Source organism: Lampetra planeri, chromosome 33, assembly GCF_965212315.1.
Source record: "Lampetra planeri chromosome 33, kcLamPlan1.2.h2, whole genome shotgun sequence".
NCBI classification, from domain to species: Eukaryota; Metazoa; Chordata; class Hyperoartia; order Petromyzontiformes; family Petromyzontidae; genus Lampetra; species Lampetra planeri.
In genome coordinates, this window is record NC_136139.1 from 11,508,445 (window position 1) to 11,559,006 (window position 50,562).

The following is a 50,562-nucleotide window of genomic DNA, read 5'->3' on the forward strand; positions in this document are numbered from 1 at the left end:
AGGTGCACCCTGATTGGACGTGGCTCAACGTCAGTGGCCCGTCTGAGCTCTGGGGTGACCCAGTAGCGAGATAAACCGTGATAACCCGGCAGCACATCCAGTGTGCAGGAAGACTGAAATGTGATCGCATGCAAGTGCATCCCAATTGCCTCCCACGCTAGGAACTCCACCCACGTGGTTTCCACCTCTTATGTCCATGCTTAAATGTCGTCCCTTTCTGTTTGTGCCTCAGCGAGGTTGGGCTTGTCAGGGGTATCACTGCCCACAGAGCCCCCATTCTCCATACCTCCTTCAGGACCATGGTCCCCTTTCTCCACACCCCCTCCAGGACCAGAGGCATTGAGGTCCCCTTTCTCTGTATCCCTACCTGGACCAGAGTCTTTGAGGTCCTCTTTCTCTGAACCCCCTCCTGGACCAGGGTCCTTGAGGTCATCTTTCTCTTTATCCCCTCCTGGACCAGGGTCCTTGAGGTCATCTTTCTCCGTACCACCTCCTGGACCAGGGTCCTTGATGGCCCCTTTCTCTGTGCTCACTCCTGGAATAGGGCTTCCTCCTCCTGTTTCTCCTCCAGCATTGGTGACCTGGTGGATTTCTTTCCCCATCTCCCCCATCTGTCCATGGTCTCCCGTTGTATCTCCATGGCTAGGGTGGCCAGGGTCCACAATAGCAATGCCCCCTTCCGAGCCGAGGTCCCTTCGGTCCCGTCTCGCCAGGTCCTCGCCCACACGCTCCAGCAGAGCGGTGATGGCGTTGAAGACTGCGGAGAGCCAGGCGAGGCCAAAGATGATCCACATGGCCACCATGGTCTTGTAGAGCGGCGTGTAGTGGACGCTCGGGTTGCTTCCTGTGGGCCGGAACAGAAAACCTCGGAATGAACCTGGAACTGGGGACCCGCTCTGTTGCCAAATTGGAGCCTTGCGGGCTGCTCATTACCACCGCGTTCTGTTTCTGAGTGTCCATGGGGAGGAGAGAGGAGGAGGAGCAGTGGGCTATAAATAAAGGAGAACGTGCATGGCAGGGGGGATCACGCAGGGACTGGGATGTGAACCGGAGTTATTGAGTGGAAGTTGGAGGGGTAGGGGAGCGCAGGCTATGCCATGGCTAGGATTTTTATGTGTGCGGGGAGAGTTAGCGCCACCAAACAGACTGATACACAATGTGAAAACAGTGCCTTACTAACACTAAACACACTGGTGCACAACGTGAAACCAGTGCCTTACTAACACTAAACACACTGGTGCACAACGTGAAACCAGTGCCTTACTAATACTAAACACACTGGTGCACAACGTGAAACCAGTGCCTTACTAATACTAAACACACTAGTACACAACGTGAAACCAGTGCTGAAGACAGGCGGGAGGAAGGGGCACTGGTGGTCTTCAATGGGGGTGGCCGTCAAACCAAACATGTTAATAAATTTCACCCTATGAGACCTGGGGTATCTCTAACTTTAACTTCATCCCTGACCCGAACTCTAACCCGATTTATAACCGCAGCCACCACATCATTAGCACTCGGCCGATCTCTGGTGGTAGCCCCTGCCCACGGCCCACGGCTCACGACGAGGAAGTGGTGACCTCACCGACCACGTAGTCCCCGAAGCCGATGGTGCTGAGTGTGACGAAGGAGAAGTAGTAGCTCTCGGTGTAGCTCCACCCCTCCACGGCCATGAAGATTACGGCTGGGAAGAGCACGAAGATCATGAACCCCAGGCCCACGAAGGCCATCGTGGTCAGGAGCCGGATTGAGCTCTGGAAGAGGAGCAGAAGAGGTGGTATGGAGTTTTGGGTGTGGAGGAGCTCGGGCAGTGGAGCAGAATTCGGCTTCGGTTTTGAAAGTCAAGGTGATGAGGAATGGGTAGTTGAGTTTACGTGGTTGGGTCTGGGTCAGTCATGGAGTTTAGGTGGTTGGGTCTGGGTCAGTGGTGGAGTTTGGGTGGTTGGGTCTGGGTCAGTGGTGGAGTTAGTGTGATTGGGGCTGGATCAGTGATGGAGTTTGGGTGGTTGGGTCTGGGTCAGTGGTGGAGTTTGGGTGGTTGGGTCTGGGTCAGTGGTGGAGTTTGGGTGGTTGGGTCTGGATCAGTGGTGGAGTTTGTGTGATTGGGGCTGGGTCAGTGGTGGAGTTTGGGTGTTTGGGGCTGGATCAGTGGTGGAGTTTGTGTGATTGGGGCTGGGTCAGTGGTGGAGTTTGTGTGGTTGGGGCTGGGTCAGTGGTGGAGTTTGGGTGGTTGGGTCTGGATCAGTGGTGGAGTTTGTGTGATTGGGGCTGGGTCAGTGGTGGAGTTTGGGTGTTTGGGGCTGGATCAGTGGTGGAGTTTGTGTGATTGGGGCTGGATCAGTGGTGGAGTTTGTGTGGTTGAGTCTGGGTCAGTGGTGGAGTTTGGGTGGTTGGGACTGGGTCAGTGGTGGAGTTTGGGTGGTTGGGCCTGGGTCAGTGGTGGAGTTTGGGTGGTTGGGACTGGGTCAGTGGTGGAGTTTGGGTGGTTGGGTCTGGGTCAGTGGTGGAGTTTGGGTGGTTGGGGCTGGGTCAGTGGTGGAGTTTGTGTGGTTGAGTCTGGGTCAGTGGTGGAGTTTTGGTGGTTGGGACTGGGTCAGTGGTGGAGTTTGGGTGGTTGGGTCTGGGTCAGTGGTGGAGTTTGGGTGGTTGGGGCTGGGTCAGTGGAGGGGTTTGGGTGGTTGGGGCTGGGTCAGTGGTGGAGTTTGGGTGGTTGGGGCTGGGTCAGTGGTGGAGTTTGGGTGGTTGGGGCTGGGTCAGTGGTAGAGTTTGGGTGGTTGGGGCTGGGTCAGTGGTGGAGTTTGGGTGGTTGGGTCTGGGTCAGTGGTGGAGTTTGGGTGGTTGAGTCTGGGTCAGTGGTGGAGTTTGAGTGGTTGGGGCTGAGTCAGTAGTGGAGTTTGGGTGGTTGGGTGTGGGCGGATGATACAATGTTTGTGCGTGAGAGAATGTAGGTGGATGTTGGACACTAAGGCACCCCCGTCCGTACCTTTTTGAGCCCCTTTTTTCTCAAGACTTCCGCGATCCAGTCGAGGCCACGCAGGATGACCTGGCCAACCTTGTTCAACACCACCACGTTGAGCGGGATCCCGAAGGTGGCAAAGATGATACAGAAGACCTTGCCCCCCACGGTGGCGGGGGACAGGTTCCCATAGCCTGGAGGTTGGAGGGGTTGTATACAAAACCATAATTCGGCATTGCTTAGGCCCAAAGCAGCTCCAGGGGCCTCGGATTCATGAAACATGGCCATGTGCATCCAATGTTGGATTGTCTTTGAAAATTTACAGAACAAGCGACACAATGCAGTGGCGAGTCTCCCGCCAACCGTTCTTATCGGAGACGCGGGGGAAGGACAACAACACATTCTAACTGCATTACCAAAGACCCACTCCTCCTGGTTGAGTGTCTGGTCTTTACCCATCTGGACTGCTGCTGCAATTCTCTTCTCCTCGGTCTCCCTGCCTATACCCTCACTTCCCTCCAACAATTACAAATGTTTCTGGAAAAGTTATTTTGAATCATGGGACCTCCTTTGCCAGTACCAATATATGAGAATAGGTTTTTCCCCTTTTTTCTGGAAACAAAACATGCGTTAAGAACATAACTCTGATAATGTGCACTGTCCTTAAAGTTGATTGATCCACACCCGAGACAGCTTTCCTTAGAGCCTAGTCTCATATGGGTTGGACCAGATGACGCCAAAAGGCGCACCTTTTGGCGTCATCTGGTCTAACCCATATGAGACTAGGCTCTAAGGAAAGCTGTCTCGGGTGTGGATCAATGAACTTTAAGGACAGTGCACATTATCAGAGTTATGTTTTTTTGTTTGTATTATGACTGCAGGTATTGCGGTCTATGCAAACATGACTCCTTGTAAAAAAAAAAGGTGTCAGTTTTGTTGCCAGATAGAAGGGTAAAGAACCAATTATCATATTTTTACTGGCAAATGAGGTTCCCATAATGCGTTAAGAAGTTAAAACACCAAACTGAAACCTTTGAAAACGAATCATGTCTGCATTAACCACAATACTTGTGGTCAGAATGCAAACAAAAAACATACTCTGATAATATATGCATCGTCTTTGAAACTGATTGGTCCACACCAGAGACAGCTTTCTTTTGAGCCTCGTCTGAAACGGTGTTAGACCAGAGGTATGCCAAAAAGGCAGTTGGTGTTTTAACAACTTAACACCTGTTTTGTTGTCAGAAAAAGGGGAAACCCCAATTCTCGTTATTTAGAATCTCCCATTTAATTCTCACACTTCACCTCTCCTCATTCAACATCACTGATTTCACGTTTACTACACCACTGTCTTTTTAAATACCGTATACTCGTCTTTAAATCTCTCCATGGCCTTTCCCTACCTCGCTCACAATCTTATGTATCTCTGTCCTCCCTGTGCCCAATCCCGTTTTCGATATTTCTCCCTCCTTGCACCCTTCCACGAGAATTCACTTCCCGTGCACATTGAGAAATCCCCCTCCTTAACCTCCTTGCATTCCTCTCTTTAAAGCCTCGCCTCTTTTCCATTGCCCAATCCCTTCCTCTTCTCCCCCCTCCACTCCTTCCCATCCCTCATTCTTCGGCCCTTTGCACACCCCTTGCCATCTAAATCAGTTGATTTGTGTTACCGCTATCAAACTATGTGAGGTGCCTTGAGCTAAGGTGCTCTATAAATATAAGATAATAGGATGCCCAAAACCGATAATCGAACTCAGGTGGCCAGGTTCATAGCATGGATGGCCCTCGCCCCGAGGGCTCCCCAGCGTACCAATGGTGGTGACGACGGTCCCTGCAAAGAAGATGGCGCTGTTGTAGTCCCAATTGGTGAGGTTGGAGATAGTTCCGTCGGCGCCCATCACCCCGTAGATCCGCGCCTCCACGACGAGCTGCGCCCGCAGCACAGAACGGGCGGACACTCATGGAGGGTTGGCCGTGACATAAAAGGGGGGGGGCAGTGGGGGGAGCAGCTGTACCCCCTCTATAAATGGGAATAGCATTTGAGGGTCCAAACCGTCCTCTCCAGCTTGAGCATCACTGAGAACACCTTGCTGCTGTTGTATTTGGAAGGGCAGGGGAGGCATGGGAAGGAGTAGAGGGGCGAGGGGAGAGAAGAGAAAGGGAATTACACATAGAGAAGAGGGAAGCTTTAAGAGGGGAAAGAAACGTGGTTAAGCAGGGGGACTGCTTAGTGTATAGGAGACGTTGATTCTAGTGGAAGTGTGAAAGGAGGGACAAAGATCGACAATATGATTGGGCACAGGCGGAAAAGGAGGGACAGAGAGAAAGAAGATTGTGAACGAGATGAGGAAAGTCCATGGAGAGATTTCAAGATAACTGTATTTGGTCAGGCCGGTGTATGTTGCATGTGTAGTGTCATAGCGCCAGCTGGTGGACACCAGCGGCAGTCGTGGTGGACAGACACAGCGCTCACGCCGGTGAGCGTGTGCACGGCTGTGTTGGCAGAGCGGAAGAACTAGGGCAAGGGTTGTGGACGACCACATCTGGAGGCCCCTGGAACCTGCCAGTAGGTTCGAGAAGGGAGGCGTGGTCAGAGCGGGGCCAGGCCGCGCTGGTAGCATAAAAGGAGCTCGAGGCTGCCGGTCCTGGGATTGGACTCGTCGCCGTCGTCGTCGCTGCCGTCTTCGCTAGATATTGCGCTGCAGGATAGTTGTTGGCTGTCTCAGTCAGCACCGTCAGTGTTAGACGGCTAGTGTTGTGTACAGGCGAGGCGAAGCGCCTGTGGAGAGTGTGTGGACGAGACCGTGAACGTTAATAAAGCGCCTCCTACAAACCTCGTCTCCGAATCATTGACACTGCACATGTATGTTGAACTTCTTTCGCACTGTACGTAGCCAACTGTGCTCGTCGGAGATGCGGGGGAAGGATAACAAACTAAACACAAACAAGCATGTCGGTCCGCCTTGGGTGTAAAACTGCCACACTACACTCATGTTTAAAGAGGCCTGTTTTATTGTACTGTGCAGTTTGGGGGATCCATGGTTGTGCTGCTGTACAGCTGCGTGTTACGGTTGTGCATTCCATGTTTTTCATAACTAATTACTTTTACTGTTACAAGATAATCCTGAGTGTGATCATTCTTGACTATACAAGTGTAGTCTATAAGGGAATGCGGTAATACCTGGACATGCGAATATACAATGTACGAAGTTTCAATATCACGAATTTTGGATGTATTACTTTAGTATGATATTAATCGTAACAAATTAATTAAAATAACAAATGTTGTACACTGAAACGAATAAAAAAATATAGCAATCTGCAATATTACATGAATAGGAATGTAATTATGTTTGTTGACCTTTGCGTATCGCGATGGGTCATAGAAAGTTTGTTTGCATTCGCCTCGGCCAATCAAAGCGCAGCAACGCGCTATGACGGAGCTGTGGCAATACAACCTTGTGACTGCACCAAACACTACTGGTGAGTGTAACATATATTTTACGATACAGTACATTACGTATCTTTAACTTGTGTCAGTTTATTTTAAATTTTAATGTGTTTATAGTTTTAAATGGTAAGTTACGCAGGCTGGGAACGCATCCTCAGAGTACTAATGTTATAAGGTATTGAAAATACGAAGTTTCGATATGCAAAGCTCCAGTAACGCATCTACTTCGTATTTTGAGGTATAACTGTGGACTTCGCTTGTAGCCGATCTTGTAAGCAAGTGTTGATTCCACAAGCCACGTTTTGTGCCTCACCTTTGATTGATTGTTCAGCACCTGCCTGTTTACCCCAAACATCGGGGACGGCGTGAACCATCACCGCCGAATGTGATGTAATGTCCCAGCTCCTAATGAACCATTAGCGCTGGTCACCAGCATCATGGCCATGGCAAGCACCAACACGATCATAGACAAACAAAGACAAAGTTCCTCCGTATAGCCTGTAACAGACTGTTGGGGAAAGTGTCATTAGCGAGCACCTATAAAGGCCGACACGGCACACGAGGAGGTTGGTGGCCAGCACCACGCCCGCCCGCCTTTGTCTCCCCAGTGTCGATATTTACACCTCACCATTTGAGGCTTTAAGTCCACCTAGGGGAGGCCCTGGGCCGATTCAGGTAATGGTGTTGGCCGTGAACGGGAATCGAACTCAGGTCGCCGGGTTCGTAGTGCAGCGAGCAAACCGCTACACTACCGCATCCCATATACACTATCACCGAGACAACTACAACCTCCTTGGCTGTCCATCGAAGACGATGATGACGTTGCTCCTTTTGTGGATGAGGGATTGGGATGGGTTAGCGCCTTTGGTGCTCGTGCCACTTCATGTGGCTGTGGAGGCCAATGCGATAGCCACACACTCTGCTGCAGCTGGGACACGTGTGTTGGATGTCGGGTGACGTTATCCCAGCTTTGTGTTGGTGTCTCTGGGTGCGTCTCTCACATCTACTCTGTGAGATGGTGTCTTCCAGTTTCTGAACCCCTCTGGCACAGGTGGACTACCAGGTGGACCTGTCCAGCGCCAGGGGCTCCAGGCTAGAATGATTGATGTTACAACGCTTCAGCAGGTCCTTGCTGTGGTCCTTGAAGCGCTTTTTCTGTCCTACAGCAGAGGGTTTGGCTGCGCTGATTTGGCCGTAGAGAACTCGACGGGGGAGGCGGTAATCAGGCCATGCGGATCACGTGGCCGAGCCAGCGGAGGTGTCGTTTAGCCATGCTTGCCTCAATGCAGGACGACTTGGTGTTGTTGAGGATCTCAGTGCGGGGTACTTTGTCCTTCAAGGTTAGCCCTAGGATGCGCTGGAGGCATCTGATGTGGAAGGCTTCCAGGATGTTGATGTGCTGCCTATATGGGGTCCAGGCCGCTGAGCCATAAAGCAGAGTGGAGACACAAACAGCATTCTAAACTGCCACCTTGGTGTGGGTCTTGAGGTTACTGTTTTCGAAGACCCTGGTCCGGAGGCGTCCAAAGGAAGCGGAGGCTCTATTGATGCGAATGTGGATTTCATCGTCTAGGGAGCACGTAGGGGGAGATGTCAGAACCGAAGTAGGTGACGTGGGGCACCAATTTGAGGTGAACACCATCCATGTTGAAGGTAGGAAGTGAGGTAGACGCGGATCACAGTTGAGCAATTATTTACGTCTTCTGTGTATTCATTTGGAGGTCGACGGAGCGGTAGAAGGAGGAGACCAGCTTGAGGTTGTGTTGCATGGATTCTGGGGTGTGAGCCAGGAGTGCACAGTCATGTGCATATTGCAGTTTTTTGTGTGGGTTTGGAGGCGTCTTAGGTTGAAGAGATGTCCATCCAGACGGTACTGTAGCCGGATTCTGTCGTGTGACAGGCTTGTGATGGCAGCAAGAAGCATGCTGAATATGACTGGAGCCAGAATACTGCCTTGCTTGACCCAACCTCCACGTTGAAGGCCTCTGATTGAAGCCCACAATGCACCACTCTGGCATGCATTCCTTCATGGAACTATTTTAGAATGCTCAGAAACTTGGGAGGCACCCCAAGTTTGATAAGCTGCCGCCGGAGTATCTCGCTGTTGATGGTGTCGAATGCTTTGGTGAGGTTGATAAAAGCTATGAAGAGGTCTTTTGTTTTGCTCCCGGCAGTTTTTCCTGCAGTTGATTTGCCACAAAGATTATGTCGGTAGTGTTCCCGCCTTTCCTGAAGCCGCACTGGGATTCTGGGAGTATTTTTTGGATAGGTGCTTTGTGAGCCGGTAGAGGCATTATCATGGCGAGGACCTTCCCGGCGATTGAAAGGTGGGAGATACCTCTGCTGTTGCCACAAGCCACTTTGCCACGCTTCTTCTTGTAGATAACTAAAATATTTGCATCCTTCCATTCCTGTGGGATGGTTTCGGACAGCCAGATGGACTTGATGAGAAGGTGCAAGCGGCGAAGGAGGAAGTATCCCCCATGCTTCAGGATCTCAGCTGGGATGCCGTCGGGTCCAGCACTTTTCTTCTTTTTCAGGCTTTTGACTGCCTGGTAGACCTCAGAAATTTTTGGTGGAGTGTCGAGTTCATGAAGGGCAGGATATCTGTGAGTGTGTTGATGATGTCGGTGTGGTTGAGGAGGTTATGAAAGTGATCCTCCCATCTCTCCAAGATCTTTTGGCGGTCCTTGAAAAGCGTGTTGCCATCAGTAGACCTGATCACGGTGATGGCTTGTTTTTGGGGACAATAGAGGACTTTGATGGCATCATAAAACCCTTGGGTGTTGTTTGTGTCCACGAGGTTTTGGATCTTATCTGCTTTTGAGACCCACCAGGTATCGTCCATGGCACGGAGAGCACGCTGGGACTCTGCTTTGGCCTTGGAGAGGGAGGATTGGAGAGTGGGGGAGTCTGGGTTGGAAAGGATGGCTTTGTGGGCCTGGCTTTTGTTCTGTAGTAGTGTGTGAATGTCGGCAGCGTTCTTGTAGAACCAGTCTTGGTGACGATTTTTGGTGTACCCGACTAATTCGGAGGCTGCCTCGAGGATGGCTGTGCGCAACTCAGTCCATGTGGTGTTGAGGGTCTAGGGAGTTTGGGGGGAGTTTGGTGGAGAGGAGACGCCGCAGGTTGTTAGCGACAGCTGGATTTTTTAGGGCATTGCAGTTGAGTCTCTTATTTGGGGCCTTCCTTGGATGGCATGGACGGATCTCAATGTGGAGCTTGGCTTTGATCATACGGTGATCAGTCCAACATTCCGCCCACGCATGGCTCGGGTCACGAGCTCCTCATTTTGGTCGCACTGAAGTAGGATGATGTAATCTAGCAGGTGCCAGTGTTTGGAACGGGGGTGTTGCCATGAGTTCATGTGCTTGCCCTTCAACTGGAACAGGGTATTGGTGACCACTAGGTGGTGTTCAAAGCATAGGGAGAGTAGCTGCAGCCCATTTCTGTTCTGCTTACCCACCCCATGCTGGCCTAGTACACGGTCCCAGGTCTTATGTTCGGAGCCCACCCCGACATTGAAGTTTCCCATGAGGAGTAACTTGTTAGTATGGGATGTGTTTTTAAATGGCAGTGTCGAGAGCTTTATAGAAGGCCTCCTTGTCTGCGTCCAGTGTAGGCGCATCAGCACTGATGAGCGTGGCAGAGCGTCCCCCAGCCAAAGGGATGCACCACGTCATAAGCCGCTCACTAATGCCAACAGGGGATTCAGAGACGCGTTGGAGGAGTCACGTTTTAACAGCAAAACCCACTCTATGGAGGCGGCGAGAATCATCCGGAACACCCTTCCAAAGGAAGGCGTAGCCCTCACCAACCTCTGTGAGAAAGTCTTCTCCAGGTAAGCTTGTTTCACTGAGGGCTGTAATGTCGATGTCGTATTTCCTGAGTTCATGGGCCACAAGGGCTGTCCTTCTGTATGGTCTGTCGGTTTTTTTCTTTAGAGGCCAGGAGGGTGCGGACATTTCATGAAGAAACCTGAAGGGGCAAACGAGTCTTGCATGTTATTGAGTTTCGGCCGCTGAATGGGATGCTCCGGTGGTAGCAGCTAACCATCCAGAGTGAGTGGAACGGACAATTTTTGGACCACATTTTCTCGGCCCTTCCCCGTCAGTGGTGAGCAGTGCGGGGCTGCTCAGACACGATGGAATCTGCTGAAGAGACACGCTGTCCCATCCTGTGTCTCGGTGACCTAAACTCCATCGCTGCCTCCGTGGAGAGTTTAGATATATTCTCCCAGTCACATCCTTCGCCTGCACCTTCCACCATTCGCTGTTACCGTAGGGCTTTAAAAAAAAGGGGAGGGGGGATGGGGAAAGAGGTTGGAGCAAGAAACCTGCATAGGGAGTGGATTATGGTGAGGATAGGGGTGCGCAGTCCCTACGCCCACCATCTTCACTCCAGCCAGACAGACTCAGGTGGCATGGGGAACTCACGACGACCTTCGTCTGGCCAGAGCTGCAGTGGACTGCCAGAGATCCGGTTTGTTGAATACCGCCATTGAGGGTCCCCACCACAGATTGGAAGTCAGGGTTTTCTCCCCCTAGTCAAAATTTACCCCACAAGGCAGTGGGGCAGGGGTTGGCAAGTTGTAGATGCCTCTGGGTACCGCCGCAGCTCCGTGATCCGCTCCTGGTTTGGTCTGGTGTCACGAGACACCAGTTACCGTGGGCTGCCCATGGGGAGGCACGGGAGTCTTGGTGATGGAGGCTCTGTACTGGCAAGGAAGACTTACGCACTCAGCTTCCTGTTTCACCGTTACGGCTCGCCAAAGGCAGCGTTTGACAGCATGGGTAGCAAAACATAGCAAGCAAGCATGCAAGCAGAGCAACAGGCAAGCAAGCAAGCAGGCATGCACCTAAGCTAATCGTGATTACTGCACTCGGCACATCACATCATCCTGTGGTTGAGGCAAACACCCACAGCCATAGCCACAACCATCACCACATCCACCATCACAATTACCACCACACATGAACACCACGATCATAGCTACTACCTTCACAATCATAATCACCACCAACATCAGCAGTCTTAATGACAGCCACAGCATGCGAGGATACTGAGGGCCACATACCCCGCTTCAATCCCAGCCAACACCACGGCCCGCCGCTTTTGTGTCCTCAGCGCTGATGTTTACACCCCAGATTCTTGTTTAAGGCTGAGTCGACCTAGGTGAGGCCCAGGACTGGTCCAGGTATTCGTTACTGACGTCGGCCACGAGGTAGGAATCCAAGTGGGCTCCCTGCGTGCACAGCAGTGCGCTACGCACTCCTTCACACGGAGCGCCTGATAAAGCCGGCGAGCGCGTGAGAGGGTTGTAGGGTCAGCACTTCGCCTGGCCACCTTGGTCTCTCCAGCGCGGATGTTTACACGCAGGTGCTCGTTCAAGGCCGCTCAGATATCACTCGCCAGTGATGTTAACCGTGAACGGGAATGAACCCGGGTAGCGCGATGCGCCACGTACTGCGCCATACGAAGATCACCCGTATTGCCTTAACATGTTGTAGGGCACCGTTCTTCACTGGTTTGTAGAGTGGGGGGGGGGGGGTGAACTTTTGCCGATGAGACATCATCATCATTGTGAGGTCCACAACACATCTGAAACCATTGGGGCCAGTGCCGGATTAAGCTAGTGCGGGGCCTGTAGCATATGTTGTTATAAAGGGGCCCGACATAAAATAAAAACCCACAAATATTCAAACATACCTTTTTAACTTGCATAGTAAAGTAATTTTATTTGTTCATTTGCTATACAACCAGATAATACGACAAATCGTTAATCTTAAACACTCAGTCGTTCATAAAAGTTTAAGGCAGTATAGTACTATAGTAATAGAGCAAGTGCAGAATCACTGAACCGGAATTGATAGCTTGGAAGCATTTAGCGCGGGGCCCTTGAAAGTGCGGGGTCCGTAGCTACTACACATGTAGCTACTTGTGTAGCTACTACATATGTAGCTACTACACATGTAGCTACTACATGTGTAGCTACTACATGTGTAGCTACTCGTGCTACTACATATGTAGCTACTACATGTGTAGCTACTACATGTGTAGCTACTACATGTGTAGCTACTACATGTGTAGCTACTACATGTGTAGCTACTACATGTGTAGCTACTCGTGCTACTACATGTGTAGCTACTACATGTGTAGCTACTACATGTGTAGCTACTACATGTGTAGCTACTACATGTGTAGCTACTACATGTGTAGCTACTACATGTGTAGCTACTCGTGCTACTGGGAGAATCCGGCCCTGATTGGGGCTGCGCGGTGGGGTGGCTTTCACTCGCTGTGTATTGTCGGAGGCAGCACGTCAGGGGCCGCACTGAAGGCCAACAGGGGCCGTCAGTGGTCCGCGGGCCTTGCACTTTAGAATCCCGCTGTAGGCGTCGATCGTGACCGGGAATCGAACCCGGGCAGCCGGGTTCGTAGCACAGTGCGCTAACCGCTGCACTATCACTCCCCACACACACTGAGACTCTCACACATACTGCACACATCTAAACACACACGCGTATTCACGCACACACGCGCACACACACACGCACACACTCCATCGCTGGTGCGCAAATTAGGCGCCTGCCACACAGCGGTGGCACGTGATGCAATCCTCAGCATCGTCTCTGCGAGTGATTGGTTGTCGTCATCGGTCACGCCAGGCGAATGAGCCGCGGTGTGAGTGACAGATGTGTCTTCATCTTCTTGGTTCTTTCGGTAAAGTCACGTAGAAGGGAAGTAATAAAATAATAAAAATAAAACATAATAAAATAATTCTCACGACGTTTCGGCCACAACGCAAGCAGCCGTCCTCAGGTGAAGACCAGGTCTGTCGGGGAGACAGCGTCTGAATGAAACACCACCACGCTTGGAGCGTATATTTAAGCTGGGATGGAAGGGGGGAAGGGCGCCTTGACAAAATAATTTGCATATCAAGAGAAATTTAGCATATTTATGGGAAATGCAGGTATGTGATTAGTACTACTGTAGAGGTGTAATTGTGTATGAGCATGGATGGCTAACAAACACAAGGGGCGTGGTTAGGGCCGTACACAGAGGAGGTGCTCACACCGACGTCCGCACCTGCATCCCCCACGGGCCCCTCCCGGGGGCCGAGTACTATAAAGGTGGTGAGTCGGAGGGCTCTAGGTCGAGTATTAGCTTAAACCAGCGAAGAGCGAAGACCAGCTAGAATAGGCCCCGGAGCTCCCCTGGCTCGCTGTCCTTGTCAGGGCCGACGAGGGCAAGCCGGTGGCGTGGCCCCGAGTCTGGAGACTCAGGGTGCCGGGATCCCAGCTTGACCAGGGCTGGGATAGGTAGCCTCCCCTAGCTCCGTAGTGGAGGACTCGGGCGTAGGTTAGTGGGGTTAGATGTTGCGTCTCCCTGTTAGACGAGTGAAGGGGACGATACTCCTCTAAGTGCTGTGTGTACCCGTTACTGTGCACAAGTTGGTGTTAATAAATAAGTGTGCCTCCGACTCCGTCGTCAAAGCCTCCTGAATACTACTACATCTGGGGTCAGAAGTGAACGTTCAACGATGGACACACGAGGGACGACACGTACCAGGGAGTCGGAGATGGAGGACACCTCGGCCGAATCGGCACCAGAGATGGCCGGGGTCGGATCGGAGCAGCCGGGGCCGAGTACACCCGCGCTGCTACGACAGGAAGGGAGGGATGCGTCGGCCGAGGGACTTCGGCTGGCTCACTCCCGCCTGGCGGAGCTGCTCTACGATGCGGCCGCCACGTTGGAGGAGATCACGCGGCTGGGGGCTGGAGAGGCTGCGCGGGACGACGACGGCAGCCGACGCGCGGCGACATTTCCCGCCACCCCGACGCGGCTCGCGGTTAAATTTCCCGCCATCACTACAGTGGGAGCAGAGGGCGGGGCCGGCCCGCGTCAGGTGACTGCTGAGGGCCAAGCACAAGCCGTGACATCATCAACACCGGCCAGCGCGTCAACAACGGAGCGACCGGCGATGCCATGCTCGCAGCCCGCCCACACTGTAACGTCTGCTGGGAACGACGGAGCGCGATCCGCAGCCACGGACGTCGCGTTACAGCAGCGACTGCCGCCTCTCAAAGAATTCGTGGGCACGGACGGGGACTGGGGCGGCTTCAAAAGACGGTTCATCGCTCATCAGGAGATGGCGAACTGGACGGACGCCGAAGCACTACGCGCGCTGCCGGCAATGCTGGACAACGACGCCCTGGCTACCCTCACCTCGGCGCCTAAGGAAAAGCGCGCCACGCTGCACTTGGCGCTGCAGCTGCTGTCAGCTGTCTACGGCCCACCTTCGGACTGCAGGCAGCTGTTCCACGATCGTCATCGGGGCGCCAACGAATCGCCTCTGGCCTTCCGGACGGCTCTCCTGGCCTTGGCGAAGGCAGCTTTCCCGCGGATGGACGAGGAGGGGGTGGACGCTATGGTGGCGAAAAAGTTGTTGATACTCGCGGATGAGCTGGACGTCGCCGTCTTGGCTCAGGACGACACGGAGATGTCTTCCCTGCTGGTCGCGCGCCACATCCACGGGGGCTTGCGGTCCCTGCGTCGCAAGGCTGCCAAGGGGGTGGCCGGCCATGTCATGGCGGCTCCCGCCCTTCCATCGGTGGAGGTCTGCGGGGTGGAGCGGCGGGAGGAATGGAGATCTGCGGGACCACAGGCTCGGAACGAACCGAGCCGCCAGGAGCAGCCCAGGCCATCTGGGGCGCTCACACGCTGCTACAACTGTGGCCTTCAAGGCCACGTTGCTTCAGGATGCCGGGCTCCCCGTCAGCGCGGGGCGACACCTCGTCAGGACGCCGCGCCGTCTCCACCCAAGCTCCAGCAGAGAAATACGGCGAGTCGTGGCACCTCACACGTTTGGCCCATGCACACATCCGACACACACTCACGCGCTGAAACGAACAGGGCTCGCAAATCGACGGCCGTTGCGTCGGATTGTTCTGAAATGCGGCGAGCGCTCCAACCGGGTCAGTGGTCGGAGCTCGCCCATCGTGTCGTTGCAGCGTTGGCGGGATCGTCGGTCGTGGTCAGTCATATTGATGGGGTAGAGGTGCGGATTTTAATTGACAGGAGCATCGGCGACCATTATATCTGATTTGATTTATAACATCCTTCCCGTTCAAAGTCGTCCCTTGCTCCCCGTTGACGTGCCATGCTATGCTGCTAACGGGGGCTCGCTAGGCATCATTGGGCAAATACGCGCCAAAATTTGCATTGGAGACATTAAATTATCCGGCCCTGTTTCGGTTTCCTCCTCACTGGCGGTTCCGTGCCTGTTGGGGACGGATTTCTTGGCTAAAATGCCCATTCGTATCTTGATCGACCAGGGGTGCATCGAGCTCCCGTCGGGCCGACGTGTAACGTTTTTGTCTTCCCCCGCCACGGAGCGTCGGGCGTTTGCGACCGTGCAGGCGCTCGTGGCAAAAACTGTGCGCGTACCCCCGGGGGCTCAGATGCTCGTCCCTCTTAGGTTGCGTCGGCCGTTTGCTGAGGGGGTTGCGGATCGGGGGGTTTTGTTGGGACCATCTCGGGCCGGGGTCAATGGACCCGATTTGCTAGCGGCTCAGACAATGGTGAAAGGGGATGGGGACCCCTTCATTGCAGTCCTTAATGTAGGATCGCGAACGGCCGTGGTTCCTCAAGGGACCGTGCTTGCACACGTAACGCCGGCACCCTATGAGGAATCACTCGTGGGTCAGGTAAGCACCGATCCTCCGTCGCGACCGCATTCGGACTGTGATGACGGATGGCTGGATGCGCTTTGCGTGGGATCAGTGGACCTGTCCGACTCGCAGCGTGCGCAGCTGCGAGTTCTCCTGAAAGAATTTGCCGACGTTTTTAGTCAACACAAATTTGATATTGGTTGTACTAAATTGCTGCGACACCATATTGACACGGGTGACAGCGCGCCAATCCGCCAAAATCCCTTTCGGTTGAGTCCCGCCGAAAAGGATCATGTCAAATCGGCCGTTGATGACATGCTAGCCGCCGATATCATTTCCCCTTCCAACAGCCCGTGGGGCGCGCCGATCGTTTTGGTGAAAAAACACGACGGCTCGCTGCGGTTTTGTGTCGACTTTCGGCGGTTGAACAAAATTTCAGTAGCCGACGCGTACCCGCTTCCTCGAATGGATGAGTCGCTCGATGCCTTGGCGGGGGCGCGATTCTTTTCCACCCTGGATTTACTTTCTGGATTCTGGCAGCTTCCTCTGGATGACGAATCCAAACCTAAGACTGCTTTCCGTACACCGCAAGGCCTCTTCCAATTTAACCGCTTGCCGATGGGCTTACATTCTGCGCCAGCAACTTTTCAGCGGTTAATGGAACTGGTCTTGGCGGGCTTACAATGGGATTCGTGTTTAATTTACTTGGACGATGTCATCGTCTTTAGCAAATCATTCGATGAACACCTCCAGAGGTTGCGTGCTGTTTTCCTCAAAATGCGGGCTGCCAATTTGAAATTTAAACCGCAGAAGTGCCATTTGCTCCGAATCGGTGCGCTATTTGGGTCATATTGTTGGACGCTCGGGGATATCCACTGATCCCGCCAAAACGGAATGCGTCAGCTCCTGGCCGACTCCCACCTCGGTGGGAGAGGTCAGGAGTTTCATTGGGTTCGCGTCGTACTACCGACGGTTTGTGGCTGACTTCGCTACGATCGCGAAACCATTGCATGCCTTGACGTCCAAGGGAGTCAGGTTTCATTGGGGGCCGGAAGAGGAGGCTGCTTTTCGCGCCCTCCGGAATGCCCTGGTGGGGGCTCCGCCGTTGAATTACCCCGATTTCTCACAACCCTTCTTGCTCGATACAGACGCAAGTAACACGGGCATTGGGGGCGTGCTGTCCCAGCTCATTGGTGGCGTAGAGCATGTGGTGGCTTACGGTAGTCGGGTACTGTCTCCGGCGGAACAACGGTACTGCGTTACCCGTCGGGAATTATTGGCAATTGTTTATTTCGTTCAGCAATACCGCCCGTATCTGTACGGTCGACGTTTCACCGTCCGTACAGATCATGCGGCTCTGCAGTACGCCCTGCGGGTTCAACAACCATCGGGGCAGTTGTCTCGATGGTTGAAGATTCTCCAAGACTACGACTTTGTCACCACATATCGTAAGGGCGTCCGCCACACGAACGCTGACGCCCTGTCACGGTTGCCACCTAATTCGGAGTGCGCTTGCCTCTTGGGTTCGGGGCGTTGTAGGCCCCCGAACGTGACCACCGATTCGGTCCTTGTGGCCGCCGCCGATGCGCCTTCAACTTCGGGTCCTATCGAGCAAGAAGGGAGGGATTCGTTGCTGGGCTTGTCGGTTGCGGAGTGGGGACGCCTCCAAATGGAGGACACGTCCCTCCTCGCTCTGCGCCGTCGCACCGGGGGGGTTGGTCAGGGGGTGGCGAACGTTGACTCGTGGGGGTTGTTCCAGGGGCTTTTAATGCACTGGGACGGGAAATCCCGCCGCCAACGGCTCGTGGTGCCTGCAGCATTGAGGGGTAAGGTGGTATGGGCTGCGCATGAGCGGCTCCTGCACTTGGGGGTTCACAAGACCTTTGCCATGCTCCAACTCGATTTCTTCTGGCCGGGCATGGCAAAGGACGTGGGGGATCTCCTGGGGTCGTGCACGCAATGCGCGCAGCGGAAACCACCAGCGAGGGGGTCCAACCCTCCGCTGCAGTCGATAAAGGTTTCCCGGATTAACGAGCTCGTTGCTCTGGATATTCTCGGGTCATTTCCCGCTACACCCAGGGGAAATAGGTATTTATTGACAGGGGTCAAATACTTCACGAGATGGCCCATGGCCTGGCCCCTGGCCAACCAGTCGGCAGCAGCCATCGCGGAGGCCTTTGTCCAGGGCTATGTCCTCGACAAGGGTGCTCCGGAACGGCTGCTGACTGACCAGGGTAAGAATTTTTCGGGGAAACTCCTCCGCGAGGTGTGCGACCTCTTGGGTACGGAGAAAATTCGGACCTCCCCATATCACCCACAAACTGACGGGATGGTGGAACGGCTGCATCGGACTATCACGTCCATGCTGTCCCAGCAGGTATCGGAATCCCACACAGATTGGGACCTTCGCATTGCGTGTGTGTTACAAGCCTACAGGATGGCTCCCCATGCGGCCACCGGATTTTCCCCTTTCTTTTTAATGTATGGCCGCGAGGCTAACCCGCCTGTGACGACCCAGCTGAAGCTCTCGGCGCCTCAGGCGAAGTCTACATTGTCCGAACACGTTAAATTTAACATTGGCAAATTATCTGAGGCGCGGGAAGCGGCCGTGCAAAATTCTGAACTCCGCCAGAAGGCGAATGAGAGGCTTAGGCTGGGGCGGGTACATGTGTTCAAATGGAAACCGGGGGACAGGGCATGGTTGCACTGTCCCCAGGTGCCGCTGGCGACCTCGTCTAAGTTGGTACGGCCGTGGCGGGGGCCCATGGAGGTTGTACAGGTCTTGCGGCTGCAATGTGTACGCGTCAAATGGGGGAGGCGTCGGTGGTACGTGCACCCCTCCAGGTTGAAACCGTTCATTGCGCCGCCCCGTGGTTCGCACACACACACGCATGGCCAAACGTGTGAGGGGTCCGCCGACTCCCCGACGTCGCTGCTTTCGCCTAACCTGACATCGACTGTTCCATCTCCAGGTGCAACAGGAGTGACGGGTCCACGACCGCCAACCCCTCCCGGGGGGGTCGGGGGTCACTCGGCAGCGAAGCCAGACTCTCTCGCACCCGGACCGTCAACAACCGCCACTGAGCGTGCCGGGACGGGCCCTTGTGACGGGCCCGCCGCGAGAACGCGCGCCAAAATGCGCAGACTTTTGTGAGGTCGGCCGTTGGGGGGCCCTTGCGGATGGTGGGAGGAGGCGTCCGGAGCGCGTGTATATATGTTGGTTTTGCGGAATGGGGTATTTATTCGGGGGGGTGCGTCGGGTTATTTTTTTCTTCCTGTTTCCTGTTGTTGTTGTTGTTGTTGTTATGGTTGTCATTGTTCTTGTTAAAATGACACGAGGCACACACGGTTTTGGGGAGGGATGCACCTTTATTCTGATTTTGTTGCAGCCGGGGACGGCTGCGAGCTGTACAGGGGGGGGTGATGTAGAGGTGTAATTGTGTATGGGCACGGATGGCTAACAAACACAAGGGGCGTGGTTAGGGCCGTACACAAAGGAGGTGCTCACACCGACGTCCGCACCTGCATCCCCCACGGGCCCCTCCCGGGGGCCGAGTACTATAAAAGGTGGTGAGCCGGAGGGCTCGAGGTCGAGTATCAGCTTAAACCAGCGAAGACCAGCTAGAATGGGCCCCGGAGCTCCCCTGGCTCGCTGTCCTTGTCAGGGCCGACCAGGGCAAGCCGGTGGCGTGGCCCCGAGAGCCCAGACTGACGTTCTTATAAGAGCCGGTCTGGAGACTCAGGGTGCCGGGATCCCACCTTGACCAGGGCTGGGATAGGTAGCCTCCCCTAGCTCCGTAGTGGAGGACTCGGGCGTAGGTTAGTGGGGTTCAATGTTGCGTCTCCCTGTTAGACGAGTGAAGGGGACAATACCCCTCTAAGTGCTGTGTGTACCCGTTACTGTGCACAAGTTGGTGTTAATAAATAAGTGTGCCTCCGACTCCGTCGTCAAAGCCTCCTGAATACTTACTACACTACATGTGAAATGCGTAGGTGGGCGGGGGGTTTCAAAGTCATATTATGCCCGTGCATTATGCAGGATTAGCAGCATCAAAGGGAGAGGATATGGGAAATGCAGGTATGTGATTAGTACTACTTATGCCCGTGCATTATGCAGGATTAGCAGCATCAAAGGGAGGGGATATGGGAAATGCAGGTATGTGATTAGTACTACTTATGCCCGTGCATTATGCAGGATTAGCAGCATCAAAGGGAGGGGATATGGGAAATGCAGGTATGTGATTAGTACTACTTATGCCCGTGTATTATGCAGGATTAGCAGCATCAAAGGGAGGGGATAGGGGTAGCATTAATAAAGGGAAGGAATGTTAATAGTATGTAGCTGCAGTAATTAAACAACCACGTAAAAAACTAAAGTATAAATTACATAGTATCATCAGTATACTAAATATACTCTCCAATAAGCTGAGCTACTAACAGTAAGTAATACATTACAATTATATGTCGCAAAAAATATTATATGCTTCCAGTTAAACTTTTTTCCCTTACATCACACGTTATTGACAGATGTGTGTTTGCATGAGTGGCAGGTGTATATGTGAGTGACAGGTGCGTGTGTGTGAGCTGCTCAGGAGGGACGGGTGGAGGGCTCTCTGTGTAACGCGAACTCGCGTGAGCTGAAGCGAGTCAACACTGCCCAGACAATGCGACGGGGACTATCGAAGACAATAATAGCAACAGTAGCAGCATCAGCCAAGGAGTCGTCTCGATGTGTACCTGCGTCACTGTGCACGGCCCTCTTTAGCCCCGTCGTGCTGCAATGCGAGCAGTGGCCGATGGGTTCGGTCTATAATTCACGACAGTCTATAATTCACAACAGTCCAGGTGTCAACATCTTGACTCCATCGGCCTCTTGGCTTCGTGTGATGCAGACGACGCCTTCATGCATCGTGCGCGGTGACGTCACCGCCCCGCACGTGCACTTGGCCGCGAGCCAGAATCCAGCCAGCAAAACTTTATTTTCGGATATAGCACGAGGTGTGTGTGTGTGTGTCTGTTTATTAGCCAGCAGAACGTGTTGAAGTAAGCACACTCATTGGCAGAGCCGGGCTCGTTAAACTAAATTCTGCCGGCGGTGCCACATGTTGTTGGCAAGCGCTGTCCCTCTAAACCACGGCGCCCTGTTAAGCACAGCGCGGAGGCAATGTTTAGACAGTCACGACGCGTTGGTTGTGAAGCATTGCGTGTTAACAGGTCGCGTGTTGACTGTGTACACTCCGTGGGCGTGTCGGTGTTTGCGGCTCTGTGTGCCGATGCGGTTGTGTGAATGCGTGAATCTGAATGCCCAGATGTGTGCGTGCGTGTGTGAGTTCATGCATTCCCCATACCAGGTGCTGAGTATCGGCACCATTGACCAGCGTCGTGAGATATGGCCATATATATATGTATAATCTCCTCTATTCCTCTAATTGATTGTATGGTGCCTCATGAAATCCGGTTCCCAGGGTCGCCTTCTTGATGCGAGCATCGCCACGTAGGAAGCGCGGACTTTATCTCGCAAAGAATCGAACCTTGTTGGAGCCAGAGACAGAATCTGGAGGAATAGACTGGGACAACGTTGGCAACAGCGAGATGAGACTGAGAGCGGAGGCGCGCACACCTTCTAGGAGAGAGGGAGAGCTGATAGTGGTCCTCCAGCCCACACCAACACTCAAGACAAATTACAGATCACTCAGGTGTCCGCTTCCACAGCGGCGAGCGATGTAGATGGAGACCAAACGTGAGAGGACATGACCCAACGAGGAACCAAGAGTGATGGTGATTGTGATGATTTCCTGTGGCGAATGACTAGCGACTCTTGTCAATTCAGTTCTAAGTGGTTTAGCCATTCGCTTAGTTGTCACTCAATCACTCACCGACCCACCCACTTGCCCACTCACCCAACCACACGCCCACCTACTCACCTACTTACTAACACAACCACCCACTCATCCACCCACCCACTCACTCATCCACTCCCCTACCTACTCACCTACCAACAAAATTACTCTCTGCGTGGATTGTATCCAGCTTCCTCCGGGTTTTCCCTCCGCGATTAGAATCACGCGTTTAGATTATTTACACTGATATACATCCATACGTGTGATGATGATTAAAGCCACGCCGGTGAGCAATAATCTGTGGCCAGGTCGGCTCTGAAAAAGAGCTCAAAGCTCAGTGGAATTTACCTGGTAAATGACAAAGTTGAGTTTGAGTTTCGGTGCCTGCGTGTGGTTCCGGCTAAGCGCTGCTCGTTGTTTCCGTGGGAGATGGAATCCGCGCAGTACAGTGGTGGCAGCTGTGGCGTCGCTGATTGGAGAGGAATACAAATGTCGTCAGAAGATGAAAAGATGAGAGCCAGACGATAGCGAGAAGAGAGAATGGTCATGATTGGGGACTTGTTTGAAAAAATGGATTGAGAGATGAGAGAGGCTAGCGTCGACCAGAGTTCGCGACCAGCACTGACGTGGCCAGCCCTCGTGGGCACGGTGAGACGGAGACCAGCGATGATGAAGGTGGAGACAGGGATGATGAAGGTGGAGACAGACGCGGAGGGGCCCAGATGGTGGCGTTAGGAAGGATCGCGGCAGAGTAGCCGCAGATCGCCAGACTCGTTTCTCGCCATTCTGTTCCTGCGTGTGGCAGCAGCGAGACGTCCAGGCGCTGAATGCCAATGGCAACGTGTATGAGAAGACTTCAACAGAGAGAGTTCGTGTAATGTTGCTCTCCCTCCTCGGTAGAAGGAGTGCACACTACAGATGTTTACTATTTGGTCCATAGTATGGATTGCATGGCCATAATCGCACTGCTGTGGCTCGCGTCTCTACATTTTCGCTCACTCCTCTCCCTCACATTCTGCGCAGGAAGTGAGCCTCAGGCTGGTGCAGTGCCCGCTGCGTGTGACAGCCACGGGCGGGACAGCTCCGCCAGGACCTGGGGGCCTTTCGTCTTAGCACTCAGGGCAATAGCTTCCGATGCCTAGCAGAGCCAATTGATGGAAGCGGATGCCGTAGTTTGAAATCACGCATTGACTGGCATAGTCATTGATGAGTGCATTGAGTGTAGGGGGATATGTTGTTGTGTTGGTGCCTCGCGGTATCGTGACAGATAGAGTTGGGTGACCATCATCTAGCAGTGGATCCATCGTACCTATTTTCTATTGCCAAGTTTGTTCTTCCCTCCCCTTGCCCCTCCACTCCTTCCCGTCCTTCCGCGAGCCCTTCTTGGTGATCCCTAAGTGCCCTCTATCGTGGTCTCTCATTCCTCAATGGAGTGGCAGATGACAGCCTTCACGTGGCCCACTCTGTTAAGTGAGAAATCGCGACGAATCCTATCAACCTGGCGACCGAACATCGATCATTGATCTCCCGGTCTCCAGAGCAACAACACAAGCCATGCCAATGGTCATCTTCAGGGCTAAACGACGCTCTAGACAGGCCCTGGGACAAGGATCCTCCAACTAAACATTGAGGGACTATCCCAAGCAAAGGGCGAGTGTCTCGTGAACATAATGAAACCCCATAACATTGATGTTCTGATACTCCAAGGAATCCACATCTTGGATGCTCGACATGCCAGTTGCGACCATATCCATGGATACAACCTCACGTCGAACCACTATCACCCGAAATATGGCTTGGCCATATACATGGAAAACTCCATCACATAGTTCAACGCCTTCCCACCAAATGAAAAAGAAGCCACCGACGCTACTAGCATCAAGATGGGGGAGCTGCACATCACCAACGTTTACAAAGCCTCGAATTAAAAATGGCCAAAGCCAGCGCTTCGAAGTGTGCCAATCTCAGCCCGATACGTTGGTGACGTTTAATTGCTACCATACTACGTGGGACTCTGCAGTAGATCAGGCCGACGGCAAACACCACACCGACTAGATGTCCGCCAAAGATTTGCACCTGGATTTTCGATCCAAAACAGCAAGGAACTTTCCACTCTGTTTGCTTGCAATGCAACTACAATGCAGACCTCACAATTTTTCCAAAGATCACATTGGGAGCGCACTGGACGCGTCTCGCAAAATACTCCCAAACTTCCCCAGGAGTCAACTTAGACCCATCATCATCCACATCGACATCCCCGTGATTTTGTCAAAACGATTGCCGAGGAAGAACATGGTGAAAGCTGACTGGGACCACGGTAAAAAGTCTTTAGAAAGAGTGTTGAGTCGAATTCCCGTAACGTATAAGCAGGCTGTAGAAAGAGTGTTGAGTCCAATTAACGCGACACCGGAATGTTGTCACCGTTTCGTTGGACTCCTTACTGCAACTGCCGAGAAGCACGTACCAGGAGGCGTCCGGAAAGAATATACTCCCTGCTGGACAAAAGAGACCTAGGCCCTACTCTGACTGTAAAACCAATCGAGCAGCCCACAGGTTGCAAAGGTCCTGCTCGAGGTTTTAGACTCAGACGTCAGCTGTGGATTGAGTGTGTTGAAGGCCTGGACTTCACACACTCCAGCTACAACGCCTGGGTGCTGCTAATCGAACAGAATACCGGATCGCAAACAGTCCTGCCCAACTCTGTAGCCCCCAAACTTATAGAGAACACAAAAGGAAACCGCTCAACAACAACATCAAGCGAGATATTTCAACAACAGAGAATCCATTCCTAACAAAGACCTAACCACCGTGGGGGGATATTTCCTGGATATGGAGGCTCAAACCAAATCCCCACAAAACAACAGTTACTGCATATCATCTTGATAAAAGGAATGCCAAGCACACTCTGAAAGTGACCTTCTGTGGCAACACAGTGCGACACGACCCCACTCCAACATATCTCAGAGTGAATCTGGACCGTACGATAATTTTCCACAACCACTTGAAAGAGGTGGCCACCAAGACCATCAGCACCCAGTGCTATGGACACCAACGATGGCCCTTCTGTACTCTGTAGCCGAGTACTCTTCAGGATGGACCATAACTACAGACAGTCCCAGAGTAACGGTGGTCCGACTTACAATATTTCGATCTTACGATGGTGATAGCATACAACAAAATTGTAAACTATTTTAAATTTCGCGCGACAGGCAAACGCAGCAGCGAAACGATACGTTCAATGCATGTATGATACATAGCTTTAGCGATTTAATTTTAGGGTTACCACGATACGATACGTTCAATGAATGTTAAAAGTTTTCATAGCAGATAGGATTGTTTCGTGAAAAAAACTTTCTATTAAATTGCAGTTCATATAGGTAGGCTAAGAATTGACCTTGTTTTTTTACTTTACATTTTACTGTGCAATACAGTATTGCAATTAATAAATACATACAGTATATAGTTTATACAGTACGGTACTGTAAATTGCTCTGTTTTGCTAAATTATCACCATTCTTTAAGACTCCTGGGTAGACGAGGCCATCTTCGACTTACGATATTTTTGACTTACGATGATGGGGTCGTCGTAACGCATCTCCGTCGTAAGTAGAGGACTACCTGTAGTCGCAATAGACTTGTGGATGTCCAACTGAGCACTGCAATTCGGTGCGTCACTGGAACCCTCAAGTCGACTCCAACAGCCTGGCTGCCCGTGCTGTCCCACACCTCTCCCCAACCCATCCGCCGCAATGCTGTTCACGTTGTCAAGTGAACAAACGTCTGTTCACGTTGTCACGTGAACAGACGTTTGATTCACGCGACTACTTTATTGATTGTGTGTGTCGAGTGGAGGAGGATTTACGACACACATTTTATTCACGCGATCTCACCCAACAACAACAAATCAATAATTAATCATAACATCGGTCGCGAAAGCCCCGCTCGTCTTAAATTGGCGCTATTTTTGTTCGACCGTGGAGGAAGGGATGATGGAGCTGCGAGTCAAGCCCCAACCAGGAGTGGAACTCGCAACTTTCAGACTGCGAGTCGCTCGTGCTTCTACCGCTGAGCCATGCGGCCGGATCGTGTGAGCCCGTGGCTGCTTAGACGTGTGCCTGCGTGCGAGTGCGAGTGTGGGTACGACTTCGTGCCTTTGTGAACGTCGCCGTGTAAGTGCGGCGACTACACCGCAGCGATGTGGCACAGTTGCTGCACCTGCCATTAATCTCAATCTAAATTTAAATATTTTTATTTTACCAGGTAAGGCCCAGAAGCGACCTGGTCACGAATGATAGCTCAACCACGTGGCTGATTGTGTCTAAATGTATCGCAGCTAAATACTCTAAACGGACGTTGATTCTAAATGTGGAGGGAAAAAGCGGAGGACACGGAGGGAAATCCACGCGACCACTGGGAGAGCTAAATGCAAACTCCACAAGATATGGGCATCGTCAAGATCGGGATCGAACCCACGACCTCCTGTGTCCCAGGCGAGGGAGTTAATATCTTGCCACCGTGGCGCCGAGTTGGTGAACCCATGGCACCTGGGTGTGTCCCGTGACCTGGCAGCGGTGAGCCTTTCACACTGCAGGTGATTGACTCAAAGTGCACCTAGCCTGGCACAAGCAACCTAGTGACGTCACCGCCACTTAGTGGCGAAAGGCGGTTGATGTATGAACGCATGCCTGTGTGTGAATGTGAGTCGGTGAGTGGAATGACTTGGAGAGACTGGCTCTTGCTGTCGTTTTCTCCAAGCTTGATCACTGTTCGAGATTTCCGAGTGAGGGGCTGGGTAGCTTCCAGCTCGATCAGAATGTCAGCTGCCAGAATGCTTACGCGCACACCGTTTCGCGTGCACACATCATCATCATCATCGTCATCATCGCTACACCTGCTCTCTTGTATTTGCATTGGCTACCAGTCGAGTGGATTATGACAAACCCGCCGCCGCTGCTGCTGCTCCACGATGTTTGCAGGAGATGATCTGTGTTTACTCGCCGAACATATCTCTGCGATCTTGGCATCACCTTCTTCTAAGGACTCCGAGGTCAAGGCTGTGTGCCTGGGGTAGATCGGGGTTTTTTTCTTTTCTTGGAACACTGCTAATAAGACAATCGCAAGACGGAGCTATTTAAGTCGATCTTGAAAACGCACCTGTAGAGTTGTTCACGCGCGTTGTCTTCACTGTGGTCAGCGCACAGCCGCGATACTGCGCGTCTCTAGCTTCTGGGTAGGGGGACAGAAACACCGTGGGGGGGGGGGGACTTTCGGCGCTGGACCGTGCCTAGGTGTGGGGGGGGGCTCAGTGTCCACCCTGAGGGGGTCTTCCGACGGGGGGGGGTGGGGGATTTCTGTTTAAAAGGGGGGGGGGGGCAGGGGGGAAGAGGCGCGTGGAGGAAGTCGGATTCTAGGGGGAGATTGGGTGTAGGGGGGGGGGATAAGGAACACGCTCTGCATCTCGTAACATACACGCGGCTTTATGTGTTGGGGTGTCAACCTCTCCTCGACTCTGAGTCCATCTTATCTCAACAACTGACGAAAGGGAAAACATGGGGGGGGGGACTCAGCTCTCCATACACGGTGCATAGGGATCTACGATTTGTATTCGCCTTACAAGTGCACATTATAGTTTTTGTATTTTTATTACTAACTTTAATTATTTGTATTTTACCAGGTAAGACCCACTGAGCTATTGAGCTCTTTTTTCAGAAGCAATATGGCCACACAGTATATAGCTCAACGAAGTGGCTTATCACGTGGAAATGTACAGCAGCAACATACTCTAAACGCATGTTTTGAAAGGTGGAGCGGAAAACCGGAGGACCCGAAGAAAAATCCTCGCGACCACGGGGAAAGAGACACGCAAAGTCCAAATCTACAGGCGTTAGGGTCGGGATCGAACCCACGACCTCCTGTATACCAGGCGAGGTAGTTAACATCTCACCACCGAGTTGATGAGTGTAAGATATTGAGTGAGTCGGTAGGTAAGTGTGTGAGTACGTGAGTGTGAGTCGGTGAGTGAGTGTGAGTGGGTGAGTGTGAGTCAGTGAGTGTGAGTCAGTGAGTGAGTGGGTGAGTGTGAGTCGGTGAGTGGGTGAGTGTGAGTCGGTGAGTCTGTGAGTGTGAGTCGGTGTCAGTGAGTAGGTGAGTGTGAGTCGGTGAATGAGTGTGAGTCGGTGAGTGTGAGTCGGTCAGTGTGAGTCGGTCAGTGTGAGTCAGTGAGTGTGAGTGGGTGAGTGTGAGTCAGTAAGTGTGAGTCGGTGAGTGAGTGTGAGTCGGTGAGTGTGAGTGGGTAAGTGAATCTGCCCCCCCCCCCCGCTACTCACCGCCACCAGCGCGTCCCTGAGCTCTGCCGAGCGGCAGGAGCCGTTCCCCGCCTCGCTGCCGAGCGCCGCGAGTCTCTCCCTGAGGGCCACTTTGTTGTCGCGCTCCCTGGGGGCCTCGAGCGCCGTGAACACAAGGGCGCCCAGCAGCACGTAGAGGACGTACGCGGCGCCCAGCAGCGCCACGCGCGGCGCGGCCGACACCCGGCACCTCGCCATCGGCACCTCCTCCTGCTGCCCCCACTCCTGCTCCTGCTGCCCCCACTCCTCCTGCTACTCCCCACTCCTCCTGCCCCCCACTCCTCCTGCTGCCCCCACTCCTCCTGCTACTTTCCACTCCTCCTCCTGCTGCCCCCACTTCTCCTGCTACTCCCCACTCCTCCTGCCCCCCACTCCTCCTGCTGCCCCCACTCCTCCTCCTGCTGCCCCCCACTCCTCCTGCTGCTGCTCTCTCTGCCTCGCACCTTCTCCACGCGGCGATCTGCTTGTCTGTCTCTACCCTGCACCTCTCTACCTGCCACTTATTCTTTGTTATTGTTCTTAGTTGTTATTTTTATTTAATTTTTATTTTTATTCTTAGTTTTTCCTAATTCACTTTATTATTATTTTTCTATCTACGTGACTTTACCGAAACAACCAACGAATATGAATTTCTGCAGTCACGAAAGTTTTAAGTCAAAATTGACCTGCTGCTCACAGCCTCTCTCCTGCTCGAGTCCACGCGGCTCCGCTCCGCTCGCTCTTCTCCCCGGCAGCCTCCCTCGATATCCGCTGCCGATCTCTCCCCCCCCCCCGCCGTACACCGCGCCACTGCCCCAGAGACGACGAACCTCCTCCTGCTTCGGCTTTGACGCCGATCAATCCGGGGCGACTCCACCCAACGATGCATCACATTTACACGTGGTACGTGCTCCCCCCCCCCCCGTAGCTCCCCCTCCCCGTAGCTCCCAACCCCCCCCCCCCCCGTGGCTCCCCTCCCCGTAGCTTCCTCCCCCCCCCGTGGCCCCCCCTCCCCCCGTGGCTCCCTACTCCCCCCTCTCCGACACGAACGAGTGGCGTCATTCGTTTATTTGAGAAGATATCAACACCACGTGGACACGCACACAGACGGGTGGGGAGCGGTGGTGCAGCGGCTCGCGCGCTGCACTGCGAACCCGGCCACCTGAGTTCGATTCCTATCGGGGTTATGGTTCGGGCACAGCGCGCCCAGCGGACAGCGAGACGCGGGGCCACGCGTCCTGATGCAGCAGCAGCAGGGTTGTCCTTGCCGTGCTCCTCGGGGGGTCCTCAGCTCCACCTCGCCCGGCGACTCGTCGACTCTTCTCTCAATCGACTCGGCACCGACTTCATTGACTCACGGCCGACCTCGCTCATCACCACCGTCTCTTGGACTCACACTCGATCTGCCCCGGACAGGCCCGGCACGCGCTCACGGCGCCGTCCCGGGGTGATGGAGGGGAAGGGGTTAGGGTTAGGGCTCAAGGCGCGCTTTCACGTCCATTGGTCGGTGGTGGCGGTGGTGGTGGCGCTGATCACGGGGCCACCTCGCGCGGAGGCTACGTGCCTTTGCCGACCACCATCAGCGGGATCTCGGAGCGGGCGTCGAAGGTGTGTATCACGAACAACTCGAACTCCGAGCGTCTGCGACGGCCGATGCCCTCCCTTTGGGGGAGGGGCGGCCGAGCCCCGGGGGGCCGCGCCGCCGGGCACCCCGCGGCCCCTTCCCCGCCGCCGCCGCCGCGGGGTCTCTCCGGCTCCGCTCGCCCCGTCTCGCTCACGGCGCGCTCCAAGGCGCCGGTGATGGCGCTGAAGAGCGCGGAGAGCCACGCGAGGCCGAAGAAGAACCACGCGGCCACCAGCGTCTTGTAGAAGGCGGGGTACTGCACGGCTTCGTTCCTGCCTGTGGAGGGGGGTGGGGGCAGTGGGGGCTGTCAGCGAGGGGATCGCATTCGGCGGGGTGCTCGCGTCCATCACCACGGGGGTTCCCCGCGCTCTCCACGTCGTCCCGATCGCCACTCCCGCCGCTCGCCTGCCGCCCGTGCAGCGCCGCCCGTGCAGCGGGGGGCCACCGGCGCGTCGCGGCCGGGGACGCGGGCGCCTCGCCGCTGCGTTGGTGCCGCCCTCGATGTAGCGGTCGATGCTCGCTCCGCTGACGCCACCGACAGCGGCACTGCGAATGTGCGATCAGCACCTCGCCCCGAGCCATCAGCATTTCTCGACGCTTTTGATCTCCACCTCGTACCCTCATTGTCGCCAGTTAACGCGGGGCCCCGTTTGAAGCGCTGACACTTGGGGAACGAGCCCCACCCTGTGACCCTACCCCTCCATGGGATGTTAAAGATCCCACCCGAAGACCCGTACGCCCGGGACCGCGCAGACGAACGCGCGGTCACGGGCGGAAGACCCGAAGAGGAAGTCGGTGGCGGTGGCTCCGCGGCACGTGGCAGGCTGTGACCCACGCTGCGGAGGCAGCGGCTAGGGTTGGTGGATCACACGCCGACGTTGTCAAACGGCCCCGTCGGCGTCGAGGAGGAGCCGTGCCCTAGGTGGCCAGGAGACGGCGGCACCGTACAGCGAACATGTGAACTCCACCTGCCCCATCTTTATGGGATAGAGTGTTTCCCCCTCGCATGCGTGGGCGTTCTCCGGGTGCTCATTGATTGGCTGATAATACCTTAGTATATAGAGGACCGACTGCTGCCATCCGGCTCATCTGTGGTTCGTCCTCTCACTACCTCTCTCTGAATCGTCCTCTCCCTCTCTCTACGAGAGCGAGTGAATGCGGTGCGGTGGAGACGCGGTGTTACACCGGGGGGAGGGGGGCGGTGGCTTGCTATCGTTATCGGAAGCGTATTGAGTGTGCAGCTGAGCCCGCAGAGGAAGGCAGCACGAACACGGTCAGCAGGAGGCAGTCCCCGCGCTGACACCGACGCGCTCTCTGCAATGCATCAAATCGCGTTTTGTGTACAAAGCGACCGTCGCATTTGGAGTCGTGAGAAGCGTCGCAATGAACACGTTCGTGCGGGCCCCGGCTGCTGCGTCTCGAGGCCGCTACATTCACCACGATTTTTCCGAACGCGTATCCGCACACTCGCCACGATGGTAACGCCGAGCGGCAGGTCCACGGGAGGGAGGAGGGGGTTGGGGTTGGCGGTCACTGTGACCCGTGGCCCCCGGGTGCGGCACGGCTTGGCCTGTGACGATGTGGCGGCGACCTCACCGACCACGTAGTCCCCGAAGCCGATGGTGCTGAGCGTGATGAAGGAGAAGTAGTAGCTCTCGGCGTAGCCCCACCCCTCCACCGTCGTGAACACGGCGCTCGGGATGAGCAGGAAGAGCGCGAACCCCACGCCCAGGAAAAGCCCCCCGCTCAGCAAACGCACCTGGCACTGGGGGGGGAGGGGGGGCTCAGTGTGGGAAGTTCCAAATGGCCTCAGGGACCAGCGGGAGTCTGGGGGACACGGGGGTCAACAACAGCGGGCCGCGGGGTCTCACCGCATCCCTCAGGGCAGCGCCTCTCACCCCGTGGGTGGCAATGCCTTGCAGGGGAGGGGGGGGGTGCAGGGACAGGCTGCGGCGTGGATACCGTGCAGGAGAAATGTGTATTGTGCACGGAGAACATCAGCGCCACATTACTAACATTAAGCACATTGATACACAACGTGAAACCAGTGCCTTTCTAACAGTACACACGCTGATACACAACGTGAAACACAGTCCTTACTAATAAAAAAAATACAGCGATGCACAACATGACACCAACGTCTTACTTATACCCATAATACAGATTTGTTTTGTTTTATATCGCGTAAATATATAAATATGTCGTTGAAACCCGCCACCACCCGACACAGCCAACTAGTAAGGGTCGTCACGTCAACAGAACGTGCCAATTCGTCACGAGTACAGCACACCGGTTGTGTGTTGGAGAGGAAAGCCACATTTACAATCTGAGTACGACGTTTCGCCAGTAATTACAACTAGCTTCATCAGGCGACAGCCAGATTTCTGAAAGCCTACGTGTTAAACTTATACTAAACACACAAGCACACAACGTGACACACATCCCTCACTAACACCAAGCTGTAGGCGTGGATTATGAACCTGACTGACACGCAACACAGCGACACGCAACATGCAACACGTGGCCTCACTTCTCGACAACTGCTTGTTGTGCTTAGATCGTTGTCCGGCCCCGCACCTTCGATTCGCACGGTTGGCTACGTACGGTGCGAAAGAAGTTCAACATACACACTCACTGTGTCTCTGGGTCTGTGCCTCTGTGTGTCCGCGCCTGTATTTCTGTGTCTCCGTGCCTCCACGTCTGCGTCTCCACGGTGGCGAGGTGTCACCTCCCTCGCCTGGTGTCCACGAGGTCGTGGGTTCGATCCCAACCCTGGCCCCTCTGATCCTCGATGTGTTCTCTCATTCCCCGTGCTCGCTAGGATTTTCCTCCAGGTCCTCCGGCTTTCCCTTCTGAATTTAGAGTCAACATGCGTTTAGAGTATTTGGCTGCTATGAATTTCCACATAAGGGGCCGTTCATAAATGACGTCACGCACCTAGGGAGTTGGGGGGGTCAGACATTTGTGACGATGTGTGACGAGGGAGGGGGGTTTGATAAATGTGACGTCACATCAAAATGACAACACGTTCTACTTAATTAAAAATACTTTTAAATAAATGTTTTCTCCTACAACATCAGAGTGCAGCGCCACATTAAATACGCACTGCAATGACAATTGTTTAAAGCGATTTGAAGCATTCTTTATTTTGGGGGGGCAGAGCTTTGTGACGTCATATTTGAGGGGGGGTCTGACTTTTTGTGACGCCGTGTGACGACGGGGGGGGGGGGGGTCAAAAATCGTCCAAAATCGCGTGACGTCATTTATGGACGGCCCCTAAGCCACTTCATTGAGGTGTCATTTGTGGCCAGGTCGCTTATGAAAAAGAGCGAATAGCTGAGTGGGCTTTAACTGATAAATAAAATAAAATAGTTGAAAAGTGTCTATTTCTCGGTGTCTCCTTGTCCCTGTATCTTGATGTCTGTGTCTCGGTGTCTCCGTGTCTGTCTCTGTATCTTGATGTCTGTGTCTCGGTGTCTCCGTGTCTGTGTCTCCGTGTCTGTCTCCTTGTCTCTGTATCTTGATGTCTGTGTCTCGGTGTCTCCGTGTCTGTCTCCTTGTCTCTATATCTTGATGTTTGTGTCTCCGTGTCTGTCTCTGTATCTTGATGTTTGTGTCTCGGTGTCTCCGTGTCTGTCTCCTTGTCTCTGTATCTTGATGTCTGTGTCTCGGTGTCTCCGTGTCTGTCTCTGTATCTTGATGTCTGTGTCTCCGTGTCTCCGTGTCTGTCTCCTTGTCTCTGTATCTTGATGTCTGTGTCTCGGTGTCTCCGTGTCTGTGTCTCTTTGTCTTTGTATCTTGATGTCTGTGTCTCGGTGTCTCCGTGTCTGTCCCTTCGAGCAGCAGTGGGGCCGCTGTCCCTGGAGTCGTGTCCCCCCCCCCCCCTCCCTTAGAGCCCCCCACGTGGCTTGGTCACCTCACCTCCTTGAGCCCCCTTTTCCACAGGGCCCCGGCGATCAACTCGACGCCGTGCAGGGTGGCCTGGCCCGCCTTGTTGAGCACCACCAGGTTGAGCGGAATCCCGAAGGTGGCGAAGATGGTGCAGAACACCTTGCCCGTCACGGTGGCGGGAGCCAGGTTCCCATAACCTGGGGGGGGGGGGGGGGAGCGGTTGGGCGCTGCGGTCGATCCTGTAGCCTGCGCAAACGAATTGGCCATAAGTGGCCCTCCTCACTCACTTCACGACGGGCCCGCAGGGCTCCCACTCACCGATGGTCGATACTGTGGTCCCCACGAAGAAGAAGGCCCCTTCGGGGTTCCAGTTGATGCTCTCGCGGCCCGGGCTGGTCGTCACGTGAATGCCGGCCTTTTGGGCCGTGGTGATGGCCTGGGGGCACGAGCAGAGGGCCAGCGGCATTCACAAACTGCAGTTCTACAACCCGTGGCCTCCACCTCTCAACGATGGCCATCATCGCCATCACCGTACGCAACGATAATTCACTGTGTAACAATTTTTTTTTGTTCCTGGGTAGTAAGTGTTATTTCTTGATTGCTTATACCTCGAAAGTACAGAAAATGGCTCTGATTCCCCACAAGCTTTGCTTTTGTGATCAGGACATTGATATCATCTTGGTTCTTTCGGTAAAGTCACGTAGAAGGGAAATAATAAAATAATAAAAATAAAACATAATAAAATAATTCTCACGACGTTTCGGCCACAACTTAAGCAGCCGTCCAATGAAACACCACCACGCTGGTGGTGTTTCATTCAGACGCTGTCTCCCCGACAGACCTGGTCTTCACCTGAGGACGGCTGCTTGCGTTGTGGCCGAAACGTCGTGAGAATTATTTTATTATGTTTTATTTTAATTATTTTATTATTTCCCTTCTACGTGACTTTACCGAAAGAACCAAGATGAAGAATCCCTGCAGTCACGAAAGCTTTAAAAGGACATTGATATTTTTAAATGTACTTATTTTCAATGAGAAAACGTGGTGTGCATTTGTGTCTTTCGTTCACATAAAGTGCTGGTCACAAAGCAAAGTTTGTGAGGAATAATAGCCATTTTCGGTACTTTTGAGGCATAAGCAATTAAAAAATACCACTTACTACCCAGGAACAAAAATTGCGTCACATCGTGTGATGATCTCCCCGCTGGGGGTGGGAGCCTCCCCAAGCCGCTGCCAGCGCTCACGGTTCGCTGCAAGGTCCACAATCCGCCGAGCGGCGCTCGCACGGTCCGCTCTCGTCGCTCCCTCTCCCGTGGCAGGTTTTGACGAACACTCTGACGCGATCCGCCCCGTCGCTGTTCTCAACCATCGCCCATTGTCCCTCCTGCCCTTGACCGCGGCCCACTCACTTTTACCAACAGCTTGAATGCTGCCATGAACCGGCATTGTGTTTGCCTTGATAACAACAACAACAACAACGTCAGCTTGTCAGCACCGCCGACGCCGCACGGCGTCCACCTGACTCTCGCAAACAGAGGGGCCAGGAGGAGGAACCAGCAGCAGTCACGCGGTGGGCCCACGCTACCCAACAATTGCCCAAGCTCTGCGAACCTCTATATTCGCAGGCGTCTTCAGCCAATTAAAGAGTGTTTAATACATGTCGGAGTAAAACTGAGCAACCCAGAGAAAACCCACGTGTGCGTGTGGACAACACTATACCCCTAAAGCAGCGGTGGGGAACGTCCGGCACGTGGGCCCTATAAGGCCCGCGAAATCATTTGGTGTGGCCCTGCCAAGGCAACCGCAGGCGGGACTCGAAATTCAATACATCTAGGAGCAAACCTGAAAAAGCAGTTGCGAGTAGCAACATCATCAATACCAGCTAACATCACACGCCTCACCAAAGAGAAGCAGTTCCAGCCATCACATTAGGGGTGAGTTAATTAACTGTTTGACCAAATATAACGGGCTAATTTATAAGTTGATAATTTTGTATGGCCCGCGAATGATGTTATAAATATCCAAATGGCCCTTGGCAGAAAAAAGGTTCCCCACCCCTGCCCTCAACAAATTGAACATTTGCTGTACTGCCTTCTCGTGGCAAGCCAGAGGATGGCATCTAAACGTGTACACAGGAGGAGAGCGTCGTAGCGTGCACGCGATTCCACCAACACGTTTCTGCTGCCTGCACAGTGCTGGGTGCAGGCGGCCACGTGCGGTGGGCCCATGGTGCTGGACCACCGCGGCCTATCCCGGGCGGTTCTCACCGATGAGAGACGTTCAGCTCGAGGAGACATCGCTGCGTCTCTGCGTTAACGAACGGCATCGTTGCGATCCAGTCCGCCTTCGATAACAAGATATAGCAGATCCGAATCTCCGCGGCGAAGATCACTCGGCAAAGTGATTTTTGAACAGGCCCTGACCCCCACCCCCTCTGTTTTAACCAAGGCCGTAGCCATGGAGTCAACCTTGGGGGGGGGGGCAAATCTTCCAGGGGGTCTGGGGTCCCCCCCCAGAAAAAAAACATCTCAATTTGAAAACGAATTTCCTGCCTACAATATAAAAAAGAATCACTAACACATAGGATTGACTTTTATTTATGTTTTACAATGTCTAATAGTGTATTGTATTACATTGCTCTATTTTTTTATTTTTAACCTTTCCTTGTTTCATTGTATGTGATGGCAGAGATTAGGGATTCATAAAGTACAACCATAACCACAATCATATGAACAGAAATCTATTTTATAGCAATATATTGGGGGGGACATTTTGAGCATATTTGAATATTGGGGGGGGGGTGCATGTGTCCCCTCCCCCAATATATATTCTAATTACGGCCTTAGTTTTAACCCACCGGCACCGGCGAGCACGATGAAGTATGGTCTGAGCAACCTCCTCCATCCAGCAGTGGATTGACGAAGGGCTGTGTTGGCAGCAATTGAGCAACGTTCACAACCGGTGTTTTACTCCAGCCGGAGCAGTCCGGGAAGCGTTGCTCGTGGGTTTATATTGGCACCAAGTCACCTCGCATTATTATTTTAACAGAAAGCTTTTCATGTGAATATAGGGTACAACTACAAGCAAGGTGACTATTGTGGATAAGTGTCACGTGGTCGCTAGTGGTAGTGCCTTATGCCGAGAGTCTCTGCAGTTCAGCAGCCCAGGCGATGGCTCCCGCTGTGGTGGTACTGATGCTCTGCAGGGCTTTTGGCAAAGTTGCTGGGCACACGAACCCACAACGTCAGACGGCCGGCCAGCAACAAACGGCGCTGTTAGATAAGAGTTACACGGGTGTCGTAAATGGAGCAAGGTTTCTGTTGTTGTTAAGATCTTAGCGGGGAGAAGAGACGTTGGCAGCAAGGGGACTCCATCGTGGAGGAGCGCGAGGGAAGGAGCGGAGAGAAGTGTTGCAACCCTCAGTGTGGTGAGCGGGTGGGTGAGCTTCAGGCGAGTGTGTGAGCAGGCGAGTGTGTGAGTGTGTGAGCAGGCGAGTGTGTGAGTGTGTGAGCAGGTGAGTGTGTGAGCAGGTGAGAGTGTGAGTGTGTGAGCAGGTAAGTGTGTGAGCAGGCGAGTGTGTGAGTGTGTGAGCAGGTGAGTGTGTGAGTGTGTGAGTGTGTGAGCAGGTGAGTGTGAGAGCAGGCGAGTGTGTGAGTGTGTGAGCAGGCGAGTGTGTGAGCAGGTGAGTGTGTGAGTGTGTGCGTGTGAGAGCAGGTGAGTGTGTGAGTGTGTGAGCAGGTGAGTGTGTGAGTGTGTGAGCAGATAAGTGTGTGAGCAGGTGAGTGTGTGAGCAGGCGAGTGTGTGAGTGTCTGAGCAGGTGAGAGTGTGAGTGTGTGAGCAGGTGAGAGTGTGAGTGTGTGAGCAGATAAGTGTGTGAGTGTGTGAGTAGGCGAGTGTGTGAGCAGGCGAGTGTGTGAGCAGGCGAGTGTGTGAGCAGGCGAGTGTGTGAGCAGGCGAGTGTGTGAGCAGGCGAGTGTGTGAGCAGGCGAGTGTGTGAGTGTATGTGAGCAGGTGAGTGTGTGAGTGGCTGGCTGAGGTGCCATCTGTTGAGGAAGTACTGAAGGCGATCCGGAGTCTGAGACCAGGAAAGGCACCGGGCAGAGATGATCTCCCAAGCGAAAGGCTGAGGGAGGGTGGCGCTTGTGCACAGACTGCCCTACATGACATCATAACAACAGTCTGGACCGCTGGACGGGTACCGCAGGATTGGAAGGATGCCCTGGTGGTCCCCCTCTTTAAGAAGGGGGACCGCACAGACTGTAACAACTACAGGGGCATCTCACTCCTCAGTGTGCCGGGAAAGGTCCTGGCAAGGATTATTCAACATCGCCTTGCTAGGCACGCTGAGAAGAGGCTTGCGGAACCCCAATGCGGTTTCAGGAAAGGGCGGTCCTGTACAGATGCCATATTTTCTGTCCGTCTGCTACAGCAGAGGTGTAGGGAATTCCAACAAGACCTACATCTCTGCTTTATTGACCTGGTCAAGGCCTATGATACCATAAGTAGGCCTGGGATCTGGGTTGTTCTTCGTGCTTTCGGAGTCCCTGACCCTCTGCTCACGATCATTAAGGACCTTCATGATGGTGAGCGGGCCCGGGTAAAACTACGTGGCCGGGAGTCGGAGCCTTTCCCTGTACACCGTGGGGTGCGACAGGGATGTCCTCTGGCTCCCACATTATTTAACATCTATTTCGACTGCGTAGTTCGTGAAGCCTTCAATAGCTGTACCGGGGGAATTTCCATTTGGTACAGATATAATGGGAGGCTGATCGACGCCCGGGTGCGATCAAGGGATGGCTCCCTATTGGTCAACCACGTTATGTATGCCGATGATTTGGTAATAGCTGTTCATTCAGAAGAGGAGTTGGAGACGCTGCTGCTGAGACTGGAGCGTGCCACTAAGAGGTGGGGCCTTACCATCAGCCCCACCAAAACTAAGCACCTGCCTGGGTATTTTGTACCATCGGACACTCCACCCCCACAACTCCCAATCGGTGATGGGCAGTTGTGGAGAGAGTGGAGAGTTTCCCATGCCTGGGCAGTGTGCTTATGACCGGCTCCAGTTTATCAGCAGAGGTCTCACTCCGAATCAGTCGAGCGGCAATATATTTTCATCGGTTGCGTAACGCTGTGTGGAAGCTACCTGGTCTGTCGCTCCGCACGAAGCTTCAGGTCTTCTCGGCCACGGTCATTCCCTCCCTTCTCTACGCTTGCGAAACGTGGACCCCCCTAATGGAGCATCTTCGTCGGTTGGAAACATTTAGGCTGGCCTGCCTTCGATCCATCCTGGGTTTAACCAGGCTGGATTGTGTGAGGAGCTCACAAATCCTTGAAAGATCTGGGCAAAGTCCCATCGGTGAGCTCCTCCGGCAGGCAAGGCTGCGTTGGCTGGGTCATGTAGCCCGCATGCCCAGCTACCGCATGCCTAAACAGCTTTTGTTCGGCCGGATCGAGGGGGCTAAACGGGCGAGGCACGGGCTAGAGAAGAGATGGAGTGATGTGGTACAGGAGGACGTGGAGCTGAGTGGACTTGCCGATGACTGGTACCAGCGGTGTCAAGATCGGCCTCAGTGGAGGAGGCTCGTGAAGGACGCTACTGGGCAGTTGGAGGCAGTCGCCCTCCAACAACAACGGAGGGCTGAGGAGCGACGCTCACAACAACGAGCGGAGCGCCGGGTGGCTAAAGCACAGCAAGTTGGTACAGTAGGGGGCACAGGTGGTGCATCAGCCAGTAATCTCGGTCATCTCGGTCAGTCGACCTGTGGCACCTGCTGGGTCTGCCCCGTGACCTCCTGCCAGCGGGCGTTCGACACTTCACGTGGCCTCAAGGTGCACTTAGCCTGGCACAAGCGTCGTGGTGACGTCACCGCCACTTAGTGGCGAATGGCGGTTGTTGTTGTTGTGTGAGCAGGCGAGTGTGTGAGTGTGTGAGCAGGCGAGTATGTGAGCAGGTGAGTGTGTGAGCAGGCGAGTTTGTGAGTGTGTGAGCAGGTGAGTGTGTGAGTGTGAGCAGGTGAGTGTGTGTGTGTGAGCAGGTGAGTGTGTGAGTGTGTGAGCAGGTGAGTGTGTGAGTGTGTGAGCAGCCGAGTGTGTGAGTGTGTGAGCAGGCGAGTGTGTGAGTGTGTGAGCAGGTCAGTGTGTGAGTGTGTGAGCAGGCGAGTGTGTGAGCAGGTGAGTGTGTGAGTGTGTGAGCAGGCGAGTGTGTGAGTGTGTGAGCAGATCAGTGTGTGAGTGTGTGAGCAGGCGAGTGTGTGAGCAGGTGAGTGTGTGAGTGTGTGAGCAGGCGAGTGTGTCAGTGTGTGAGCAGGCGAGTGTGTGAGTGAGTGTGTGAGTGTGTGAGTGAGTGAGTGTGTGAGTGTGTGAGTGAGTTAGTGTGTGAATGAGTGAGTGAGTGTGTGAGTGAGTGTGTGAGTGTGTGAGTAGTTATTGGGTGAGTGAGTGAGGAAGCAAGCGACGGGACTGAATGCAAGCTTTCACGAACAGTGTTACGATTCATTACGGGAGACCCTTGAATATCGCGGCTTTGCCGTTCGCGGTTTCTACCTATCGCGGGCAACCTTTTAGTATGCCACTTTAGCTCCACGTAAGTGCTGTGTCAGTGGCTGATACCGTGTTGCGGGGCGGGCGAGCCACGCGAGGCAATGGCATCTCAAACTTTGCTCTGCAAGCATCTCGCGGGCAAATATCCCGCGGCAAGCCTGTTGACAGACTGTTGGGGCAAGTGCTGTTCGTGAGCGCCCGCGAAGGCCGGAACGGCACACGAGGGAGGTGGGTGGCCGTCATTGTGGCGATGTTTTTACACCGCACCAGTTGCTCACGAGAGGTTCAGACAATCGTCACCGGTGTTGGAGTGGTAGTCGACCCCGGGTCGTCGGGTTCCTCGCGCCGCGAGCTAATCGGAGCACTACACCGCTCCCCACTCGCGGACAAAGACACACACACAAAACACCCGCCCAGGATCATCATCAGTATTTGTGCGACTATTTATTGTCGAGGAATGTTTTTGTATCGGGTTTTTAGATGTCTCTTTCAATTATTTATTTTTAGTTTCTTACGCTGACATTACAGAACTTATTTCAATTGTGATGCGTCTATTTTAGGTTGCCGTGTCCCTGACCACATTATTTAGGTAAAGCATACGTATTAAATATCGCGGGGTTGGCTTCCGCGGCAGTAACTAATGCCGAAGTGAGGAGGTGGGTGGGTGGGCGCGTGACGAGTGCTTGGGTGACTGCTGCGGATCATCAATCACCCCGAATGCCGCTTCACTTTAAATTATGTCCCGCGCACCAGTGACGTGAACCCGCGCGTGCCACCCCAGGTGAGGCGGCAGCAGCAGCAGCAGCATGAGCAGGAATCCGCCGTCGGCAGAAGTTGGATTCGTCCTTCAGACGGCAGCAATTGTGGCGGTGCTGGCGGTGGCGTGGCGGTGGCGTAGCGGTGCGCTGCCAACACCGGTGACGATTATATAAGCCGGTCCTGGGCCTCACCCTAAATCGATTCAGTCTCAAATGAGTAGCTGGTGCTGTGTGTAAAATCATCACCACTGGGGAGAGAAACGCGGTCGGGCGTGGTGCTGCCCACCCACCTCCTCGTGTGCCGTGCCGGCCTTCATAGGTGCTCGCTAACAGCACTTGCCCCAACAGTAAGGCTACAAGGGGGGTCTTTGGTGGCAGTGCTGCTGGCGGTACTGGTGGAGGAGGCTCGTGAAGGACACTACTGGTCAGTTTTGAGGCAGTCGCCCTCCAGCAAGAGGGCAGAGGAGCGACGCTCATTGCAAAGAGCGGAGCACCGGCCGGCTAAAATGCAGCAAGTTGGCACAGTAGGAGGCACAGCTGATCCATCTCAGTCAGCCAACCCGTGGCTTCTAGGTCTGTCCCGTGACCGCCTGTCAGCGAGCCTTCGACACTTCGCGTGGCCTCAAAGTGCACCTGGCCTGGCACAGGCGACGTGGTGACGTCGCCACCACTTAGTGGCGACTGGCGGGTGTTGTTGCTGGATGTGGTGGTGCTGGTTGGAAACATCGAGGCTGGCCTGCCTACGATCCATCCTGGGTTTAACCAGCAGGCTGGATTGTGTGAGGAGCTCACAAATCCTTGAAAGATCTGGGCAAAGTCCCATCGGTGAGCTCCTCCGGCAGGCAAGGCTGCGTTGGCTGGGTCATGTAGCCCGCATGCCCAGCCACCGCATGCCTAAACAGCTTTTGTTCGGCCGGATCGAGGGGGCTAAACGGGCGCGGCACGGGCTAGAGAAGAGATGGAGTGATGTGGTACAGGAGGACGTGGAGCTGAGTGGACTTGCCGATGACTGGTACCAGCGGTGTCAAGATCGGCCTCAGTGGAGGAGGCTCGTGAAGGACGCTACTGGGCAGTTGGAGGCAGTCGCCCTAGAACAACAACGGAGGGCGGAGGAGCGACGCTCACAACAACGAGCGGAGCGCCGGGTGGCTAAAGCACAGCAAGTTTGTACAGTAGGGGGCAAAGGTGGTGCATCAACCAGTCATCTCGGTCATCTCGGTCAGTCGACCCGTGGTACCTGCTGGGTCTGCCCCGTGACCTCCTGCCAGCGGGCGTTCGACACTTCACGTGGCCTCAAGGTGCACTTGGCCTGGCACAAGCGTCGTGGTGACGTCACCGTCACTTAGTGGCGAATGGCGGTTGTTGTTGTTGTTGCTGGTAGACAGATCTCCATCTGGTACAGATACAACGAGAGTCTATCGAATGCGGTCGAGGGATGGCTCCTTATTGGTCAACCACGTTACGTCAGCTGATGGTCTCACTCAGGGAAGCGGTTGGAGGCGCTGCTGCTTGACCTGGCGCGTGTTTACGACCAGCCCTCCAAGACGAAACACCTGTCTGGATATGTTATGTCATCAAACACTACGCTGCCTAAACCCCCATTGGCGGGGCAGTAGCGAAGAGGTTTCCATTATCTGGGCAGTGTGCCTATGACCAGCTCCAGTTTGACAGCAGAGGTCTCACTCCGAACCAGTCGAACGGCATTATAGTTGCATTGGCTGCGTAAAGATGTTTGAATGGTACCTTGTGTGTCGCTCCGCACGGAACTTCGGGTCTTCTCGCCCACAATGATGCCTTCCCTTATCTATGCTTGGGAAACGTGGATGCCCCTAATGGAACATCGTCGCCGGTTAGCCATATTCAGGCTGGCCTGCCTTCGATCCATCCTGGGTTTCACCAGCAGGCTGGATTGTGTGAGGAGCTCACAGATTCTTGAAAGATCTGGCGGGACAGTCCCATCGGTGAGCTCCTCCGGCAGGCGAGGCTGCTGCGTTGGCTGGGCCATGTAGCCCTCATGCCCAGCCACTGAATGTCCAGCCACTGAATGCCTAAACAGCTTTTGTTTGGCCGGATAGAGGGGGCTAAACGGGCACGGCACGAGCTGGGGAAGAGATGGAATGATGTGGTACAACAGACTTATGGAGTTGAGTAGACTTGCAAATGTCTGGTACCAGCCGTGTCAAGAGCAGCATCTGTGGAGGAGGCTCGTGAAGAACGCTTCTGCGAAATTGAAGGCAGTCGCCCTCCAGCAACAACGGAGGGCAGAGGAGCGACGCTCACAACATCAGCCAGTCATCTCAGTCAGTTAACCTATGGCACCTGCGTCTGTCCCGTGACCTCCTGACAGTGCGTGTTCGACATTTCACGTGGCCTAAAAGTGCACACAGCCTGGCACAAGCGCCGTAGTGGCGTCACCGCCACTTAGTGGCGAATGGCGGCTGTTGTTATTGTTGTTGGTGCTGGTGGCGGTGTTGGTGATGGTACCGATGATGGTGATGGTTGTTGTTCTGGTGGCGGTGCTGGTGGCGGTGCTGGTGGTGGTGCTGGTGGTGGTGCTGGTTGTGGTGGTGGTGGTGCTGGATGTGGTGTTGGTGATGGTGGCGGTGCTGGTGGCGGTGCTGGTGGTGGTGCTGGTTGTGGTGGTGCTGGTGGTGCTGGTGGTGGTGCTGGTTGTGGTGGTGGTGGTGGTGGCGGTGCTGGTGGCGGTGCTGGTGGTGGTGCTGGTTGTGGTGTTGGTGATGGTACCGATGATGGTGATGGTTGTTGTTCTGGTGGCGGTGCTGGTGGTGGTGCTGGTTGTGGTCGTGCTGGTTGTGGTGGTGGTGGCAGTGCTGGTGACGGTGCTGTTGATATTACTGATTGTGGTGCTGGTGATGGTGCCGGTGGTGATGATGGTGGCGATGATGGTTGCTCGGATTACAGACGGCGGCTTTGGCACGGAGCCGATTCTGCGGGTCGCGGCTCATGTTGGGGCGTGTTATTGTTGTTGTTGTCGTTGAGTGGCGGGTACATTGCAGAGGGACCGGGACAGGGCAACACCGCGGGGAGAACAATGAGGCGACAGTCGTGGCGAGAACAATGAGCTCCCGACTCGCGACATCGGCCCGGGGGCCGGGGGGGGCGGGTGGGGCGCGCTAGTGACGTCATCAGATGCAATTTCAGAAATTCTCGCGGTGTGGTAATGAACTCTCTCCCCCCTCCCCTCCCCCACGCCGCCCCCGCCGGCAGTACGGGCAGTGCACGCCACGCCTGTGGCTCATGACACCGCCTGTCACGTGCTGCTCGTGCCCCTGTGTACTGCCTGTACTGCGTGTGTCTCTGTGTACTGCCTGTACTGGTCGTGTCTCTGTGTACTGCCTGTACTGGTCGTGTCTCTGTGTACTGCCTGTACTGGTCGTGTCTCTGTGTACTGCCTGTACTGCGTGTGTCTCTGTGTACTGCCTGTACTGCGTGTGTCTCTGTGTACTGCCTGTACTGCTCGTGTCTCTGTGTACTGCCTGTACTGGTCGTGTCTCTGTGTACTGCCTGTACTGCGTGTGTCTCTGTGTACTGCCTGTACTGCGTGTGTCTCTGTGTACTGCCTGTACTGCGTGTGTCTCTGTGTACTGCCTGTACTGCGTGTGTCTCTGTGTACTGCCTGTACTGCGTGTGTCTCTGTGTACTGCCTCCACCACGTGTGTCTGTGTACTGCTCGTGTCTCTGTGTACTGCCTGTACTGCTCGTGTCTCTGTGTACTGCCTGTACTGCTCGTGTCTCTGTGTACTGCCTGTACTGGTCGTGTCTCTGTGTACTGTCTGTACCGCGGGTGTCTCTGTGTACTGCCTGTACTGCGTGTGTCTCTGTGTACTGCCTCCACCACGTGTGTCTGTGTACTGCCTCCACCACGTGTGTCTGTGTACTGCTCGTGTCTCTGTGTACTGCCTGTACTGCTCGTGTCTCTGTGTACTGCCTGTACTGGTCGTGTCTCTGTGTACTGTCTGTACCGCGGGTGTCTCTGTGTACTGCCTGTACTGCTCGTGTCTCTGTGTACTGCCTGTACTGCGTGTGTCTCTGTGTACTGCCTGTACTGGTCGTGTCTCTGTGTACTGCCTGTACTGCGTGTGTCTCTGTGTACTGCCTGTACTGCGTGTGTCTCTGTGTACTGCCTGTACTGCGTGTGTCTCTGTGTACTGCCTGTACTGCGTGTGTCTCTGTGTACTGCCTGTACTGCGTGTGTCTCTGTGTACTGCCTGTACTGCGTGTGTCTCTGTGTACTGCCTGTACTGCTCGTGTCTCTGTGTACTGCCTGTACTGCGTGTGTCTCTGTGTACTGCCTGTACTGCTCGTGTCGCTGTGTACTGCCTGTACTGCGTGTGTCTCTGTGTACTGCCTGTACTGCGTGTGTCTCTGTGTACTGCCTGTACTGCGTGTGTCTCTGTGTACTGCCTGTACTGCTCGTGTCTCTGTGTACTGCCTGTACTGCGTGTGTCTCTGTGTACTGCCTGTACTGCTCGTGTCTCTGTGTACTGCCTGTACTGCGTGTGTCTCTGTGTACTGCCTGTACTGCGTGTGTCTCTGTGTACTGCCTGTACTGCTCGTGTCTCTGTGTACTGCCTGTACTGCGTGTGTCTCTGTGTACTGCCTGTACTGCTCGTGTCTCTGTGTACTGCCTGTACTGCGTGTGTCTCTGTGTACTGCCTGTACTGCGTGTGTCTCTGTGTACTGCCTGTACTGCTCGTGTCGCTGTGTACTGCCTGTACTGCGTGTGTCTCTGTGTACTGCCTGTACTGCTCGTGTCTCTGTGTACTGCCTGTACTGCGTGTGTCTCTGTGTACTGCCTGTACTGCGTGTGTCTCTGTGTACTGCCTGTACTGCTCGTGTCTCTGTGTACTGCCTGTACTGCGTGTGTCTCTGTGTACTGCCTGTACTGCGTGTGTCTCTGTGTACTGCCTGTACTGGTCGTGTCTCTGTGTACTGCCTGTACTGTGGAGCAGTAGTGTAGCGGTTAGCGCGCTTCGCGACGAACCTGGCTTCCCGGGTTCGATTGCCGCTCACGGCCAACACCGTTGACAATTAATCGAACCGGTCCCGGTTCAAATGATTGTGTCAGCCTTAAAGTAAGACCTGGTGCGGTGGGTAAAATATCAGCACTGGGGAGACAAAGGCGGCCGGGCGTGGTGTTGGCCACCCACCCCTTCGTGTGCCGCGCCGACCATGATAGGTGATTGCTAACAGCACTTAACCCAACAGTCTGTGAAGGCTACACGGGGGATATTTATCTTTGTTTGTTTGCCTTCACTGCTCGTGTCGCTGCGTACTGCCTGAACTTGCGCGTCTCTGTTTTATTGCCCGCACTGCTCGTACCTGCAGTCTGTGCCACAGTACACGCACCACACACGCCACACACCACAGTACACACCACACACGCCACCCACATCACACACACGCCACACACACCACGCACACACCGTACACGCCACCCACACCACACACACGCCACACACCACAGTACACACCACACACACGCCACACACACTACACACACACCACACACACACACCACGCACACACCGTACACGCCACCCACACCACACACACGCCACACACCACAGTACACACCACACACACGCCACACACACTACACACACACCACACACACACACCACGCACACACCGTACACGCCACACACCACAGTACATACTCCAAACACGCCACACACACACCGTACACGCCACACACACCACACACACGCCACACACACACACCACACACGCCACGCACACACCACAGTACAACAACCGCTATTCGCCGCTAAGTGACACCGATGGTGCCAGTCATCGGCAAGTCCACTCAGCTCCACGTCCTCCTGTACCCCATCAGTCCATCTCTTCTCTAGCCCGTGCCGCGCCTATTTAGTCCCCTCCATCCGGCCGAACAAAAGCTGTTTAGGCGTGCCGGTGGCTGGGCATGCGGGCTACATGACCAAGCTAACACTGCCCTGCCTGCAGGAGGAGCTCACCGATGTCCAGATCTTTTTAGGTTTTGTGAGCTCGTTACACAATCCAGCCTGGTTAAATCCGGGATGGATCGGAGGCAGGCCATCCTGAAGAGAGGGCATGACCGTGGTCGAGAAGACTCGAAGCTTCGTGTGGAGCGACAGATCAGGTAGCTTCCACACAGCGTTATGCAGCCAATGAAAATAATGCCGCTCGACTCATTTGGAGTGAGACCTCTTCTGTCAAACCGGAGCTGGTCTTAAGCACACTGACCAGGTATGGAAACCTCCACAACTGCCACATCACCAATGGGGAGGTGAGGGGTGGAGTGTTTGATGGCACAAAATACCCAGGCAGGTGCTTATTTTTGGTGGGGTTGATGGTAAGGCCCCACCTCTTAGTGGCACGCTCGAGGTCTCTAGCTCCTCCTTTGAGTGAGCAACAATCACCAGATCATAACATGGTTAACACCCGGGCATCGATCAACATTCCATTGTTTCTGTACTAGATGGAGATTCCTCCAGTACAGCCATCGAAGGTTTCTCGGACTACGTGGTCAAAAAATGTAAAATAATGTGGGAACCAGAGGACATCCCTGTCGCACCCCAAGGTGAACAGTAAATGGTTCCGACTCCCGGCCACGTAGTTTTACACGGGCCTGCCCACCATCATGAAGGGACTCCGAAAGCACGAAGAACAACCCAGAGCCCAGGCCTATTTGTGGTATCATAGGCCTTGACCATGTCAATAAAGCAGAAATGTAGGTCTTGTTGGAATTCCTTACACCTCTGCTGTAGCAAACGGACAGAAAATATGGCGTATGTGCAGGACCGCCCTGGCCTGAAACCATATTGGGGCTCCGCAAGCCTCTCCTCAGCTTACCTGGCAAGGCGATGTTGAATAATCTTTGCCAGGACCTTTCCGGGCACACTGAGGAGGGAGATGCCCCTGTAGTTGTTACAGTCTGTGCGGTCCCCCTTCTTATAGAGGGGAACCACCAGGGCATCCTTCCAATGCTGCAGAACCCGCCCAGTGTTCCAGACTGTTATTATGATAGGGCAGTCTGCACACAAACGCCACGATTCCTCAGCATTTCGCTTGGGACATCATTTCTGCCCGGCGCTTTTCATGGCCTCAAGACTCTGGATCACCTTCCGTACTTCCTCAACAGATGGCATTTCAGCCCGCCACTCACAGGGGGTGACCTCTTCCTCCAATATTTGAACCACCGCAGCCTCAGCAGGATCATCCTGACTTTGTCCCATGATGTTTTCCAGGCTGAGGGATTTCCCCTTCCCCAAGACGTCACAAAAATGCTCAGCAAATCTGCAAACCTGTTCCTGGGGTCGGAGATTGGATCACCTTTCTTTCCCCTAAGGATGATGATGATAGGTGTGGCGCTGCAGGTACCTGTTTTGATGGAGTTAACGAGCGATTTGTGATCACGGACTACACTGAGGCAGACTGCATCTCCTCAGCAACCCGCGACCACCACCCATCATCCTTGCAGCGCCTCACGGCTCTCCGAACCTCCGAGCGAAGGCTAAAGTAAGCTTCCTCATTCTCTGACGTGATGCTGTAGACGATGAAAGATGAGAGTGGGCCTGTCGCTTTTTCTCAGCCAGCCAGAACACCTCCTCCGTCAGCCAGGATCTCTGGGCAGGTTTGGACCGTGTACCCAAAACAGCCATTGTAGTTGCATGAACCACGGTCCTAAACCTCGCCAATTTCCCCTTGGCATCAGGAGGAGGGGAGCGATGCCAACCCCAGCTGCAAGGGATGGTGAAATTCTCGCTTGAAACTTTCATCAGCAGCTAAGACCAGGCCACTGTGGGTTGTAATGGGATCCCAGATGGACACCCACCACCGGAGTGGAAGAATGGCAGGCGCATCTTACGGATGACAAGCCGATGGTCAGTGGGCAGATCAGCTCCACAGTCGGTCCTGGTGTCAAGGACATTAGCACGCATCCGCCATACACACACCACAGTACACACACCACAGTAAACACGCCACACACATCCAACAGCACAAACACCACACACGCCACAGTACATACCACTCACACCACACACACCCCACACACATCACGCACATCACAGTACACACACCCCACACACACCACACACGCCACAGTACATACCACGCACACCACACACACCACACACACCACACACACACCACACACACCACACACACCACACACACACCACACACAACACACACACACCACACACACACCCCACACACACCACACACATCCCACACACACCACACACAACACACACACATCACACACACACACAACATACACACCCCACACACACCACACACATCACAGTACACACATCACACCACAGTACACACACACCACACACACCACACACACACCACACACACACCACACACACACACCACACGCCACACACACCACACACACCACACACACACCACACACACACACCACACACCACACATACACCACACACACACACCACACACCACACACACACCACACACACACCACACACACCACACACACACACCACATACACCCCACACACACCACACTCACCACACACACCACACACACACCACACACACACCACACACATACCACACACACCACACACACACCACACACACCCACACACACCACACACACCACACACACACCACACACACCACACACACCACACACACACCACACACACCACACACACCACACACACACACCACACACCACACACACACCACACACACCACACACAGCACAGTACACACGCCACACACCCCACACCCCACACACACACAAACACACCACACACATCACCACACACACCACACACACCACACACATCACCACACACACACCACACACCCCACACACACCCCACACACACCACACACACCCCACACATCACAGTACAACACGCCATATACCCCACACCCCACACACACCCCACACACCCCACAGTACACAACACACACACCACACACACCCCATACCCCACACACACCCCACACACACCCCACACCCCACACATACCCCACAGTACACAACACACACACCACACACACCCCACACACAGCACAGTACACACACCACACACACACCACACACACCCCCCACACACCCCCCACACACACCACACACACCACAGTACACACCCCACACACCCCACACACCACACACCCCACACACACCACACACCCCACACACACCACACACCCCACACACACCACACACCCCACACACACCACACACCCCACACACACCACACACCCCACACACACCACACACACCACACACACACCACACACCCCACACACACCACAGTACACACCCCACACACACCACACACACCACACACCCCACACACACCACACACACCACACACCCCACACACACCACACACACCACACACACCCCACACACACCACACACCCCACACACCACACACACACCACACACCCCACACACACCACACACACCACACACACCACACACACCACACACCACACACA

The 50,562-nt window shown here is 54.2% G+C and overlaps 1 protein-coding gene across 1 annotated transcript; it reads right to left on the reverse strand.

Annotated features, from left to right (window-relative positions):
* Positions 1-200: 200 nt before the first annotated feature.
* LOC144729844 (uncharacterized) lies at positions 201-28,463 on the reverse strand. Its single transcript, XM_078610361.1, has 8 exons — positions 28,248-28,463; positions 8,746-8,959; positions 8,106-8,181; positions 7,687-7,810; positions 4,767-4,884; positions 2,994-3,150; positions 1,586-1,752; positions 201-844 (listed from the first exon to the last, which is right to left on the reverse strand). Exons 1-8 carry the CDS (start codon positions 28,461-28,463, stop codon positions 201-203), a joined length of 1,716 nt encoding a protein of 571 aa, XP_078466487.1.
* Positions 28,464-50,562: the final 22,099 nt, after the last annotated feature.

Bases quoted from the DNA above. Each gene is read 5' to 3' on its own strand.
- LOC144729844 (XM_078610361.1), bottom strand. From the start codon at position 28,463: ATGGCGAGGTGCCGGGTGTCGGCCGCGCCGCGCGTGGCGCTGCTGGGC. The intron at 8,182-8,745 runs GTATCTCCCACC...CTCACACCCCAG, and splicing joins GGCTTGTGGCAACAGCAGAG to AATCCATGCAACACAACCTC. The intron at 7,811-8,105 runs GTAAATAATTGC...GACCCCATATAG, and splicing joins CAAATGAATACACAGAAGAC to GCAGCACATCAACATCCTGG.